The following is a 72089-nucleotide window of genomic DNA, read 5'->3' on the forward strand; positions in this document are numbered from 1 at the left end:
TGATGGTTGAGAATGCAGATTCAAAGAAACCAAAGTCTGCAACAGTTCAAGTTCGCTTTCGCACTTCTGCCGTCTGCAGTCTCTTCCCGTCATGTTGCCTTCCCCTCCCTTCATGCTTACCTCCTCTCAAAGCCCCTACCACCCTTTTCCACCCCCATGGCCATCTCTGGGTGGTGTCCAGGTTGACCTGTTTGAATGAGGCGTCGCTTCCCCCCCCCTCAATTCCTCACTCCCCCTCATATATCTCTCTCTGTCTCTCTCTCTCGGTCTCTCTCTCGAACTCCCTCTTTCCTCTTAAATACTGAAATACAAAATTAGCTGAAAAGAACATCTATTAAATGTTGAATCAATCTTTATTTTCAGTTTGTCTTTATGCACAAAGCTATAATCTACTTTTAAAATACATCATGTTTATAAATTCCCCAAAATAGGGAAGTGTAATCATCCATCTGTATCCTTTGTCACAATGTCACACCATTACATTCATTTCCTGTGGAACATGATGTGTCATATAAAGATCTTTGATCCTTCCCTTTCCCAGTCTGGATGGGCAGTTTGTATGCTTTACAGGATCAGTAAAAGATCAAAGTTAAATAATTTCAGAAGGTTAAAGAAAATCGATTATTATTGATCAGATATTGTTGTGCTATTAATAAACTCATCATGGCAAACTACAACATTCCTCAAGGTCTTCTCTTCACATTCTTGATTTTGCTTCCATGTAAGTACATTTCCTTCTTACAGTTAAACCACAAAAATTTCCTTCATCGAGTCTGAATAGAAAAGGAGAATTTCATTTTGTAATCGTAAAACATAATGTGCATGATTGGACAAAGTACTTCTAAGTTCAGGAGTATTAGTTCAGCTCAGTAATGTGTAGTTTTACTTTTAATAAAGATCATCTCATCATTCACTTGTAGCCTGGTGTTGGCTTAGCGGTTAGGGTGGTGGCTTGTAATCCGAGTCCTGAGTTCAAGCCCCGTTTTCCTTTGAATTAACACCAGGGGGGTTTAATCAGCCTGTCATCCTTCAGAGTTCGGTGAAATGAGCACCAGCACACTGGTAATAGGGGCACTGCATCAGCAGCATAGTTGTGCCCCAAACCGATGATACAACCAGCAGCCAAAAAGGCAGCACATGATGGGAACCGTTTACTTGTCATTGTTCTTCAACACACTCAATTGTTTTGATCAGCCACTTCTTTGTTGTTCCAGAAGAACTTTAAATACCCTCACAAGGAGTAGTTGGATCTGAATTACAAAGATTGAGAAACTTTTTGCAGTTTCCTCATGTATATTCCATGGAAACTTTTATCATCCTCACTTAGAGGTTCATCCTTGCTTGTTCTGACTCTTGTTATTATAGACATTCTTGTTATTACCCCACTCACACAAAGTGAAAACCAGGGTTAAGCAATTGGTTCATGTCTGTCCGTATGTCTGTCTATCTCATCAGTTTAGGATTGAGGAACAGCTTATTTAAATTGAATGTGATATTTTGAACACGAATCGGAAAATAAATAAGAAGACAGGTCTCGCATTTTTACTGTGCTTTGGCTCTGAATTTGTCCTGATCACACATGTGCAGAGAAGTGAGATTATTTTTTTGCTCTATCTGCCTGTCTGTCTGTCAAACAAACTTGAACAAAATTGAACAAACAGGAAACTGACTTTTTATGGATGTTATAAATGACTCGAATCACTAATTGAATGCGTTAGATGGGGTGGCATCATAGGACCTGGGGAAATGCCGGTAAAACACGGAATGTATTTATTTATTCATACGCCTTAAACCTCTTTAAGCCTTAATTAAAATTTAATTACACACTTGAAGACTGTATAACACAAATCGCCTTCATTTTACAAACAAGAATGAGAAGGGCACTCGGTAGAGTGCAAACCTCCACCACGTAATGCCTGATCCATGAGAACATACTCGACCCAATAAATTTTTGAAATATGCTATACAGCACTGTATCGTTTTTGGCCCTATCTCTCAATGGTGAAACATCACTTAAAAAATTAAATAATTCTCGTATCCAGATCTTCACCAAAATCGAATCATTTCGTCCTTTTGACACACCCAACCTGCCGACCAAGTTTCATCCGAATCCGTCCAAACTTTTTGAGATATCGTGCTATATATCGTTTTTGGCCCTGTCTCTCAATGGTGAGGAATCACTTTTAAATTCTAGTAGTCGGATCCAGATCCGGAGCTTCACCACAATCTAATCAATTCGTCCTTGTTACCACCAAGTTTCATTTGGATCCGTCCACAACTTTTTGAGATATCCTGCACCCAGACAGACAAACAAAAAGACAAGCCGGTAGGCGGAGATGGGTCACCGAGCATGGAAACTATAAGATATATAATAGAGCAAAACGGATGTCATATAGTGGATAGGGAATCACCTTAAGATTATGCATATCAAATCTCATCCAGTTCCATTTACTGATAACTACTAAATCTATTTGAATGAAATCCATTTGAATGAAAAGTACCGAAAATGCGGTTTGAAATCGGAAATCCCCAAAGTTCGAGGGGGTGCTGTGGGTGAACAAAGATCTAAATCGAAAATCCGGCTCGATCGTTTGTGCACAATGTTTTCCAGACGATTAGTGTGAATTTTCATGACCATCCGACCATAACCCTGGGAGGAGTAGCATTTGGCGCGAAGGCACCTCCAGCTCTCACATTTTATCGATTTTTGCACTAATTGACCTTTGACCCCTGACCTAAGCAAAATCGGTCAATATGTCCTGAAGCAAAGTTGTAGTACTCATTGAGTACCATGAACCTGCAAAGTTTCATTCGTATCGATGCACTCACCTGGTCGCTCAGGGGCCTTCAATTTTCGCCAATTTTCGTGCATACCCTAATTGTAGGGGGCGCTGCGGGTAAAGTATTCCATATATCACAAAAACCGGAATATATTTGATAGAGCATCACCTGTAGATCATTCATGCTAAATTTCATAACCCTATGTGGGATAATGGCTTTCGGGATTGATTTTGCGTGAACGGTACCGATTTTGAAGGTTTTTCGGTTGTTGCTAGGGAACCAAAGTGTCCCTAGCAACCATCACAATTTCCAAATCACGAGGTCAAAAGATGTACCTCCCACCCGAGTTTGGTCAAAATGGGCCCACGTTTACTACCAATTATGCTGATGACAAACGAACAAACATCCAAACAAAATTACTGACAATAAGGGTCACCTATTTTGGTGACCCAACAAACAAACATCCAAACAAACAGACAGAATTACTGACAATAAGGGTCACCTATTTCGGCGACCCAACAAACAAACAAACAAACAGAGGGGTGAAAACAAAACCTCCTTCACCTTCGGTGGTGGAGGGTACGATGCAATATATCGATATATAGTATTGGAGGGCATGACATGTGTTTTGGGATGAAGAAGTAACTGCTAATATGACTATGTACTATGCTGATTGACACTGCCATCGATGGTTATCAATAAAGCCTCCATCTCCTAAACATGGGCCATCAACACAATAACCCCCTCAAACCATCCAACATCATATCCATCAACTCATCTTTATTGTTGTTGTTGTCATCATCATCATATTACTGGATCTCGTTTATCATCATTATTATTGCAGGGAAATTTCATGATTTTAATAACCCAATAAAATTAACTTTATTTTATATTCTACAAGCAGGGTTTACGCAGGTTGTGGGGTGGGGGGGGGGAGTGCACTGAGAAGTGGGAGAATCATGAGAGCCAGAAGGGCTAAGAATGGAGTAGGTGGATTGGGGGCAGGAGAAGCAATGGCTTACCACAGCATGGAGGAGGGGGGGGGGACTGTGTTGGGGACAGGAGAGGCAGAACACCAATAGGTGTAGGGGTCTTAAGGGTCTTCAATTCAAGTGTCTTGGGGTCTTTAGTGTCTGAGTCATAAGGGTCTTTGAAGTCTTAAGAATCTTTGGGGTCTTAAGGGGTCTTCATGAGTCTTAGGGATCTGAAACCGTCTTTGGGGTCAAAATGGTCTTTGGGTATTCGGGGATTTAAAGAGTCTTAATTGTGTTCAGAGAATTCAATGGTCTTAATCTCTCTAATTCTAATCTCTCAAGCACGTAAAAAAAACAAGAGGTCTTGTGGTTCTTCGGGGTCTTTAAAGGCTGAGGTTGTGCATGAGAACACACTTACAGTAGGACAACCCCAGGTCGGACTTAGTCTGTGTGCCAAATTTGGTGGTTGTCAGTCCAGCGGTCCTTGTAAAAAATGCAAAGACAGACAGACAGACAGACAGACTACGGATGAATATTATTTATTATATATACATCCTCAAGGGATGGGCATGACATGGCGATTGCAAATAGGAACATATTGTGCACCACTTACCGTAGCACGAAAACGATGAACATATTATTTATTTAGTTAGATTCCAATTGTGCGTGTATTCAGGCCAGCTGTGCAGTGAGCCAATTGGTGGAAGACAGTCACACAGCTCGACTAATTAGGTGTGCTTGCCTTTGGCCATGTTATATGTCAAGTGATATCTGTTAACGAATGAGATTGCATATGATTGAAAAAGCCAGAAAAGTGATCTTTAAAGGCTCAGGTGGTGGACGAAAATACCCTAAGGACAATCCTCGGATCAGACTTGGGCTGTATGCCAAATTTGGTGGTTGTCGGTCCAGTGGACCTTGCAAAAAACGAGAACAAACAATCAGACAAACAGACAGATAGACATCCGATGAATCTAATTTATTCGATATACAGGAAAATAAGCTTGGAGTTGGCTTGACCGTGAATGTTGCTGGCTGAAGATCTGAGGACTGAGTCTGAGCCCCTGTTGGACTGTTAAATAACACCAGGTGATTTGATTCAGCCTGTCAACCATCTGAGTACCAGCTTACTAGAAACAGGGAGCACTGCATCAGCGACACAGCCACACTCCCAGCAAATGATGCAACCAGCAGCCACAGGTTCCATGCAAAATAATAATGCAGGAAAATAACACTTTATTTACGTTTTTAATCACTATTTTATTCATATTAATAAATATCGCCAAAACAATGCACAAACATGTTGATTAGGGGAGCAGTTTGGAAAAGTTTAAAGTTGAAGTCCTGAACCCTATTTTCCCCATTACCCCCTAAGTTTGCGCATTGCCAATTTGTGGTTATTGGGATTATCAAGGTTGTAACCCCCTTGAATGACAAGGCCCTCCTTCAAACACTTCAGCATTGAGTGGGGTATCATGTTCAATGAACTCTCTGTTTTATCTTGTGCATTTCAATTGATTGAATATTTCGACTTTCCAACTTCCTTCGTTACTCAGATTATCTGACTTGAAATTGTCGGAAGGTTTTTAGCCAGCTTCAAAATGTCCTCCAGTGTTGACTTCATTACTTCTCTGATGGACTCAAAATAAGGGGGGAAAGAAGGAAAGAAATGAAGAAAGCTGATATCATCACTCAGATACTCTTGCGAGTCTCATCTGGCTTCTTCAGAATCCTCCCAAAAAGGCTACTTGAGTTGACATTGTACAAACAATCTCACAACATTGGACCATCAGGATCTGACCAATAATTTAGTCAAACTCCTTCTCATAAGCAAGTTTGAGAAACATCATTATAAAGGTTGAAGAGGAAACAAAATTCAGAACTAAAACTTGAGAATTTGTATTTCTCATCCAGATCTTAAATTTCGATAAATACTGTTGGAGTATAGAAAGATATTCCCTCTCTGGGGTGGACTGGTCTATAAAGTTGAGAATTTAATTCTCTTTCCAGAATTGGGAGCAGTGTGATCTTCTGGAGATGTAGGCAGCTGTAGATCGGCTAAGCTCATGCCTCATCTGTTGAGGTTTGTGGAATAGCTAGTACACTGAACGGATCACAACGTAGCGGCCAAAAAGACGCAAAACATGTATACATGGGGTGGACAAGATGGGCACAGAAGGAAACTCTCAGGAGGGAAAACTGGAAAATGGAATGGATGAACCTATTAAATAGATAGGAAGTGGAGTGGATGAACCTATTAAATGGATAGATAGTGGAGTGGATGAACCTTTAAATGGATAGGAAGTGGAGTGGATGAACCTATTAAATGGATAGGAAGTGGAGTGGATGAACCTATTAAATACACAGTAAGTGGAGTGGATGAACCTATTAAATACACAGTAAGTGGAGTGGATGAACCTATTAAATACACAGTAAGTGGAGTGAATGAACCTATTAAATACACAGTAAGCGGAGTGGATGAACCTATTAAATGGATAGTAAGTGGAGTGGATGAACCAATGAAATACACAGTAAGTGGAGTGGATGAACCTATTAAATACACAGTAAGTGGAGTGGATGAACCTCGTAAATAGATAGCAAGTGGAGTGGATGAACCAATGAAATACACAGAAAGTGGAGTGGATGAACCTATTAAATGGATAGGCAGTGGAGTGGATGAACCAATTTGAATGGATAGTAAGTGGAGTGGATGAACCTTATGTGGAATAGGCAAAGCCTAGAAGCGAACGTAGAATTCTTTTTACATTCGCTTCTTAAATATATCAAATTAAAGTCTTTTTGCTCTGAAAAAATAAATATTACCTAAACATTACCTTCACAACAACAACTACACCGCCATGAACAGGATCACATCTGAAAAAAAAAATCCTCAACATTACTTTCACACTGACAACTACACTGCCAAGAACAGCATCTCATCTAAAAAAATATTACCTCAACATTACCTTCACAACAACAACTACACCGCCTAAAACAGGATCTCATCTGAAAAAAAAAAAAATTTCCTCAACAACGACAACTACACCGCCTAGAACAGAATCTCATCTAAAACAAGGACAAATGTGTCCAAGAGCAGCGTCCTAAAGGTTTTGTCGGCTAAAAAAAACAAACAAACAAAAAAAACAAAACAAAAAAAAACAAAACAAAAAAACAACTTCCGATATTTTGTCACGTGCCTTGATTAAGCCAATAGCGAGACCCGTCATAGTGTATTTACGAAATATAGTGTATTTACAAAATAAATAGTGTATTTAGGAAATTCAATACATTAAATGGAATAATCTATAAATAGTAATGTGAACTTTTCAAAACTTTAAAGCAAATGTCCGAATATATTTAAAAGTTCATGATAGACGCTCTCAAAAGGCACCCTCAATACGAGGATGTATACAGGTGCTTAGAATTTAAGGACATCCGGATAAGGTATATAAAAGAGCCGAGTCCTAATATAAAGGTTTTGTCTTAAGAAGAAGAACATCAACAACAACAACAACAACAACAACAACAACAACAACAACAACAACAACAACAACAACAACAACAACGCCGAGCTCTCTTAGAGCAGTGTTCGCTACGTGAGACGCTGCTAAAAATAAATACCAGAAGCGAACATAGTATTCTTGTTACATTCGCTTCTGACTTAACCTATAACTTGTTCACAACTGTATACGCAATTTCCGGTTACTTCGGCCTGGATTCGGGATCAGCGATCAAATAATGTAAATCACGATAAAAAATTATTTTTTGATTATGTGGGAGATATCTTTATTAAAATCAGTGGAGGAAATATTCACCATGTCTGATATTATTTGGGTCTTTCATGTCTTCGGCGATGCCTTTATCTCCCGGCATGCATCATTCTCCATGACAAAAACCGGAAACAAAAAAAAACCAGAAGCAAAAAAAAAAAAAAACGGAAGCAAAAGGGTCATAGCCAATGACACAGATTCACAATTGCCAGGGTATTGTGTTGTTTTTGTTGTTTCCTATTCTCTCATGTGCATGCGTTAAGTAATAATCACAAGATAGAAATAAAACCCAATCGTGTTTATACACCGCACAGCGTTTAAAAACAACCGGAAGCAAAAGGTCATAGCCAACGACACGGATTCCAAATCGCCAGGGGCAGTGCCATATATAAAGAGAGTCTGGCCAACTATTGTCTCGATCATGCTGCGCTCTGATTGGTCAATACCCGGTCACGTGCGTTGCTGGCGCCATGTTGCAGCCCACTTCAACGCGAGTGAATCTTGGAGCGAAATTAGAATTGTTTTCGCCGTCTTTTCACGTTTTCTCGTCAGATTTTGACTTTTCGATGACACAATGGTGTGCTGTGCGTCCCGGGCAATACGTGCAAATGCACCGCTTCCCCAGGGACCCGGAAAGACGTCGCCGTTGGGCCGTAAATGTGAAAAGGAAGAACTGGACTCCACACGACAATGCCTACCTTTGTGCGGTAAGTAGCAGCAGTTTGCAGTTCCCATCCGACGTCGGATCGGAGTATCTAGGTTAAAGTCAGATTGAATGAATGCCTGTCGGATCGGATCAGATGGGAGCACTGAAACAGCTCAGAATCCAAAAGAATGAGACGTAATCTGATGCCGAAATTTCACTAATGTGTAAGTAGCCAACACCAGATTTGCAATATATCCGATCCGATACACACCACTAGCCATAAGTAACTTTCTTACATTGGTTTTATCCATATTAGCTTAGGAAATAGTGTTTGCAGTTTTTCCGTAAAATTCAATCCCTTCAACTGACAACGGTCATCAAGTGGAACAAAATGCACTGATAACATAGCTGGATGACTGCAGCTGCGAACTGTTTTTCATTTCTAATCTTTATCTGATGTATATTTCCCCGGGATTCCCGGCGTAAGTTTCTCTGGAAATCGTTCCCACATTTTGACCAGGAATCTCAGGAATTTCCCGTCCCGGGGTTCTCGACTGCAAATCGTATTTGGAAACTTTCATCGACTTCGAACTGACTGTCAACACGCACTTCAATTTTCCGTTTTTTTGTTTTTTTCAGAAGCATTTCGACGACAGCCAGTATGAAAACAGGAGGGTTGATAGTTCAAGACCACTCGAGCACAATGCCGTCCCGACTGTCTTCCCGCATATTGTGCCCGTCACGAAAAGGAAGCCGAGGAAACGACCCCACGACGAGACGACACCACAGAAGGAGCCCGTCCCAGATCACACATACGCAAAACAAGACATGCCTGTGAATGATGATGACAACCAAGATGTCCAACTCGTTGACCTTGCCTCCGATGCACCTGTAACGCCGGCTGAAACAGACAAGGGTCCTGACTACGATGCCAAGATCGCAGCAGTGGAGGTGAAAGTGGTCTCTCTCAAGTGGCGGTTACATGAGGCACAGTGGGACAAATGCAAACAAGCCAGGGAGCTCGTCACTGAAGGCGAATGTCCAGAAAGTTTTCAACCTCGATCAGATCAACAAGCTGTCTCGTCTCAGCACAAGGGGTACTCAGTGGTCAGCAGAAACCTACAAGAAGGCTCTGCAACTCCGGTTTGCATGTGGCAGTACCGACTACGAAGTCCTGTTGTCGCAACACCAGCCGCTGCCATCGCTTCGTTTGTTACGACGGAAGATGGAGGTTATTGCGATGGAACCTGGTATTCTTTATAAAGTGTTCGAGTTCCTCCAGCTGAAGGTTGCTTCCATGAAGGAACCGGAGCGCGAGTGCTGCCTAACGTTGGATGAAATGACAATTGAAGTGGGATTGCAGTTCAACAGATCATCCAGTAGTTTGCGAGGAAATGTAACTTTGCCAGGACATGGTGGCGCTGCAACGCGTGCTCTCGTATTCATGCTGGCTGGCATCACTTCCAGATGGAAGCAAACAATTGCCTATCAGTTTATGGGCAATTTGGTGAATGCAGCCTACTTCCAGCCACTTGTGACCGAAATCGTACAGCGGGCTCATGTCATTGGGCTCCACATCAACGCAGACACATGTGACATGGGTAGTGCCAATCGAGCAATGTTCAAGAACTTCGGACTGGTTAGTTCGAAGCACGCAGTAACAGTCAATCGAATTTCCCATCCATGAGCTGACGGCAGGTTCCTACACTTCATGTACGACGTACCGCACCTGATCTGCCTTCAAATGTCGTCAGCCTGGGGGCAATCAAGGAACTGGTGAGATTTCAGGTCAATGACGATTTGAAACTGACGCCCAATCTCGGCATGGAAATGGTGTCGAACACCGCCCATTTCGACAAAATGAAAGTGGGAAAGGCATTGAATTTTTTCAGTGAGTCGGTCAGTGCTGGGCTGCACTACCTGGTGGAAAACGAAGGTTTTGACAATGCGACTGCCTGGTTTTTGGACTTTATGAACACCTGGTTCGATCTGATGTCCAGCTGTCACCCTGCCACCGTACTCAGTAAAGCGAATACGTGTGCTTACGAGCAGGCGATCCGGCACCTTGAAGAGACGCTGGTGGTATTCGGAGGGATAGAATGTGGCAAATCGTGCAAGCCGTGGCAATCCGGTGTCATATTATCGGCCTCGTCTGTGCTCGACATTCAGAGAGAACTGCTGGCCAAGGGACACCACTTTGTGCTTACATCCAGACTCACGCAGGATTGCCTCAAGAACCTGTTTGGGTGCGTCAGATTCAAGAATCCTGTCCCAAACGCGCTGGAATTCAGACAGGCTCTGAAGCTCACAATGGTGGCGTAATTTCTAAAGTGTCCCACGTCCGGTAATTATCTCGAGGATGACTGGTCATTTTTAGCGGATTACCTCGACACTCCGAAAGAGAAACCGGCGACACCAGACGAATGTGACGAGGACACATTCAGCTATTTGATTGGAGAGCTGCCTCCTGATCCTCTCAGCAAAGCCCAAGAGAGCAGCTTGTATTACCTGGCTGGCTACTGTATCTCTTCCGTCTTCAAATCCTGGACACATTGCACCACTTGCCTGGAAGTCAGAGAGGACTGCCGAAAGTCTCTTTCGCAGGGCAGTCATGAGGCGATAACAAGGCTGAAGGAGTACAAAGAAGGCACTTTGACTCATTGCAGTGACGAGGCTTTCAAGCTGTTCAGAGAAGGAGAGAAGCAGTTCAGGATGGTGCAGGACCAGTTGAATGGGCATAACCTGGTTGAAAAACTTGTCCGTCGTCTGTCAGCTTTCTCAGTTGATATTCCCGACTGCCACGATCTGAAAACGAAGCCACTGACGAAGTTTTTCACTGTGCGTCTGTACATCTATTCCAAAGCGCAAAATTTGATCCGTGTCAGCCAGGCAAAAGTTGGTACTGCCAGTCAACTCGGCAGCAAGAGCGCGGCAATGAGAGCGTGTGTTAAAAAAATTAAGTATAACTGAGCTTGGTGTCAGTTGTTCGTATTAACCCCTTCAGGACGGGAGGCGGCCATAACCGCCTGGCGGTTATAGCCACCTCCCGTCCTGAAGGGGTCAAGTCATATGGAGAAGAACCGAAGATGGTTTTGACTTTTAACCCCTTATGGACGGGTGACGGCTATAACCGCTATTGCTATAGCGGTTCTCGCCGTCTACCGTCCTGGCCATCTATAGCCATCTACCGTACTTTTTCGTTTTATGAATCTTGTACTCTGTAATTCTGGGTCACGTTTCGTTTAATTCATCCTGAGGAGCTCTTCGAACCATGGTTGGCTTTGCTGAACTGGTCTATTTTGCGCGAGATTTCTAGCCTCTGTGGTTCGTGCGATACACTGGTTTCCATAGATTCAGGCAAGAAATCTTGTACAGTCAAGAAATAGATTAGTCCGTCCTCAGTATGCGACTTGTGGTATTATGCCACCTCAGTTATTTTTGGGTGGGTTTATCAGCATCCAGAATACACCAACTTGTAGAGCGACTTATTGTCGAGGGAAGCTCAAAATTTGAAGTCGAAACTCCCATTACTTTTTGTGTAAGAAGGAAAATGCCAGTTTATATCGTGCCACGCGTATGCTCCCGCAGAGCCAGAATCATGCTGGCTGGGATGCAATATGGCGTCTGCCAAGCCAGTTGGCCAGACTCTCTTTATATACGGCACTGGCCAGGGGTATTGTGTTGTTGTTGTTGTTGTTGTTTCCTATTTTCTCATGTGCACGCGTTAAGTATGAAGCTCACTGCGTTCGCTATTAAATAGATAGTAAGTGGAGTGGATGAACCGATTTGAATGGATAGTAAATGGTGTGCATGAACTTATTAAATGGAGAGGAAATGGAGTGGATGAACCTATTTGAATGGATAGCAAGTGGAGTGGATGAACCTATTAAATAGAGAGTAAGTGGAGTGGATGAACCGATTTGAATGGATAGTAAATGGTGTGCATGAACCGATTTGAATGGATAGTAAATGGTGTATGACCGTTTTTACAGCCATTTTTCCCTGCTGTGCAGGGGTTTGGCTTTTTCTTGAGGCAATGTTTTATGGCCGGATGCCCTTCCTGACGCCAACCCTGGTCGCCTCTTACGACACACAGGGATATGGTACACCTATTCTAACCGGGGCATACACCGGGACCAGTACACTGGCACTCATTTCGCCGACCTCGGAAGGATGACAGGCTGAGTCAACCCCCTGGTGATAATTCAGCAGCCAACGGGACTTGAACTCAGGACCCTTGGATCCCAAGCCGCCACCCTAACCAATAAGCCAACACCAGGCTTGGATAGTAAATGGTGTGCATGAACCTATTAAATGGAGAGTAAATGGAGTGGATGAACCGAATTGAATGGATAGCAAGTGGAGTGGATGAACCTATTAAATAGATAATAAGTGGAGTGGATGAACCTATTAAACTGATAGTAAGTGGAGTGGATGAACCTATTAAATAGATGGTAAGTGGAGTGGATGAACCTATTAAATAGATGGTAAGTGGAGTGGATGAACCTATTGAATAGATAGTAAGTGAAGTGGATGAACGTGTTGAATGGATAGTCAGTGGAGTGGATGAACCTTTTAAATAGATAGAAAATGGAGTGGATGAACCCATTAAATAGATAGTAAGTGGTGTGAATGAACTTATTAAATAGATAGTAAGTGGAGTGAATGAACCTAATAGATAGTCAGTTAAGTGGATGAACCTATTTGAATGGATCGTAAGTGGAGTGGATGAACCTATGAAATAGAGAGTAAATGGAGTGGATGAACCAATTAAATACACAGTAAGTGGAGTGAATGAACCTATGAAATACATAGTAAGTGGAGTGGATGAATGTATTAAATAGATAGTAAGTGGAGTGGATGAACCTATTAAATAGATAGTAAGTGGAGTGAATGAACCAATTAAATAGATAGTAAGTGAAGTGGATGAACCTGTTGAATGGAGAGTCAGTGGAGTGGATGAACCTTTTAAATAGATAGTAAATGGAGTGAATGAACCCATTAAATAGATAGTAAGTGGAGTGAATGAACCTATTAAATAGATAGTAAGTGAAGTGGATGAACCTATTAAATAGATAGTAAGTGGAGTGAATGAACCAATTAAATAGATAGTAAGTGAAGTGGATGAACCTGTTGAATGGAGAGTCAGTGGAGTGGATGAACCTTTTAAATAGATAGTAAATAGAGTGAATGAACCCATTAAATAGATAGTAAGTGGAGTGAATGAACCTATTAAATAGATAGTAAGTGAAGTAGATGAACCTATTAAATAGATAGTAAGTGGAGTGGATGAACCAATTAAATCGTTAGTAAGTGAAGTGGATGAACCTGTTGAATGGATAGTCAATGGAGTGGATGAACCTTTTAAATAGATAGTAAATGGAGTGAATGAACCCATTAAATAGATAGTAAGTGGAGTGGATGAACCTATTAAATAGATAGTAAGTGGAGTGAATGAACCTAATAGATAGTCAGTTAAGTGGATGAACCTTTTAAATAGTCAGATGAGTGGATGAACCTATTAAATAGATAGTCAGTGGAGTGGATGAACCTATTAAATAGATAGTCAGTGGAGTGGATGAACCTATTAATTAGATAGTCAGTGGAGTGGATGAACCTAGTAAATAGATAGCAAGTGGAGTGGATGAACCAATGAAATACACAGTAAGTGGAGTGGATGAACCTATTGAATGGATAGCAAGTCGTGTGGATGAACCTATTTGAATGAATCGTAAGTGGAGTGGATGAACCTATGAAATAGAGAGTAAGTGGAGTGAATGAACCTATGAAATACATAGTAAGTGGAGTGGATGAACGTATTAAATAGATAGTAAGTGTAGTGAATGAACCTATGAGATACACAGTAAGTGGAGTAGATGAACCTATCAAATAGATAGTAAGTGGAGTGAATGAACCGATGAAATGCACAGTAAGTGGAGAAGATGAACGTATTAAATAGATAGTAAGTGGAGTGGATGAACCTATTAAATAGATAGTAAGTGGAGTGAATGAACCTATGAAATACATCGTAAGTGGAGTGGATGAACCTATTAAATACACACTAAGTGGAGTAGATAAACCTATTATAGAGATAGTAAGTGGAGTGGATGAACCTAGTAAATAGATAGCAAGTGGAGTGGATGAACCAATGAAATACACAGTAAGTGGAGTGGATGAACCTATTAAATGGATAGCAAGTGGAGTGGATGAACCTATTTGAATGGATAGTAAGTGGAGTGGAGGAACCTAATAAATATAGAGTAAATGGAGTGGATGAACCTATTTAATCGAGAGTAAATGGAGTGGATGAACCCATTAAATACACAGTAAGTGGAGTGAATGAACCTATGAAATACATAGTAAGTGGAGTGGATGAACGTATTAAATAGACAGGAAGTGGAGTGAATGAACCTATGAAATACATCGTAAGTGGAGTGGATGAACCTATTTGAATGGATAGTAAGTGGAGTGGATGAAACTATTAAATAGATAATAAGTGGCGTGGATGAACCTATTTGAATGGATAGTAAGTCGAGTGAATGAACCTATTAAATAGATAGTAAGTAGTGTGAATGAACCTATTAAATACACAGTAAGTGGAGTGGATGAACCTAACAAATAGATAGTAAGTGGAGTGAATGAACCTATGAAATGCATAGTAAGTGTAGTGGATGAACCTATTAAATACACAGTAAGTGGAGTAGATGAACCTATTAAAGAGATAGTGAGTGGAGTGGATGAACCTATTTGAATGGATAGTAAGTGGAGTGGTTGAACCTATTAAATAGATAGTAAGTGGAGTGGATGAACCTATGGAATACATCGTAAGTGGAGTGGATGAACCTATTCAAGAGATAGTAAGTGGAGTGGATAAACCTATTAAAGAGATAGTAAGTGGAGTGGATAAACCTATTAAAGAGATAGTAAGTGGAGTGGATGAACCTATTAAATAGATAGTAAGTGGAGTGGATGAACCTATTCAATACACAGTAAGTAGAGTGGATGAACCTATTAAATACACAGCAAGTGGAATGAATGAACCTCATAGATAGTCAGTGAAGTGGATGAACCTTTTACATAGATAGTCAGTTGAGTCGATGAACCTATTAAATAGATAGTCAGTGGAGTGGATGAACCTATTAATTAGATAGTCAGTGGAGTGGATGAACCTAGTATATAGATAGCAAGTGGAGTGGATGAACCAATGAAATACACAGTAAGTGGAGTGGATGAACCTATTGAATGGATAGCAAGTGGAGTGGAAGAACCTATTTGAATGGATAGTAAGTGGAGTGGATGAACCTATTAAATAGAGTAAATGGAGTGGATGAACCTATTAAATACACAGTAAGTGGAGTGAATGAACCTTTGAAATACATAGTAAGTGGAGTGGATGAATGTATTAAATAGATAGTAAGTGGAGTGAATGAACCTATGAAATACACAGTAAGTGGAGTAGATGAACCTATTAAATAGATAGTAAGTGGAGTGAATGAACCGATGAAATACACAGTAAGTGGAGTAGATGAACGTATTAAATAGATATTAAGTGGAGTGGATGAACCTATTAAATACACAGTAAGTGGAGTGGATGAACCTATCAAATAGATAGTAAGTGGAGTGGATGAACCTGTTGAATGGATAGTATGTGGAGTGGATGAACCTTTTAAATAGATAGTAAGTGGAGTGGATGAACCTATTCAATACACAGTAAGTAGAGTGGATGAATCTATTAAATACACAGCAAGTGGAATGAATGAACCTCATAGATAGTCAGTGAAGTGGATGAACCTTTTACATAGATAGTCAGTTGAGTCGATGAACCTATTAAATAGATAGTCAGTGGAGTGGATGAACCTATTAATTAGATAGTCAGTGGAGTGGATGAACCTAGTATATAGATAGCAAGTGGAGTGGATGAACCAATGAAATACACAGTAAGTGGAGTGGATGAACCTATTGAATGGATAGCAAGTGGAGTGGAAGAACCTATTTGAATGGATAGCAAGTGGAGTGGATGAACCTATTGAATGGATAGCAAGTGGAGTGGATGAACCTATTGAATGGATAGCAAGTGGAGTGGATGAACCTATTGAATGGATAGCAAGTGGAGTGAATGAACCTATTAAAGAGATAATAAGTGGAGTAGATGAACCTATTTGAATGGATAGTAAGTGGAGTGGATGAACTTATTTGAATGGATAGTAAGTGGAGTGGATGAACCTATTAAATAGATCGCAAGTGGAGTGGATGAACCTATGAAACAGATAGCAAGTGGAGTGAATGAACCTATTGAATGGATAGCAATTGGAGTGGATGATCCTATTAAAGAAATAACAAGTAGAGTGGATGACCCTATTAAATAGATAGTCAGTGAAGTGGATGATCCCATTTAATAAATAATAAGTAGAGTGGATTATTCCATTAAATAAATAATAAGTAGAGTGGATGCCCCTATTAAATGGATAGTAAGTGGAGTGGATGAGCCTATTAATTAGATAGTAAGTGGAGTGGATGACCCTATTAAATAGATAGTAAGTAGAGTGGATGAAGCCATTAAACAAATAATAAGTGGAGTGGATGAACCTATTAAATAAGTTGTAAGTAAAGTGGATGAATCAATTAAATAAATTGTCAGCAGAGTGGATGAACCCATTAAATAAATTGTAGGTGGAGTGGATGAATCTATTAAGAATATTGTAAGTCGAGCGGAAGAACTTGTTATGTATAAAGCTTATTCTAACCACTCATTAACTGACTGACTCACTTATTGACAGACTGACTGATCTTAAAGTTCGGAGCCTTCCTGGTGATGTTTGAAAGCTGAAATTTTGCCCTCCCATGGACATCGAAGCCGTAACATCAGGAAAAGTAACAGAACTATTGGAAGGCATTTGTAAATGAAAATATAAACAAATGGAAATCAAAAAAAATGAAAAAAAAAAACAAATGCCGGTGAGTGACCCGAGACAATTGGGAAGCACGGTAATTTTGCGCACTGACCGACATCAAAGCCAATAAGTGAGGAAAATCACAGAACCATTAGAAAGCATCTGCGAAGGAAAATATAAATAAATGAAAAAAAAAAGAAAAAAATAAATGAAAGAAAAAAGAAAAAAAGAAAGTGAAGACGGTCCAGACGGCATCAGCCCACGTGTCCTCAAAGCCTGCTCTTCTGCTCTTGCTCACCCTCTCTCTGTTCTATTCACCCTCTCATTTTCCCAAGGTCATCTGCCATCTGCTTGGAAATCTGCTAACATCACTGCCCTGCATAAAAAGGTGCAAAAACAGATCCCTGTAACTACAGACCAATCAGCCTTCTCCGAATCATCAGCAAGGTTATGGAATCCATCATCGCTTCAGACATGAAATCCTTCCTCTTCTCCAATGGCTTGATTTCCAATCATCAATTTGGTTTCAGACAAGGTCACTCTACCCTGGATATGCTGCTTCTGCTCTCCCATCAATGGATGGAGGTCCTCAATGCCAGACAGGAAATCCGAGCCGTATCCCTGGACATATCACGTGCTTTTGACACAGTCTGGCACCCTGCACTACTCACCAAACTCTCTTCCCATGGTATTCAAGGCCATCTCCACTCATGGCTCGCAGACTTCCTCTCCTGTCGCAGTCAACGTGTGGCCCTAAATGGAGTTCTTTCATCCCCTCTTCCTGTGCAGGCTGGAGTTCCTCAAGGTAGCGTTCTGGGCCCTGTTCTTTTTCTGGTTTTCATCAATGATCTCTCGGACTCTCTGTAAAATCCTCTATTTCTCTTTGCCGACGACTCCACCCTCTGCCGTACCATCTGTCATCCCTCAGACCGGCAAGCAGCAGCTTCTTCGCTCACTGCAGATCTGGATAAAATCACAAACTGGTCCAACACGTGGAACATGTCTTTCAATCCAGACAAATCTCACACTCTCACTATGTCTCTTCGAAAGGACCGTTTAGAAACCCCCCCCCCATCCACTTTCTCAACAATCCTCTGGAAGAAGTCTTTTCTTTCAAGCTTCTGGGTCTCACTATCTGCCATGACCTTTCCTGGGAAATTCACATTTCCAACCTCGCATCAAAAGCCAGTCGCCGACTGGGAATCCTCCGTCGTGCAAAGTCCTTCCTAGGCCCTCTTGAGCTCCTGACCACTTACAAAGCTTTTGTCCGTAGCCTGATGGAGTACTGCTCTCCCCTCTGGGCTGGTGCTCCTGCCTCCCACCTTTCTCGGCTTCACGCTGTCAAAACCAGGGCATTTAAGATCATCGGCATCTCCCGCAATGAAGCTGAGTCTTTGGGCCTCTCACTCAATCACCGCAGGTTGGTCGGTGGTCTTTCTGTCTTCTACAGACTCCTCTCCAGCCTTGCCCCCCCTGCTCTCTCTGCGATTTGTCCCCACCACATTTCCACAGGGCGCTCAAGGTCCGCCAACAACCCCCTTCTGCTAAAACTACCAAAATCACGAATCACTGCTCATCTCCACTCTTTCATTCCTCTTTTTTCCCGCCTTTGGAATAAACTTCCTCACTCTATTCTTTCCCATTCTTCCCTCCAGGCTTTCAAAACAGCTGTTCACCACCACCTCTTATCTTCCCCCATCCAAATCCTCGATCTTTTCTACTCCCGATAATCCACCCAAGCCCACTTCCTTCAATTCCCCTGCTTTCCTTCCTGAAAGTCCCTGTAATGTCCATCTTCTCATCGCCATGTTCCCCGTCCCATCCCCATCCCTTTCCCTTCCACAGTTCACCTAATGTGTCTGTTCCCCACTGTTTTGTCCCTTCCACTCCCGCCCCTCTTGTCTCATGCCTCCTTGCTGTGAGTTGTGTGTTAGCTCTCATACGAGCCTCGACAAGGTATACAAAAAAAACAAAATGAAAAAAAAAACAAATGCAGGTGAGCGACCTGAGATAGGCTTGGTCAGGTATGGGAGCATGCACCAGAGCAGCACGTTGCTGCTTCCACTTTCCGCTGGTAATCCAGGGGCCTCCGTCTGGCCATGCCCCAGGCAGATGCCTGGCCCATCCCCATCTACTTGAGATGCCTTTCAACATATTATGCTGCAACCACGAGGCACGCGGTCATCCCATTGGCCTTCTCCGCTCATGAGCTCCCTTGCTGAGAGAATCTGGTGAGCAGAATCAGCGTCAGGAAAATGAGCCACATGTTCATACAGCTGCAGCTGATGCCCACCATGCAGGTAAAAAAATCCCATTTGAGTCTCTTTCAGCAACCGCTCGTTGGACACAATGTCCGACCAGCTATCGTCAAGGATTCTCCGAAGAGACCTGGTACCGAATCAGTTAAGTCTCCATCTCAGATCCCTGGTCAGAGTCCAAGTTTCACATCCATAGAGCAAAAATGGAAGCACCAAGGACCTGAAGACTCGAATTTCATCCTCGAGGGAGACATGAATATCACTGCCAAGGTAAGTGAATCCCTCTGTGACTTCAACATCCTCACAACAAACAGGTACAGACAAGATGGCAGCATCCAAAATGCCATTAAAAACCTGGATCTTAGTTTTGACCCAGGAAGCCCATAATCCCAATGGCTCTGATTCCTCATTCAGCACCTCAATGGCTCCAAAAACAAGATCTAGAGTCTCTGCAAGGATGACTGCATCATCTGCGAAATCAGTCAGAGATCTTCCCAAGCGATGCACTGCACCTTGATCTCTCTAACATCTTCCCCAGAATACAATCCATGCAAGCGATGATGAGTGTGGGAGCCTGTACACACCCCTAACGAACTCCAGTAATAAGTGGTAACAAGTTGGAGATGGAACCACCACATCTTACAGCACATAAAGAAAATGCAAATGAATAAAACCAATGGAGATCCACCATGAAACTACCAACCTCTCAAATAGGTGAATATATCTATTAAGCACACCCAAATCACCCTCCCCCCCCAATCTGTCCTCTATTTTATGACTTCCACCACCGAAGGTGAAGGAGGTTATGTTATTACTGCTTTCTGACTGTTAGTTTGTCTGTTTTTGTACAGGATATCTCAAAAAGTTGTGGACGGATCTGGATGAAATTTGGAAGACAGATTTGGTGTGCGACAAGGAAGAATTGATTAGATTTTGTGAAGATCTGAAACGGATCTGGATACGAGAATTATTTAATCTTTAATGTGATTCTTCACCATTGAGAGATAAGGCCAAAAACGATATAGTTCTGTATAGCAAGGATATTTCAGAAAATTGGGCCCGATATGTTCTCGTGGATCAGGCATCATGTGGTGGAGGTTTGCGCTCGACCGAGTGATCTTCTCGTTTAATCTGTTTCTTTAAAATCCGTGGTTTCAGTCAATGCGTTGATTCAATTATTTATCAAACTTACATTTCAATGAACTCAGCTGGAAATGTTTATAAATAATTATGTTAATAACTCACAATGTGTTCTTGTGTTTTCAGATGTACAACACACACGGGCTGTGGAAGAGAAATCGGTGTTTGTTCGTGTGGGTGACGCGGTCACGCTGCCATGTTTGTTCACCAGATCATGGTGGGGAGAAGGGGCTCGGATGGTATGGGACTGGAGAAACTCACACAGGGAATACTTCCTGTACCAAGACTTTCCGAATGAAGGAAACACTCGGAGGATGTTTAATAATAACAAGAACATTATCGGCCATGGAGTCACAGAAGGAGATTTTTCTCTTCTTATCTCACCTGTACGGTTTGATGATTATGGAACATTCACCTGTAACCACATAAATCTTTCCACTCACAAACTAACCAAACTCACCACGGTGAACCTCGTTACTGCTGAAGGTGAATATTTATTATGTTCATTAATAATTTAATAAAGACATGTAATTAATATAAATTAACAAAGTAAGGGTTAAAATGTGATGTTTGTTCCACACAGTGAAGAGCCCGAAGTACCCGGTACTCGAGGGTCTTGGAGCCACCCTGATGTGCAGGATCTCTGATGGGAGTGAGGGTGAGGTGGAGTGGATGAGGGGGAAACTGTCAGTAGGAAAGGGAAAGGAAATGAAACTTTCACAAATGGAGATCACTGATGGGGGACAATGGACCTGCATCGTGTCCACCATGAACAAACCTCGTCTCACCATCAATCACTTCATCAACGTCTATCAAGGTAAGTTAATTACTTAATTACCGTCATGTGATGTAATTTATCTTTAATTCTCCTTTTATTCACATTTGTGATTTAACATTAAATATTTAATTTCTCGTGTTATTAAGCATCCGATCCCCTCTCTTACAGGACCACGTGATGGTGTAAAGAGAAGTATTTTTATAACTCCAGTTAAAAGTAACATCACCTTACCATGTGTGAATGATCACAGTACTCGATGGTATAAAACAAAGGAATCACAATCTCTGATCAAGGATGGAGAGGAACAAACAAATGGGAAATTCACCATCACCGAGGATTTCTCACTTACAATCTCCGATGTTCGTCCCAAGGACTCCGGACATTACGAGTGTCGATCTGGTCGGGTTACCTATAACATATCGGTTATCACCGTCACAGGTAAGCTGCTCCACCTGTACCAATTATAACAGAACAATTGGGAGTTTGAAATCAACTTTAAAACTGTAATAATAACAAATTAACGATGAAATATTTATTTTCACCCCCAGCCCGAGTAACCCCCAAGAACGGAGTTTCTAATGGAACTGCAGTGACTTTGAACTGTGACCTTTCACATCCTGTACCCGGTGTAACGTTCGGATGGCGTCATGAAACATCTGATCGTGACGTCACAAACCAGTCCAGTTTCACTCTCTCATTTACTCCTGAACATGTAGGAACATGGATGTGTGTTCTATATGGAGACTCAGGAAGGGTCATCACAACAACTTCACAAACAATTACAGAAAGTACGTTTTGCACCTTTTGGACACGTGACTCAGCTCAAAGAGTTGATCTATAGAAGTGGAAGATACAAAACACGAATTATCATAACATTGAATCTTTCACGTTGAGTCTATGAATAATGAAAGTGATTAAATATTGTTCAATAACGTGTAACATAAACTGGATCCACAGTGTGGAGGGTACAGGGAAACAAATATCTTGTTTAATATCTTGAAAAATTCCTGAGTTTTCTTGAGTTTAAAATTCCTGAGTTTAAAACCCTCCGTTGTTGGGGGTCTAAGGGGTCTTTGAAGTCTCAAGGGTCTTCAGGTCTCAGGTGTATGGAGGGTTTTAGGGGTCTAGAGGGTCTTCAGGGTCATAGTGGTATTTGAGGTCGAAATGTCATAGAGGGTCTTAGGAGTCTTCAAGGGTCTTAGGATTATAAAAGGTCTGAGGGCTTTTCAGATTATGAAGGGTATTAAAGGGTCTTAGGTGTATTAAGGGACTTATGGGTCTTAAAGGGTCTGATGGACCTGAAGGTCAAAGCAGTCTTAAAGGGTTTTTGGGTTACAAAGGTCTAACACTCTAAGGGGTCCTGAGGATCTTCAGGGTCTTAACACTTTGAAGGCCAAAAGAGTCATTTTGAGAGTTTTTGTTTTTGTGTTCCTGGTAGGAACTATTTCCGACGTTCGTAGTGTTCTTTTGTTTTGGTTTTTGTATACAGTGTTGAGGCTCGTATGAGAGCAAACACACAGAACGCTATAACATGGGGAGCAGGAGACAAGAGGGGTGGGAGAGGGAAGCACAAAACAGTGGGGAACAGACATTGGAAGATCTGTGGAAGGGAGAGGGATGGGGCAGGGTACATGGGGTAAATAAGATGGACACGAAAGGGACTTTCAGGTCCTTACACGACAGGGACTTGTCTTAAGGGTCGTTGGGATCGAAAGTGCATGTGGGGTCTTAATGGTCTGAGAGGTCTCATGGGTCATTGGGGTCAAATGGGTCCTGGGGTCTGAAATGTCCTTAGGGGTCTTAAAGAAATAAAGGGTATGGGGGATCTCGATGGTCTTAGTGGTCTTTGGGTTATAAAGGGTCTAAGGGGTCTGAAAGGGTCTTCGGATTATAAAGTATCTAAATGGTCGAAGGGGTCAGAAGGATCTTTTTGGTCTAGAGGGTCTTAAAGGTTTAGGCATCTTCAGGGTCTTAAGATTATAAAAGGTCTTGAAGGGCCTTTGGGGATCTTAAAGCATCGTAATGCTATGTTGGGGTCTTATTAGGGTCTAAGGGGTCCTAAAGGGTCTTCAGATTATGAAGGGTTTAAGGGGTCTTAGGGTTATATAGGTACAATGGGTCTTAGGGGTATTTAAGCTTCTGAGGGTTAAAAAGGTCGAAAGCATCTTTAGGGTCACGTGGGTCTTGAGGAATCTTTGGGCTCTAAATGGTCTTAAAGGGCAGTGGGGCTCAAGGATCTTAAAGGTTATTGGGGGTCAAAGGGTCTTCCTGGTCTTAAGTGTCTTGGAGGGATTTAGGGGTAGAAAGGGTCTTTAGATGTTCAGGATTTTGGGGATCTTTGGTGGCTTACCGGTTTTAAGGGACTAACGGGTCTTAAAGCGTCTTCAGAATCATATATGTAGGTCTTTCTATTATAAAGGTTCTGAAGTGTATTAGGGTCTCATGAGTTTGAGGATTATAAGGGGTCTCAGGGGTCTTTGGGGTCTTCAAGCATCTTAGGGGACTAAAGGGTGTTCAGGGTATTACAAGGTATTAAGTGTTTTCAGATTATAAAAAAAAATCTGAGGGTCTAAATTGTCTTGATGGTCTGAGAGGTCAAAATGGTCTTTGGGTTTTAAAGGGTCTAAGCTGTAAAGGGTCTTAAAGGGTCTTGAAGGCCTTCAAGGTCTTAGATATTCTTAAGGGTCTAAAGGGTCTTAGCAGTCTTCAGGGTCAGATTAGGGTATCTGGGTTATAATGGGTCTTAAAGCATCTTACGGGTCTTAAAGGGTCATATGGGTAAAAAGGGTCAAAGGGGTTTTAAGGGTCTTTGGGGCCTTGAAAGACCTTAGTGGGCTAATCGGTCAAAGGCATCTTAACATTTCTCAGCTTCGAAGAATAAAGGGTTTTCGGGGTATTTTGAGTCTAATGGTTCTTAAAGGGTCTAAAGGGTCTCAAAGGGTCTTCAGGTTATAAAAGGTCTTATGGGCTTTAGGGAACTGATGGGTTTAAAGGGTCTTTGTGTTCTCAAGGGTTTTAGTGGTCTTCAGGGTCTAAGGGGTCTATCCGCTTTATGGAGTCCAAAGTGTCTACTGGTCTAAATGGTGGAAGGGTCATTGGGTCTAAGTGGTTTAAATGGTGTAAAAGTATTCAGGAGTCTAAGGTGTCTAAAAAGGTTGAAAAGTTGCAAGGGCTCAAAATGTCTCCATGTCGCAAAGGTACAGTATATTCCAATCGTCCAAAATTAATAGACTTTGTCAAGGTCCAATGTACCAAATAAAAGACAGTCAATGTGTGTTTGTGTATTTGTTTGTATCATGTCAGTCCCCCTTCAAAAGTACGAAAACAAGCTCAAATGAGCTGAGATCCTCGTCCTCTTAATGATGATGTCATAAAAACGAATATGACGTCATTGTGATGTATCAGGTTTGCGATAAATTATCTGTGCTAATGCCCGGCTTGATTCCCGCAAACAAAATTCAAACAGCTTGTCTAGTTTCAGAGATAATGGTATAGGCGATTTCCATTCGTGGCGATATTGTGATGTCAACTTTTTTTTCTAGGAAGAATTTCCAAAATCGGAGATGGTTACTGCCTGAGCGTGGGCTTTCTGCATATACATGGCAAGTTTCACGAAGATCCGATGAAAACTCTGGGTTGTGAAACAAAAAATGTCAAAAAATAGGAATGACGTCATAAAAATTGATATGACGTCATAGTGGTGTATCATATGTATGGCAATTCATCTCTGCTAATGCCCTGTTCGATTCCCGCAAACAGAATTCAAAAAGCTTGCCAAGTTTCGGAGATAATTTTTTAGGTGATTCCCATTAGTGGAGATATTTTGACGTCATAACTTTTTTTCAAGGAGGAATTTTCAAAATCAGAGATGGTTACTGTCTGCGCAGGGTATTTTTACATATACAGTATCCGCCAAGTTTCAGGAAGTTTCGATGAAAACTGTAGGCTGTGAAACAAAAAAGTCCACAAGAACAACAACGTGAGTAAGACTTCGAGATCCTCCACGAGGATCTAAAAAGAAGGGTTTTAAAGGCCAATCTTTTAACATGACTGTGTGTACATTACAGGCTATTTTATCAGGACAAAAAAAGTCGAAAAACATTTTCCATTAAAGAGTAATCACATCTCTTCTTTTGTACATGTAGACGGTGACTCGCAACCGGGCCTCAATGGCGGTGTTCAGAAGTGTTTAAAAAAACAATAAATACAAGTCATAGGGAAGTGAAATTCGCTGCACGTGATGTGTAACGTGTGCAGAGTAAAATGAGTGTTCATTTACATACATGCGATGTCTAATAAATAAAGAAGATATGAGCACACCTGACGCTTGGGCGAAGCTTCAGGCTTTGGCACGCTCACGAGGCTGGCCCCTCGAAATAATAGGTCCCAGAAGATAAAGAAAACAGGGTAACATTTGGACATGTAGCGTTTCAAAATAATGCTTCTTCTTGCTTCAAACCATCATATCTTCCAGTCTCTGAATATTTCGAATAAAATAATTGCAACCCGTCATTTTTGAAGGGCTTTTATACTCGTAATAAATAATAGATGTACTCAAGGTCCAAATCACATTCAAACAGGACATGACTAATAGAAATACTCACTTGGGTCAACCAAGACCACCTTGATGAGGATTCGGCAATTTCAGTCACACCCTTTGCTGACAGGTATGTAAAATCAAGCACACAGCCATGCAATCTCCATAGACAAACATTGGCAGTGGAATGGGTCAACTGAAGAGCTCAGTGACTTTCAATGTGGCACCATCATAGGATGTCACCTTTTCAACGAGTCAGTTCATCAAATTTCTGCCCTGCAAGAGTTGTCCCGGTCAACTGTAATGCTGTTATTGTGAAGTGGAAATGTCTGTGAGCAACATCAGCTCAGCCACGAAGTGGTAGGCCACACAAGCTCACAGAACTGAATCGCTGTTTGGGGCTGTTTTTCATGGTTCGGACGAAGCCCCTTAGTTCCAGTGAAGGGAAATATTAATGCCACAGCATACAATGACATTCTAGACGATTCTGTGCTTCCAACTTTGTAGCAACAGTTTGGGGAAGGCATGACAATGTTTCAGCATGACAATGCCCTGGTGCACAAAGTGAGGTCCATGCAGAAATGGTTTGGCGAGATCGGTGTGGAAGAACTTGACTGGTCTGCACAGAGCTCTGACCTCAACCACATCAAACAACTTTGAGGTGAATTGGAACGCCGACTGCGAGCCAGACCCAATTGCCCAACCTCACTAATGCTCCTGTGGCTGAATGGAAGCAAATCTCCACAGCAATGTTCCAACATTGAGTGGAAAGTCATATATACATAGACATATAGATATACATACACACATGAAGGTGGATATTTCGATACCTGGGAGGGCTCCGTTCTCTGTCTTCCACTGCAGAGCTGACTGGCTAAATCTATATTATAAAACAGGAGTGTCTCTTCCTCTCCGAACTACTCCCTCAGTTTTGGGGCCAGCCCCATAAATCCTTCTGTGGAATGTTTTGGGGTCCCAGTGGATGTCCTAAAGTGGGTGGGAGGTTTCATAAATAACTCATTACAGTTATTATTTTGACTTTCGATATGCATGAAGCTGCTCCTTATCCAGAAGTAAACACAATCACGGGTTCGTCAGAACTATTCGCTGGTTTGATAATATCTCAATACAATTGTGATTTTGAGTCTCCACCTGAACGACGACGCTTTTATCAATTCTACGGTGCGTGGGAGGTTTCATAAATTTCTCAAGACATTCAAGATTTTAATTTTTGGTCTGTACAAAGTTGTTGGATCTGCCCTTTCTCACCGCAGATTCGTCTGTATTGCCATTGGTTGTAAACGTGAGCACCGCGTCTATTTTTGTTGATCTCACGAGTGTTTGTATTTTGTTATATTAATGGCATAGTATTAATTTGTGATTGGAATGATGCTGTTTGAAATGATAATATCGAGAGATTGAGTTTAAAGGAAAATGAGAAAATTATGTAAAGGTTTCCACCCGTGACGTTCACGGATTCGGCATTTGTAGATTCCCAATTGCTTATTCGCAGTTTCCGCATTGTCTATCTGCTTTTGAACACTCAAAGGGTGCAACACATAGCATGGGTAACTTGCTAGTGTGTTCATAACTGTGGATCTTTATGTCTGTTCTTATAGAAAATGAAAACTGCTTGGCTGACCTCCACCAAATTTTTCATTCGGGCTTTGGGTATCCAGGGTCCCAAGAGAGATTTATTTAATAGACAATAAATAAATGTCTCTTCTTCCTACCCCTCCACGAGTATGGGGAGACAACTTCCGTTTTTCACCTGTACACGTGGAATAGTGAAAGTGGTTTCCCCACTGACCCCTGCTGGAAATGGGTGGTAGTGAGGATTGGTAAACTATGCCAATTCTGTAAACAACTCTCCATCCCATAGGAAGTGGATATTGAGCAGTGCAATAAAATGTATAAAAAAAGATATAATAAATCTTTTTTCTCCTTGTCTTGAATATGATGTGCGTACAAGTGCCATATATATTGAACAAAAATGAAAGCTTCAGCAACAATCAATTCATTTCCAAAATAAAATTTTATAAAAATAAGATGTATTATGTAGTTATAGATATTTCCCTGGTTTTTTGTTCCACAGGTCAAGACACTCAGCATTGTATGATATTCATTTGGATGTTCATTGCATACGTGCTCCTGTTGGCCATTGTTTCATCACTTCTGATTTGGTACCTGCTCATAAAGAAAGGTAGGAACCAACCCATGCACATAACATGAACTTTGACTGGATATTTACTTAAAAAAAATGATATTTGCTGGGAAATAATCCTAGAAAAGTGAAAGCAACGTGAAACTCACTTACAGGAATTCCCTTATCTATCGTGTTCCTTAAAGGAAATGTGACCATTCCAAAAATAACAACAGGCATCATTGAGATTGTGATTTTGGAAATTTTAAACCTTGGACAATTGCAAACAAAATTTAAATATATTTGAATGAAAGGATGCTGTGATGGCCATTCTGAATTATGGAAGATTCTTTTTTTTTTTGGTACACATAGTCAAGGCTCATGGAAGAGCTGGTACACTGAACAAACCAGGACATAACAGACAAAACAGGATGCAAAACACACATGCATGGAGTGGACAAGATGGATACAGAGGGAAACTCCAAGGAGGGAAAACTTGAAAAATGGAAGGAGGAGGGATTGTGGTGGCATGTGTTAACAAGGGTAGAAGAGAACAAGAGCATGGGTGGCAGGTCATAGTTTTGGATTGGGAACTATCCAAGATGGTGGTGGCCAACTGTCTTGACGACCTGGAGGTAAGAATGTGATTCAAGAGGATGTGAAAGTTGATTCCACAGGCAGGGGAAAAAAAGGAACAAATGAGTGGTGTACAGTGATCTTGGATTTAGGTGGTTTCATCAGAAGGGGTTGATGATGGACCATGTGAGCCTTGCAGAAACAGGGGGGGGGGGGTGGACAAAGCATGGAGAGAGCAGAGAGTGCAAGACCAGAAAGGAGGCTGCAGAAGACAAAGAGACCACCGACCTGTCTGCGGTGAGGGAGTGAGCGAACCATAGACTCAGCTTCAACAGGGGTGATTCAAAAATCTTAAAGGCCTTGATTTTCACAGCGTCAAGTTGAGCAAGACGTGAGGCAGAGGAGTCAGCCCAGAGGAGAGAGCAGTACATCATCAAGCTGCGGAGGAAGCTCTTGTAGGAGGATAGGAGGTCAGGTGTGTCAAGATGGTCAAGAGTTCAGGATGACCCGTCGGGATTCTTCCTCAAAAGGATTGTTAGGAAAGTGAATCGGAAGGTTTGCCAGACGATCCTTTCAAAGATAGTGAGGGTATGAGATTTGTCATCAATGAAAGACACATTCCAAATGTTTGACCAGCTGCTATTTTTTTTTCAATGTCTGAAGAGAGGGAAGTGGCTGCAGCCTGCCTGTCTGAAGGATGAAGAATGTCATGGCAGAGGGTGGAGTAATCACCAAATACATAAAGAGGATTTTTCAGAGTCTGAAAGACCGTTGATGAAGATCAGGAATAGGACTGGGCCCAGAACACTACATTGGGGCACAGAGAGGAGATGAAAGGATTCTGTTGAATGCCACACGTTGGCTCCGAGTGTAGAGGAAGACAGTAAGCCATGTGTGGAGATGGCCATGGATGTCATAGTCAGTTTGGAGAGCAAGGCAGGACACCAGACTATATGAAAAGCATGAGATATGTCCCGAGAGACAGCCCTGATTTCATGTCTGACAGTGACGGCCTCCATCCATTGTTGGGTGAGTAGAAGCAGGATGTCCAAGATGTAGCGATCTGGTCTGAAACCAAATTGATGACCTGAGATGAGGTTGTTAGAGAAAAGGAAGTAAGCTGATAGGCCTGTGGTGAAGGGAACCAGTTTTTGCACCTTTTTTGTGTAATGCAGTGATGTTGGCAGATTTATAAGCAGATGGAAGATGACCGAGCACAAATGACAGGGTGAAAAGGGCAGAGATAGGATGTGCAAGAGCAGCAGAGCACATTTTTGGGACACGTGAGCTGTTGCTTTTTGATCCAGTAGCAGAGTCAGAGTCAAGGGTTGAAAGAACCTTCTCCACTTTCTCAGGTGCGAAAGACAGAGTCCAGGAGTACTTGCTATGACAGGGAAGGACGGGTACTGAGAGTGAGGAGTTGGCAACACAAGATTTGGAAGCAAACACAGAATTGAGGTATTCCATCTTTTAACGAGTGGAGTCACTTGTGGTGCAATTTGAAGAGAGGGAATGGACGGAAGGGGAGCATATACCAGAGACAGACTTTACAAGGTGCTACCAGGTTTTGGAGGAGGGCGACAAATTTGAAAGTTCATTCTTGAGGATGGACAGATGTTGTTTTCTGGTTCTCCTGAGAGTGGACTCACACTTGTTGCAGACTTTTTTGAATGCACTGAAATTGCCTTCGGTCAGATTTGCTTTCCAGGAAGAGAAGGCACATTATTTCAGAATAAGTTGCTGAAACTCGAATCCTATCCAGGTTCCTCCTGATGAATCCATCTTTGTTCTTTACCTCTTTGGGTTCCTTCTTGGTCTTCCGTTTCATTATGTTTGTACCATGCCCTGATGCTTTATGGTTAGAGTGGTGGGCTTTGGATCCTGGGGTCCTGAGTTCAAATCCCGCTCAGCTGTTGAATTAATACTCGGTGGGGTTAACTCGGCCTGTCATCCTTCCGAGGTCAGCAAAATGAGTGCCAGCTTGCTGGTATACTGTGTCAGAGTGGCGACCCGTCGAGGATTGCGCCCAATAGCCAAGGAGACTGTTTAAGCAGCACCAACACTCTGCACAGGGTATGTGGTCCCAATATCCTCCTGATGCTGTGTGGACTGTACTTCCCCACTGATGGACCTCTGGTAGCTTGTACACGTTGCTGCGTTTGAGCCTAGGGAGTAACTGCTGATATCTATCTATCCGGGTTCTTCCCGACATCTTTGTTCTTATCACATTTCTTTCTTATTCATTTATTTTCACAATTCTCTTTATTCATTGTAATTCTTGCTTTTTCTTCTTTCATCTATTTTACTCTCTATTCCTCTCTTCAGTTATCTATCTCTCTAAGGAGAAATGAATTCTTGCAGAAATTTTTCTCACAACCATTTGATGAGTGCAACAAAATTTAAATATGCATTTCAATAAAATAGACATGATCAAAGCTTTACGACTTGCATTCCTCAGGATAAAACCTCAAGCAGATGAAGAAGAAGCACCATCTCTCATTTAGAAAATTACAATGTGATGTCCTCAACGTTGATTGGTTGAGTGAAAGAAAGGACGGGATTACCTGATTAGTGGTACCATAGAGCATAATGAATAACGAGTAGGCAGAAATGAACAATCATATATAATGATTAGGTGGAGATGAATCACCAAAGTACCAGCAGAAACGTCGTGCTCATAGGCCTTATTCAGATGACGTCACCGGTCACGTGGCTGTGGCAGCTCCGCCATATTGAGTGGCAAGAAAGTATACCGCGTCCATAACAACTGATAGTCTCCACTTCAACTACACCGTTATTTCCAAGCAAGCGATTTTTTTTTTCTGCAAATGGGTAAGATTTGTTGTGCCCTAGGATGTACTCAGCGATATATACTAAAGGCTCTGGAGTGCAGTTTTACCGCTTTCCCACCGAAGTAGACCGACGACATCTTTGGATATCGGTTCTGAGAAGAGAAAAATGGCGACCGACGAAATCTTTGGATATCGGTTCTGAGAAGAGAAAAATGGCGACCGACGAAATCTTTGGATATCGGTTCTGAGAAGAGAAAAATGGCGACCGACGAAATCTTTGGATATCGGTTCTGAGAAGAGAAAAATGGCGACCGACGAAATCTTTGGATATCGGTTCTGAGAAGAGAAAAATGGCGACCTGGCGAACATGACTGGTTGTGAAGCCTTCGTTTTGTCTCCGGTATGTAACCAATTTCTGATACGTTATTTCAGGAGTTGGTATTAAATAGCTGGTGGTTACAAAATTGTCTGATTTGTATCATTAAAATGCATTATATCCCTCGTTTTATTGACAGAATGAGATAGGCTAGATCGCCTTTCTAACAGCTGTCTAACGCGCACAGTTCTGAGTTGTTTCCTCGAAACTTGTCTTGTTGCTATTACATCGCAGATTAAATTAAATCGTTTTTTAAATAGCATTTTAGAAATTTGAAAAAGAAAATCCATGTAACATTTTCATGACAAAGTCACATCGATATGTATAATACACAAGCCGGTAGGCGGATATGGGTTGTCGATCAAGTCGAATTTAGTCGTTTTTCAGCCGTTACTAGCCAACAAAAGCGTCCATAGCAACGGTTCTTTCTCACACAAAACTAGGACATACCGCAAACCTACCATACCAGTTTCATGTGTATCTGACTCATAGTCTCTGAGATATAACGAACTTCTTTTTTTTTATTGTTTACGACCAGGGTTCATTCAAAGTCTATCTTCTTTTTCAGTTTTCATAGGATCCGGCTGGAAATTTTTGACAATATGTCTGAATGTACTGCCCACAGTCGCTCGATTTTTGATTTTCGAAAAAAAAAAATTTTTTTGAGATTTTTTTTTAAATTTCAAAGGTTCGTTTGCGAGGCAACGGATGGGTCCATAGCAACAGTTCTCATTTGCACACAACTAGGTCATGGTATGAACCTACCAACCAAGTTTCATCGAAATCGCCATTGTATTAACGGAGCACTGGACCGAAAAGACATACATACAGACAAGCCGGTAGGCGACATGGCTGCTCGCTCTAGATGGAAAGCTGGCCGACGCGACTAGCCGATTGATATTCATGTACATGCTATCAATCAATTTAGCACAATAAATATGATTATCACAGCCCTCTTCGTTTGCGCCCAGAAACCCGCCTTGTGAAATTTCAGGCATGTTTCCAAAGAGAGTCTAACAAATGGCAGCCCTGGTAATTCCATTTATCTATTTGCGAAAGATTTTATTTTTTTTATATGATGCTTTAAGACATTCTCCTTGGGCACAAAAAAAACAGGTCCCTTGGAGGTCCAGTTTCGGAGGTATTGATTTTTTTTGTACAGTTCACAATAAGTGTACGATAAAGTATTTTAGTTGTTGCTAAGCTACGGAGGTGTGCATAGCAACCATTCATTTTTGTGTACATGTTAGCCACATTGTACACATTTCACCCAAGTTTCATCAAAATCAGACACTTTCTCTTAGAGATATTCGCAATTAACCGTTTCTGAAATGTTCGACATGAACTCACCTAAAACCTATCTCCTCCACCAAATATTTTTTGTTAGGGCTGCAACTTGGCATGAAGGGAGCTAGGTAGATTGCGCACAGAACTCTAAGCTTCGATTTTTCGATTTATTTATTTTTGATTTTTTTAGATTTTTTGACCACTTTAAAGGGCCGTTGCTAGGGCCCGGGGTCCCATATTCGAAAGCACACGATTCCCAGAAATATTGGTCCTACCTACCAAATTTCTTTGGAATCGATTGAGTGGTTTAACCCCGAGGCTTGACCAAAGTTTCGCGGACAGACAGACAGATGGAAATGTCCAGAATAAGGGTGCTCTAAGAGCAGCCAACAGACAAACATATCGATGGAAATACTGATAATAAGGGTAGACTAGATCGACTACCCAATAAAAAATAGCGCCGCAAAGCGGGCGTAACCCCTCAGCCCCTTGACACAAAACAATTTCAAGATGGCGGCCATATTGAAAATCGCAGCACGGCACACGCACGCACACACACCACCAGATCAAGTGCAAGTAGAAAAAGAAAAGAAAAGCAGAGCACCCCATCTGTGATGTCATTTGACATTTACTTTTGCTTTGCAAAATAAAATAAAAAATAAAATCAATCTGTCAAGCCGTTCTCAAGTTATTGTCTGGAAAGCAAATTCAAGATGGCTGCCCTAGCCGCTTGTTAACCGAAACTTGAAAAACGTAGAATGAGCGAGGTAAACCACAGTTGAGCGAGAAAAAGTTCAATCCACACCTCAAGTGTCTTCCCTGATCGCCGCAGCTGTTTGTGTGTTTCCCTGCTTTCTTCAGTGATGAGTTTACGACCTCAGAATATATTTCGAGAGATATTGATTTGGTAAGAGTATGGTATGAAGAAACAAGAGGTCCACACGAGGAATTCAAAACTCACAGAGGGGCGAACTTTCTCGCTGCAAAAAGTCAACAAAGGCTTTCAGGGGTCGGAAATGCCGATGGCGCATTGATGGTCGGAGTGTTTCGACTGTTCAGATTAGACTCAAAGCAAGATCGATCACTTTTTGTGGCTAATTTTCGGACGTTTTTGCACTTTTTTTTTTTGTACAAAATTTGCGGCTTATAAACCAGTGTGGCTCGTCTTCTTCTTCTTCTTCTTTCGGCTGCTCCCGTTAGGGGTCGCCACAGCGGATCATCCGTATGATCCGCATAGTGATTTAGCACATGTTTTACGCCGGATGCCCTTCCTGACGCAACCCTGGTCGTCTCCTACGACACAGGGATATGGTACACCTATTTTAACCGGGGTATACACCAGCCCAGTTTACTGGTACTCATTTCGCCAACCTCGGAAGGATGACAGGCTGAGTCAACCCCCTGGTGTATTAATCCAGTGTCCCAACGGGGCTTGAACTCAGGACCTTTTGGATCCCAAGCCGCTGCCATAACCACTGCGCCAACACACGAGGCTTCATAAACCAGTGCGGCTAGTGTGTGTTTAAATTCCAGATTAAAATTTTTTTTTTAGGGGATGCGGCTTACATAACGATGCGCTCAATGGTCCGAATTTTACGGTAAGCGTCCATACTCTTGAAGGCTTTTCAGGCCGAGTCAATAAGGACTCGGCGTTTCAACGAGGTAAACATAGATGTCAGGGAAAACGATTTGAGGGCAAAATTTCCTTTCTGTTGTCCATTTTGTTATGACTCTTCACCCGGCCGAGTGATTCGACAGAGTCGAATGAGGGTTCTCGAATGATACGATTTATTTCAGAAGATGGCACTACGCGTGCGGAATGCGGCCCAAAGGCCCTTCAGTCAGGTGGCCCCGGACCACATTGAGATTCTTACTTCAAAACAGTTGTGTAAATATAATCACACAAAAGCAGAACTGGGTGTGGACTAAAAGTGTGTGCTAAAGGATAAAGAAATAAAGAAATAAATGTGGCAGTGGGCTTCTTCCCCCCCCCCCTCCCTAGGGGCCTAGGGGAAGTTGAATCGGTCAATTCTCAGATATGCAACCCAATAGTTTATCTTGCAAACTAATAACTTTCTAAACCTCCTACACCGACACATGTTGATAGCAAAGGCGAAACCCTTGTGATATGTCTAAGAACAGGAATGTGTGGGATGTCAGCATACAATGAAGAAACAGTTCCCTCCAAGGACATGCAGCTGCAGAAAAAAAACAGGAAGAGTGATAAAGGCTTTCCAAACACATAGTGAAGACAACATGAAACATTTAAAGAAACATTTTTAAGGCAAGGTTCGAATCCTGACAGCTGATTAATATACAACTATTGACTATTAATTAGATATTCAACTATGGCTCAAATGTGACCACCTAGCATTTCATCATTCCTCTCACATTTATCCTTTGAAATAATATAAGGATCTTCACGAACACCACACAGCTTCAGTTTTTCGCAGTACCTCTTCTTAGAAATATCATCTAATCCATGGAAATAGCCCAGAAGTCCGCGTGACACGTGGTGCGTGGTAGCCATGATTTTTTGCCACTCAATATGGCGGAGCCTTACCTTCCGCTGTGACATCACTCACTTAGTGCATAGGGTCAATTCGCTGAGGGCTATTTGGGGAAAGGTCAATTTGGGGAAAGGGGGGGGGGTGGTTTTCATGATAACTCAACGTTGACTGTAGTACAGTTGTCACACAGTCAAGCATAGACAAAATAGATATGAAGTTCGCATAAATTATTTCTGTCGACAAAGAATAGGATTGGTTTACCTGATGAATGTGGCCTCCATTGCACGAAGGTGAGGTAAGCTGCGTCCTCTACTCCGGATTTTAAACCAGCCGATACGATAATGCTCTGCACACTGAGGATCATTCAGTAAATGGTAACCAATTGCGGAGGCACAGGGAATAGTTGTCATGCTATGTACATTCTTACAAGCCTGAGTTGGTTGTCTCTGTCCGGTTGACTTACCCGGTATACAATCCTGATGAGGGAAAATAAGCCCGAAATCCAGAAACGGTGGTTCCGTTTGATGTTTAACTGATGACCATGTAATCTTTGTCTCTTTGACAGAGTTACCGGGCCGAAGCCTCTGCGTTGGAGGTGACGCTTTAGTGTGGACTGTGTCCAATGGGGATCAGCGGAGTGCTCGTCACACTCCTCATGTTTCGAGATATATATATATATATATATATATATATATATATATATATATATATATATATATATATATATATATATATATATATATATATATATATATATATATATATATATATATATATATATATATATATATATATATATATATATATATACAGTGGGGAGAACAAGTATTTGATACACTGCCGATTTTGCAGGTTTTCCCACTGACAAAGCATGTAGAGGTCTGTAATTTTTATCATAGGTACACTTCAACTGTGAAAGACGGAATGTAAAACAAAAATCCTGAAAATCACATTGTATGATTTTTAATTAATTAATTTGAATTTTATTGCATGAAATAAGTATTTGATCACCGACCAACCAGTAAGAATTCCGGCTCTCACAGACGTGTTAGTTTTGTCTTTAAGAAGCCCTCCCATTCTCCACTCATTACCTGTATTAACTGCACCTGTTTGAACTCGTTATCTGCATAAAAGACAGCTGTCCACACTCAATCAATCAGACTCCAACCTCTCCACAATGGGCAAGACCAGAGGGCTGTCTAAGGACATCAGGGACAAAATTGTAGACTTGCACAAGGCTGGGATGGGCTACAGGACAATAGGCAAGCAGCTTGGTGAGAAGGCAACAACTGTTGGCGCAATTATTAGAAAATGGAAGAAGTTCAAGATAACAGTCAATCTCCCTCGGTCTGGGGCTCCATGCACGATCTCACCTCGTGGAGCCTCAATGATCATGAGAAAGGTGAGGGATCAGCCCAGAACTACATGGCAGGAACTGGTCAATGACCTGAAGAGAGCTGGGACCACAGTATCAAAGAAAACCATAAGTAACACACTACGCCGTCATGGATTAAAATCCTGCAGCGCACGCAAGGTCCCTCTGCTCAAGCCAGCGCATGCCCAGGCCCGTCCGAAGTTTGCCAATGACCAACTGGATGATCCAGAGGAGGAATGGGAGAAGGTCATGTGGTCTGATAAGACCAAAATAGAGCTTTTTGGTTTAAACTCCACTCGCCGTGTTTGGAGGAAGAAGAAGGATGAGTACAACCCCAAGAACACCATCCCAACCGTGAAGCATGGAGATGGAAACATCATTCTTTGGGGATGCTTTTCTGCAAAGGGGACAGGACGACTGCACCGTATTGAGTGGAGGATGGATGGGGTCATGTATCGCGAGATCTTGGCCAACAACCTCCTTCCCTCAACAAGAGCATTGAAGATGGGGCGTGGCTGGGTCTTCCAGCATGACAATGACCCGAAACACACAACCAGGGCAACTAAGGAGTGGTTCCGTAAGAAGCATCTCAAGGTCCTGGAGTGGCCTAGCCAGTCTCCAGACCTGAACCCAATAGAAAATCTTTGGAAGGAGCTGAAAGTCTGTGTTGCCCAGCAACAGCCCCGAAACCTGAAGGATCTGGAGAAGATCTGTATGGAGGAGTGGGCCAAAATCCCTGCTGCAGTCTGTGCAAACCTGGTTAAGAACTACAGGAAACGTCTGATCTCTGTAATTACAAACAAAGGTTTCTGTACCAAATATTAAGTTCTGTCTTTCTGATGTATCAAATAATTATTTCATGCAATAAAATGCAAATTAATTATTTAAGAATTATACAATGTGATTTTCAGGATTTTTGTTTTAGATTCGTTCTTTCACAGTTGAAGTGTACCTATGATAAAAATTACAGACCTCTACGTGCTTTGTAAGTGGGTAAACCTGCAAAATCGGCAGTGTATCAAATACTTGTTCTCCCCACTGTATATATATATATATATATATATATATATATATATATATATATATATATATATATATATATATATATATATATATATATATGTATATATATGTATATATATATATGTATATATACGTGTATATATATATATGTATATATATATTATACATACATATATCAAATATAAAAATATATATATATATTATACTTTTATATAACTATAAAACCTAGCAGCCTGAAACTTTGCATACACACTAAGAAAAGTCCAAGGAAGTGCAAGAGTGAAAATTGGATGTTTGGGTTAATTAAAAAAACTCCTTTTGAAGATATGATTAATGGCCTTATTTAATTATATCCATGAAAACCACCCCACCCTCCCCCCAACTCGCCCTCAGCTAATTTGCATTAGTTTCCACTGGTACTTTGGTAATCCATATCTGCCTCATCATTATTCATGATGGTTCAATTCTGCCTACTCATTATTCATGATGCTCTGTGGTTCCACCAATTAGGTAATCCCTTCCTTTCCTTCTCTCAACCAATCAACGTTTTGGACATGACATTGGAACTTTATGAGTGTTTGGTGGTTCTTCTTCATCTGCTTGCATGCAGTTTTATCTTGAGGAGTGCAACTCGGAAAGCTTTGATATGGCTATTTTATTGAAATGCATCTATAAATTTTTCTGTAAGGCTCACTTGGCTGCGCCTGGAAGGGATTGAAAGTTATGGAGTCGTGGCTGAAACCCGAATCCGATCCAGATTCCTCCTGATGACTCCATCTTTGCTCTTTACATCTTCAGGTTTCATTTTGGTCTTCTGTTTCATTACTACAGGATTCAGTGTACCTTGGGCAGGAAGAAGGGTAGCATAGTTGAATAAGAGATGGAATGAATCTGTGCATTGGAGAGAGCAGGTTTCTGTGGAAGTATTCCCAGGCTTTGGCATCAGAGGCAGTGGATGTGGGAGATCAGTCCTGAAGAGAGATTGCTGCTTGCAGTTTCTGCCATTCTGCTTGATTGAATGCCAGACTCACCGGCATTGAGACAGCTCTCTGAGAATAGCCAGAGAGATGTTGACTTTCACAAGCACATGATCAGATGAACCAATTGGAGTAGAGGAAGAGCAGGAGACATTTGCGGAATAGTTAGTCATCACCAAATCCAGAAGGGAGAGTTTGCCACTGGGAGAAATCCGGGTTGGAAAGTTTGCTATCATAACAAAGACACACCAGGTTGTGTTATGTGTTTATTAGATAATATGAACGAGTTCTAAAACAATCCCACTTTTATTGTTTTATTTCACAGGAACGAAACAGAAGATATCGAGGAATAAAGAGATGAGATGAAATGAAATACAACACATCACACGTGAAAGTTTAAAATAACCGAATTCGTAACTGTTGATGATTTTATACAGCCCAAGAACACATGGTCTATTCACCTGCTGTTATATCAAACAATTTAACTTCATAAATGAAATATTTCCATGCACCATCATGTTCATATTCTTAAGCTGTGGCAGAAGGACCATCCCGAGTTTACTCACTCACGGTTCGGATACACTTTCAAAGGTTTTTTTGCTTCTACATTGTTCTTACATGCATGTGTGTGTCCCATGATTTTATGATGTTGAGTAAATCTGAAATTATCATTCTCATCATCATTGCTGCCCAATATCCCAAGCAGGATGGGAGGAACTAACTAACCAAATAACTAATTAACATTATCATGATGTATTATTATAAGTATTTTCATTATGTATCCTTATCATTACTAGCAGGCACCTCCACCCTCGTGGTGGGAGTTCCCGTGTGAATGGCCGCTTTGCATTCGGAGAATCAAATAAACGTTGAATTGACAAGGGTAGCACCACTTTCAGTATTGTAATCATGCTATCAATATAGTGTCATGAGGTGAGGAAAGAATGGGATAAAGACGCCGCACTCTAATCATCAATATTGTATTCAATGCTGTGAGAGGTGAGGTAACACGAGGTAAGGAAGCATGTGATTTGCCACACCACCAAGATGAACCAATGTTTGCTGACGGAGAGAACATGATAGCAATTTACACGAATAACGATGCTGGGGAAAACGGTCACACCCATTTGGTAAGTGCTACGACCAATCGATGAGTGAAGGGAAAAGCAGGCTCACCCAAATGGTCACTGCCATGACCAATCAACAATTGAACATTGGCGACATAGTTACATCCACTCAACCTCTATTTTCGTGGACAAGCAGATCCCACTCATCACTTCACTGATGGACCAATAAGTCGTCCTGATTGCCAAAACTTTTGGCGGAGAAGGAAAATGAAAGGAAGACAAATTTAACCTTGCTCAGAGTGCTTTAACCCATACCCCCCCCCAGCCCCACTCCCCATCCTCATATCCCGCTCCCCTTTGCCCCACCTCTCTTCCTAATGTCTCTTCCTGTTGGAAATGTCTCGTACTCGATGACAGACTTTGGCAGGCCCCTCCGTTTTTTTTTGGGGGGGGGGGTGGGGGAAGAGGAGGGGGAAAAATTTATTTAACTGTGGGAGGAACACTTTAACCTCATCTTGCTTCCTGTTATATTATCTCACACACACACACACACACACACACACACACACACACACACACACACACACACACACACACACACACACACACACACACACACACACACACACACACACACACACACACACACACACTAAAGAAGTATTGTTTATTTATTATGATTACTATAAATTTCATACCTCAGCAGATGCCCCCTACTATACTCCACAGAGGTGCATAAGTAAAGGATTGTGAAAACCTATTGCTTTCAAGGTTATTATTTGCTTAGTTTTGTCTTTTGTAATTCTTGTGAATAAAATGAACCCAAGATTTCTTCTCCCTTTAAATCATATAATTTGTAAGTCCAAGGAACTGCATCTACACATCAACGATATAAAAAAGTTCATTTGTCCAACATTTAGTATAAACCTTTTTTAAAGTTTCAATTCCTCCCCATTTCTAATTATTCTTGGAATATTTAAAGTTTAAAAAAGTGAAATTTCAACTTTTTTTTAAGTGCAATTTCACTGATATATTCTTACGACATCACCAATATTAAACTTTGGATTCCTTAGATTAAACTCTTTTTCATATTCTAATTTTGTAAATGTTTATGATGACTTGGATTTTTTTGAGGTATGAATCATATCGTTGTACTTATCCACAATGTCCAGAATTAAAGATAACCATTGTTGAGAATCGAGTTGAGTGAATTTTTTATATAGTCTCTCTTTTAAAGTGCAATTAAAATGCTCAATAACAACCGCTTTTCCTTCATTAAAGGTGCTGTATAATGTAATACCGTTTCAGTTGAGGATGCTCCCTGTTATATTATTATATATTATTATGTTATCTTTATATTATTATAATAAGTTTAAGAAAATTCATAAATGTTTTGTTGTATAATTCTGTGCCCTCATAACTCATAAGTCCACAATTTTTAAAGGTTTTCTCTTGCTTTTATTAAATATGTGTTGGCAGGCTAACATAAGAGTATTACCTCTTTTGTTTTCAAAGGAACAACCCACGCATATCTACTCCTCAACTCAATAACTATTAAAGCATACTTGTACCCCTTATCATTATTGAGTTAAATCAAGTCAGCGGACCAGATATAATCAATTTCTTTGGAATAAACCTTCCTTCTTTTAAACTTTGTGATTATTGGTTTATGTAATTCATCAGCGAATTGCTCTTCAATCTTAATGACATCATTAGAGCCTATATGTTTTTGGAATTCCCAAGCCCAGGTCTCAATTTAGCAATGATCATCTTCTTCACGATTAACCTATCAAGTTTTGCTCTCAAGGTTGGATTTTGTATCAGACAAATTATACAACATTTCTCGATCCACTTCATGTTTTTCTTCCAACGTCGTGCTATTTCCGTAATCAATATCGTGCTTCAGATACACTTCATCAACCTTATTTAGAACGACAAATTATACCCTAAATCATTCATATTATATTCCCAAGGTTCTATTCTCATACAAATGACAGCCCTTCTTTATAAAATTTTATTTCAATTGGAACTGTGAATTCTGTATGACCTGAAGAAATCAACATTTCTGTATATTTGGAACACACAGCCATTTTATTTAAGGATGTATATTGTGATAAATCACTTAAGCCTGGTGTTGGCACAGTGGTTAGGGCAGCGGCTTGGGATCCAAAAGGTCCTGAGTTCAAGCCCCGTTGGGCCACTGAATTAATACACCAGGGGGTTGACTCAGCCTGTCATTCTTCCGAGGTCGGCAAAATGAGTACCAGTATACTGGGCCGGTGTATACCCCGGTTAAAATAGGTGTACCATATCCCTGTGTCGTAAGAGGTGACCAGGGTTGCGTCAGGAAGGGCATCTGGCGTAAAACATGTGCCAAATCACTATGCGGATCATACGGATGATCCGCTGTGGCGACCCCTAACGGGAGCAGCCGAAAGAAGAAGGATTGTGATAAATCACTTAATTTCACCAAGTCATTCTCATCAGTTGGACTTGGATAATTTATTAATTTATAAGCATTTTTCATATTAATATTTTTTGTTGTACTATATTTCTGTCGTTCAGCCTGTCTGTGCCTTTGTGTAATCATTTGATAAATCAATATCCAGTTCTAAGAATACACCAAAGGTAGAACCATCTTTTCCAACATGTCATTTCTATTAGATTGAAAATAATATCATTTTTAAAATCATTATTCTTGATTTGAAATAACGTATTGACATAATTGACCACAACACTTGGAATTTAATTATTGGACTTGAAATGTTTGATAAACACCATACTGTAAGAATTTCATGACTTCAACAGGTGGTGGAAGACCATAACTATCAAAATAATATTTGTCCTGATTATTATAAATGCAAACCCAATGAGAACAGTTTCCATTATTATCTTCTAAATTCATAATAATATTCTTGAAGTTTTGAAACAACTTTGTTAATTCATCTCTCATACAAATAACCACATCATCAATTTTTTATTTTTTTTTACAATATTTGGCAAGTTCTATATTTGATGTTGTATTCTTTCCAAATTCTTGAAAACCACTCATCATTGCTCATTTATTGATGAGAAAGTTATAATCCATTACCTGTTTTAGTTAATTTTACACCAGCTTGTGTGATAGAAGAAAGCATATCTCCAACTAACAATCTCACTTTATCAGGGGGGCTTTCAAATTTTTCAGCAAAATCTGCAATTACACCACTTCCACCAATTTGTTTCTCTAACTCTTTGTTATGTCTATCCAGCTCTTTTTGAGCCTGTATTTGAGCGTTCCTTTCATTTGCACTTTTCACCGCTGCTGAAATACCGTCCGTCATTGCTCCAGCTGGGTCATTCTACCTCAGTTCACCCAAGGGTTGTAACCCGACCCCCTCAGATTTGGCTAATTTTTTGCATGTATGTTACATATGATAGTCTATGTTCACATACAAAATTTTAGCTAAATCGGACTCGCGGTTGACGAGATATGACCTTGAGAACTTTTGATCTTTTTGACTAATGTCGCGTTTCCACCAAAATTCAAATCCTCATATCTCAGCAACCCCTTGCCCTATCTTGATTATTTTGGTGTCGTTGGAAAGGTAATTGTCCATAGAATGCAAATCCAGCATCGCCATCGCCATCGCCATTCGTCGATCTAGTTAAGTTAGGGGTGGATTATATGTTGACCTTACATTTGACCTTGTTCTTGACCTTGAAGACCTCGTGACCTTGACCTGGCCTTGCATGAAAATTAAATTTCATACTGTCTACTATAACATATCAAAAAACTGGAGGGGTAGTATTTTTTGTTCTCGAGATATTTTCGGCCAAAGTTGCAAAGGTCGTAAAAATGCAACCAAACCAAGCTTGGATGGGAGGGATGACGAGGGCGCATGTGCCGAAGGTCGTTGGACGGGGGAGGGGCCTATAAAGATCGGTTTCTGAGGTTTTCGGGCTCTCTCTGCTCTGGGCATCAACCTCGACCTGGCTCCCCACTTTGGAAATCTTCTCACTATCATCGACCTCGTCCCGGCAACTGAGCTTTTCTTATCATCGCTGGAGGCTCCGCCTGGCTGGTTCGACGACGCCACCCGGAGTCCCAAGAGAAGGGGACATCCAGCCGCGTGTTCGCGGCCAGTTAGCCTGCCGCCCCTGTCTTACAGCCGGACTGTCCTCCTTGGCTGGAGAGCCATAATAAAGACCCTCGGGGTCCAATCATTCTGTCTGGGTGTGCGTGTGTCTGTTTGTGGCGCCAGTCTGGCAAGCAGTGAATTGCATAAGAGCCGTGCTGTACATACGTGTCCTCTAATTATAATCGGTTTAAATCTTCCCTTACGTGCTCCCTAGCAATTCCCCCATTGCTTGTAATAAATATCCTATTGTTGAATGTACTCAGCTCGTCGTGTCCATTTCTGCCATTGACTGGTTGTGTCGTGCGTGTGAGGGATTAGCTGGCCATTGCCGGGGTGACAAGATAATCGAGCCGACAGAACTTGGCGATAAAACCGCTTGGCAACGCATGCGGAACGAGCGCGCTTAAGCGGCTCGCTTCCATATGCGTTCCGTCGAGGTATAAATTCTCGGTATTGTTTGTTTTGGAGTTTGTTTACAGCCTCGGGAAGGGGTGTGGGGGGGGGGGGGAGAAGATAGAAGAGAGTCATGTTTTGCCCTGCTGACTAAGATCGTCACCGGATAGATAGTTTTAAAGGGTTGTTTGTGACTAAATCAAAGAAATGTGTGTATTCTGCTCTTTACTAGCTTTCTCAGCATATATATTTATGAAATTATTTGTCAAAGTACTAAACCAAGTTCATCTTCCATTTTTACATTATTATAAATTGCATTTTTACATTATTATAAATTCAATCAATAATTCAGTTTCCACACAATGCTTATAAATGCTCCCAGACACCAGTGTACATGTCTTTATTTAATTTTTTTGTGAGTACATTGTCGAGGCACATATGAGAGCTAACACACAATGCACAACAAGGGGGGAAGGAGACAAGAGGGGTTGGAGAGGGAAGGACAAAACAGTGGGGTACAGAGACATTAGGAGATCTGTGAAAGGGAGAGGGATGGGGGCAGGGTACACGGGGTATACAAGATGGACACCCCAGGGACTTTCAGGACCTTACACGACAGGAAACTTTTGGGAAGGAAGGCAGGGAATTTGAAGGAGGGAGGTTTGGGGTGGATTAACGGGGGTAGACAAGATCGTGGTTTTGGATGGAGGATGATAAGAAGTGGTGGTGAACAGCTGTTTTGAAGACATGGAGGAAAGAATGGGATTGAAGAGAGTGTGGGAGTTTATTCCAAAGGTGGGGAAAAAAAGAGGAATGAAAGAGGAAAGTGGACAGTGGTTTGTGATTTTCGAAGTTTTACCAGAATGGGGTTGCTGGCAGACCTTGAGCACCCTGCAGAAATATGGGGGATACATATAGCAGACAGAGCAGTGGGGGGGGGGGAGACTGGCCAGGAGACGTGAGATGACCGAAAGACCACAGACCTGCCTGCGGTCCATCCTAACAGTGAGAGACCCAAAGACTCAGCCTCAGAGCAGGAGATAACAATGATCCTCAATGCCTTGGTTTCCACAGCGTGAAGCCAAGAAAGGTGAGGGGCAGGAGCACCTCACCAGGGCAGGGCAGGAGAAAGGTGGAGGATGCCCAGTCGGTGACTGGCTTTGAAGGACAGATTGTTAATGTGGCTTTACCAGGAAACATAATGGCAGATAGTGAGACACAGAAGCTTGAATGAAAGGACTTCTTCCAGAGGAATGTTGAGAAAGTATAATTGGGGGGGGGGGGGGAGGTTAGGGGTTTCAAAACGGTCCTTTCGGAGAGACATTGTGAGAGTGTGAGATTTGTCAGGATTGAAAGACATGTTCCATGTGTTGGAACAGTTTGTGATTTTATCCAGATTTGCAGAAAGAAAAGAAGCTGCTGCTTGACGATCTGAGGGATGACAGATGGTGCGGCAGATGGTGGAGTTATCAGCAAAATTAAAGAGGATTCTCCAGAGAGTAGGAGAGATCATTGATGAAAGCCAGAAAAAGAACAGGATCCAGAACACTGCCTTGAGGAACTCTAGCCTGGACAGGAAGAGGTGATGAGAGAACTCCATTTAGGGCCACATGTTCGCTGCGACAGGAGAGGAAGTCTGCGAGCCATGAGTGGAGATGGCCTTGCATACCAGAGGAAGAGTTTGCTGAGCAAGGAAGGGTGCCAGACCATATCGAAAGAACACGATGTCTCGGGAGATGGCTCTGATTTCATGTCTGGCATTGAGGACCTCCATCCATTGTTGGTAGAGCAGAAGCAGCATATCCAGGGTGGAGTGACCTCGTCTGAAACCAAATTTATGATCGGATATCAAGCCATTGGAGAAGAGGAAGGATTTAATGTCTGAAGCGATGATGTATTCCATAACCTTGCTGATGATTCCATAACCTTGCTGATGAAGGCTATTTGGTCTGTAGTTGCAGAGATCTGTTTTTTCACCTTTTTATGCAGTGCAGTAATGTTTGCTGATTTCCAAGCAGATGGCAGATGACCTTGAGCAAATGAGAGGGTCAATATAACAGAGAGAGGGTGAACAAGAGCAGAGAAGAAGGTTTTTAGGACACATGGGCTGATGTCATCTGGACCAGTTGCAGAATCTGAGTCGACGTTTGACAGAAACATCTCCACTTTGTCAGAAGAAAAGGACACAGAGACAACGGACAGCTAGGTGCAACTGGGTAAGGTGGGTACAAAAAGTGATGGATTTCGGACACAATATTTAGATGCAAACATGTAGTTTAGGCATTCAGCCTTTTCACGTGCAGTGTCAGCAGTGCAGCCATTTGAGGTAGGGGATGGAGGGGGAACATACACCAGAAACAGATTTGATTCGACATCACTAGGATTTGGGGGAGGGAGAGAGGTTTGATAGTTCAGACTTGAGATTAGAAAGATGTTGTTTTCTGGCTCTCCTTGGGGTAGATACACATTTGTTCTGACCTTTATGGAAGGAACAGAGATTACACTCATTTGGATTTGCTTTCCATGAGGCAAAGGCAAGTTGTTTCATGACAACTGCCTCACCACAAGCTTCAGTAAACCAAGGGCTGGAGGAAGGGTAGGACAACTGAAGACTGGAGGGGAGAAATCTGTGCATGATAGAGAGAAAGTTTCTTTGAAATCATTCCCAGAACGAGTTGATTTTGGAGGAAGTAGCGATGGGAGACCAGCAAAGAAGCTTGATGGTTGCTTGAAGACCCTGCCAGTCAGCCTGAGTGATATGCCAGACTCGATGGTGCTTAGGTGGTTCTCTAATAACAACCAGAGAGATGTCTACTTTGACAAGCATGTGGTCAGAAGAACCGATTGGAGCGGAGGAAGAACAGCAGATATTTTCAGGGGAATTTGTCAACATCAGAGACAGAAGATATAGAGTACCGTTGGTTGAGATCTGGCTTGGGAAGTTGACTGATTGAGTCAGTCCCAATGAGTCACAGAAGTCTTTTGCTGAAGTGCCATGACAGGTGAGAGAGGTACTGTGGTGGAGATTTCCAACTAAAAGAGAACCCCCTTTATAATCTAACAGATCGTTTGTTGTACAAAAACACAGATATGTGGAAAGAAGAGCTTTTCTCAAGAGTCCAAGCAGATCTCAACCTCTGAGCCAGAATACATGGCTTTTTATACAATTGGAAACTGAGAGGGGGTCAGAACATAACAGGGCACTTGGCCAATCAAAATACAAGAAAGCTTTGTTTGCAAACGAGGTCTTTTCAGCAAAGAGAAAACAATGTTGAGCCTCATTAAGCAGATTGTATTGTGAAAGAATGCATGTTTTTGGTCGGGCGTGTTTGTGCAGAAAACCTTCATTTACTTTCGACAATGATAAGCATTTATTGTAGCATAAAAATGGAGCATCTGCTTTGCATAGCTTTTGCAGAACAATTAGAGGTCAAATGACCGTTGCAGTTCGATGAGACTCCTGTTGATAAAAGGACAATGGGAAGACAGAGTTCGTGTTTGTACAATTATGCAATTGAATGGGAGGCCAGAGTTAATGAGAAAAATGCCTCTGGGGACCAGACTCTCTGGCATCACCAAAGTAATTCTCCCCAATTTGCCAACGAAGTGGAAAATATATGATTGTGCTGTTACATAGTTAACTAACATATCTATATCTATTTATTTATAAAACAACCTTCAGTGAGTAATGATTTATCAAGTATATATTTTGGAGTAACAAAACATAACAGATGGGTATATATTTCCTTTAACTAAGCATGGACTAATAACAAGATCTTTCACCAGGTACAGATGTGCTTGGGCCAGCATGGGGATGACACATTCATTATTATTATTATTATCGTCATATGGTGTGAAAGTCATCTCGTTTGAAATGTTCGCTTTGAGTGGGACAGTGATGGTGTTGAGTATTTACTAGTGGATTCAGGAGAGCACTTTCTCAACAATGAGACAAACAATATATTAATCAATGATCCTAAGTTTTAATACGGAAAGATATATCAGTTACGAGGGAATTAAACGACCATAGTATTGTGAACCGAGATTATATTCCATCCACCCATAGCCTGTCAGCATTGTCTCTGCCGGTTTGCCGAAAAGATAACCTCTGACCTTGTCATCGTGAGAGATCTGATAAGCATAATTATCTTGTAGACGTTTATCTCAATTCAGCGCATGCGAACCATTCTTTGCAGAGTGATTTCAGCCTATACTATACAACAAAGTTCATACAGCAATATTGTTTAAAAAGCAGAAGTTATAGAGAAATGAGGACATAATTTGTGGACAAAGAACATTTATCTCAATATGAAAAATATTTGTTTCAGTGTGATTAATACAGAAACACCAATGCTTTGCAATAGTCATGTGATCCATAGAGCTTTCAATTACCAAAATGTCCATGCTCATATTTTACAAGATGGAATTATTTATTTTACTTCCATAGTACCAACACCCAGCCAACTGGCATGATGACAATTGAAGTCACCACATATGAGGAAGAGAGAGAGAGTCCAGATGAGAGGATAGAAGTTGGTCCATGTTTTCGGATAATGAGGTGTAAATGGAGTCATCACTGTTTGGTGGAAGGTACAGTACACATATAAACATGAGGTGGGAGTGGAGGGGAAGCCATAGCCAGAGGTATTCCTGGGGGTGTGGGGGAGTGAGGGCAGTGCATGGAGAGTGAGGAATAGAGTCTTTGATGAAGAGAGCAACTCCTCCACCAGGACGAGGATCAGGTCTGTCATACCGGAGGAGGGAGTAACCAGGGAAAGATACTAGGGAGTCAGGGACGTCTTGAAGGAGGAAAGTTTCTGTTAGGCAGATTATATCTGGTTTGTCAGTGTCAACCTGTATGGAAAGATCTATCATATTTCAGCGAAGGCCCCGGATGTTTGAAGTCCACACTGTTAAGGAAGAGGGAGGGGAGGAAGCTTTGGGTGCAGGGGAGGGGAGGGGAGGGGGAGGGTAGGATGAGGGAGGAGTGGGGAGGTAAATAGAGTCATTGAAAGAGTGTGGGGAATTGCAAAAGAGCTAAGGGAGAGGGCTAGATGAGGAGGAGAAAAGGCTCTGTGGTGCTGGGTTGAGGTACAGTGGGGAGTCATAAGAGAGGGGGCAGAAGGTAGTTGAGGATTTGAGGACGTGGTGTGTTGAGATTGAGTAGAGAGGGCAGAGGAAGGGGGCAGCTTTGTGGATGTGAGGGAGGAGGGAAACTTTGAGAAGGGGGAGTGAGGGGAGTGAATGGAGGGAGAAGGGTGAGTGGAAAGAGTTGAGGGAGAAAGGTGAGGGGGGAGTTTTTGATAATGGTGAGAGGGAAGCTTGGAGGTGGAAGAGTGTGACGGTTGCTTTGAGAGGGAGGGGTGAGAGGGGGGAATTGGCACTGAAGTTGGAAAAAATGGATGATTGATGGAAAACGAACATGCATTGCAAACTGTTTTTTTAATTCTTCGTTCAGAGATGCGGTTCTGGGTCCACACATTGTCGCACATGCGTTAATATCTAGATCACTTAACCTGAGCCAAATTTCAAAATTTAAACTGCGAGATTGACCTTTGCAGCAATTCCGATTGCTAAAAAAAAATTCCTCTGTCCAATTCGCACATTGTTTGAAACTCTGGACATCTCCAGGTGGTGTTTCGTATAACTAATTGCTTGCCAGGCCAGTCATTCCTTATCAATGATCTCATTGGAGTGCTTTCGTGAGTGCTTAAGTGTTGGGTGGAATCTATTCCAAAGTACTCAACTCCAACTATGGATTTGAAAGAAATTGAATCGTGAACCAGAATCGACGTCAACTCCAAGTAATTTATACTTCTGAGAAATAAGCGTTTTTTGGGGGGAAGTTTTTTTTTCGTCCCTGTTGGGCATGTTCCGGTTACACATGGCCTGGTAATGTATTAATTGAAAAGGAATACACTCCTGGGGCATCCTGTTTGCAATATAGCAGCAAAAGTAAGTCACTTGCAAACTAAACAGGCCCCAATGGCATATTCCTTTAAATTGAATCGCAAGGCATTTAGAGTTGGTCAGTAAAGCGTGATGATTGCTTTGCTGATGGACTGATAGGCAATAAATATATCGACTGATAAGCGCTAAATATTTGAGTATTAAAGTTTTGACAACATGTCGTTTAAAAGGTCCAGAAGTGCAGTTTGGAACTACTTTGGGAAGATCAAAGAAGACATTCCAAAAGTTGCATGCTCACTTTGTTCAATAAACATTGCTGTCACTGTAATACGTCCACAGTGTGCAAAAACATTTGAAAACCAAACACCAGAGAGAGTACCTACAGTGGTGGTTGAGAATACAGATTCAAAGAAACCAAAAGTCTGCAACAGCTCAAGTTCGCTTTCGCAATTGAGGATTGAAAGCACGTTTGCCCTTCTACCGTCTGCCTTCCCTTCCCGTCATGCTGCCTTTGCTTCCACTCCCATCATGCTGCCTTCCCTTCCCCTCCCTTCATGCTGCATTCCTTTCCCCTCCCCTCATGCTTACCTCCTCAAAAAGCTCACACTACCCCTCTCCACCCCCATGGCCGTCTCTGGGTGGTGTCTAGTATGACCCGTTTGAATGATGCATCACTTCCTCACCCCTCCTCTCTCTCCCTTCCCACTACCTCCCCTCCTCTCTCTCACTCTCCTTTCCCACTCCCTCCTCAGTCTCCTTCCCCCTCCATCCTCCCCTCTTTTCTCTCCCTCCACTTCCTCCTTTCTCTCTCTCATCCCTCCCTCCTTTCTCTCCCCCCCTCCTTTCTCTCTCTCTCTCTCCCGTTCCTTGTTTCTCTCTCTGCCCTTCCTCCTTTCTCTCTCTCTCTCTCTCTCCCCTTCCTCCTTTCTCTCTCTCGCCTTCCTCCTTTCTCTCTCTCCCCTCCCTCCTTTCTCTCTCTCTCTCCCCTCCCTCCTTTCTCCCTCCCCCTCCCTCCTTTCTCTCTCTCTCCCTCCCTCCTTTCTCTCCATCCCCTCTCCCAGGATGGGAAGGTTATGGGGTTAGGATGGGAAAGATTGGCAGTGGAATGTCGGTGTTGTGTCGGAAGTGTGTGGTGTGAGTGTATATGGAGCTGTGAAACAACCCTTGAACTGCACTGTGCCCTTCACCCAAGGGCCGCTTGCCTCTGGCCCCGGCACGACTCGCTCCTGCACCTCGTATCCCAGTGCAGCTGGGTCCAGCGCTACCCACACTCTGCCTGTTCCAAAAATTGTCCACCAGTCAGAGATGTACTCAATGCATTTCTCGTAGAGAAGGAGAAGACCACACCAGGGATACACAGACTAACCTCAATGCATTTCTCCCCCAAGCCCCTGGACAAAGGGCAAAGGTCTATCTACCACATAAACCCATAAAATAACATTCTGGGAAATCCTACATGTACATGAATGCTCTAACACGGGTACATTTCCAAAACCATAACATTACTCCCTCCTCGTACTAGACTCGTCGCAAGTCTGCCAACTCTTGTGCACATGTTAGGTGTAGTTCCCTCTAATATAGTGTTCATTGCAAGGACCGCAGGCAACTGGGGGCCCCTGGTGGCCTAAAATGTGGCCCCCGACAATATACAAATGTGAAAACACCCCCATCATAATCCCCCGTAAATGTTGTCAAATTGACCCAATGATTTCAAAAGAGTGTTCCAATGTGTAGCATAAAAGTAATGTAACTACATCAGTAGGTGGCAGGACACAAACAATTATGCTTGCAGCCCAGTTAACCACAATGAAGAAGAGGACATGGGGCAGGGCCTAATAGTAGCATCCCAGAGAAAATGATGCTACTTTAAGGGGAGGAAAAATTGATCGGTTCTTAATTCGAAAATCAAACAGTGAAAAAGATAAAAGAGCCAATACTGTTGAAAATGGAGAGGCCAGAGGGAGCAGCATCACAGACACAGACATGGAGGCACAGCCCAACCCCCCCCCCCCCAAAAAGAAAGGTACGTGCATGGTTTGAAGGCAGAAAACAGATAATTTCAAGTAAAATGGACGGATGAGTTTTTCTTTGTCCTGAATGAATCTGGTACCAAGCCAATTTGTTTAATTTGTAAGTAGTCAAGTTCTGCTGTTAAGCACAGCAATCTTGAATGTCATTACACAAAAACACATGCCAACTTCAATGGTAAATAGCCACCTGGTTGTAACCTGCAGAAAATAAAATCGAGCAACTCACCACTTTGCTTAAAGGCCAGCTAAATTGCTTTAGAGATCTCGGTCTGTTGGTGAGATTTTGACAGAAACTTCATTTGAAATTGCATGGATTTTAGCTCAACACAAGTAAGCTTTTACTGATACAGAGATTGTTGAAGAATTTTCTGGGACATACCAATGTGTCTCATTAAACTATATGGTTCTAACAACCTAATTCACCGACTGTTCCACGTGTTGGTGCTCACACTGGTTTGGGCCTTACCCTCTGTTTTTCATCCATGCTTCCACATAATTTCCCAGCTGGGCAGCATGGCTCCATTAGCAGGTTTGCACACCTGTGTACTCACACAACGGCACCCCTGGGATGCTGAGGCCGCCTCCAAGCTTACCTGCTCCAATCCAAATAATGGGGGGGGGAGCTCTACCGGCTTCCACCTCACCCCCTCTCCCTTCAGGCATCCTTACTGGCAATTGGCGCTCCGGGAACTTTCTCTGCGGGTACCTGGGCCCATACACAAATTTTGCATGCCCACCATGGGCTCACAGCCTATGCTGGTAAACGGGTTCTGAAGGCATCCGGGGTGCCTTCTTCAACAATACTCACCTCTTGTGAGCCACACTCCGAGTCCGTCAATACTCATTGCACACCCACAAAACAAAGTTTTCTCCACCTGGCACCAACCGCAGAATGACCTCCATTGTAAATTTAACTCATTCCCCCCAACTAATCTCTTAACTCGCCCCGGGTTTCCTTTGGCGGGGCGCACTCCCTCCCAATCATTCATTTGCACCATTCACTCCATTCATACTCATTCACATTTCCATTCATTCACTTGCATAATATACCTACTAGTTTCCCTCTAACTCGTGCTCACTCAGTCATCCCTCATACTAGGCACATTCCTTTTAATGCTACACCACTGAGCTACTAGCTACGTCCCCACTGCATGTCCATTGTCTCAATCCCTCTGTCTCTAATACTCTCATATAACTGAATCACCACTTCTAAGGCTCATGCTCCTGTGCCCCCATGGAGGCAAACCTTTTCTAGTGCCCCAATCTATCGGCATCCACAGTATCAAACAGGCAATTTAAATCCAAAGTGATCCCACGACAAAGGCAAAATGCACGTCTTGGTGTTTTCCAGGTGTTGCATGAAAACAGCAGGCAAATGCGGGAAGAGCTCTAAGTCAGGAAAGCACACACATGTCGATGAAATTCCAATTTGGGAAATGCCCATCACAATCTGTGCAAGTGGTCTCCTCATCTCTTGATCATCGTTTATTTCCCAACACATCAACGGCTACTAAACCTCCGTAGACACTCAAAGTCCTGCAGACTACACCAAGTTATGTCCATGAACACCCAGGCAATGAAAACCATGGGAAAACAGGAGACTGACATTATGTTGCCCAGCATTTATTAATAACTGATACAGGGAAGACAGTATGGCAGTACTGTTTGCATATCAAAGGGGTCCCTTACACAATAACATGATGAGGTTCAGTATTGTTAAATGTTCTTTGTTTATGCATTGCAATACTCAATGTAATTATTATCACGACTGATAACCCCGGTTAGTAGCTTACCTTTCCTACATCCACATTTGTTTTGTTCTCAATGCAGACATGATGGGAGATCTTTAAGCATGGAAGGAAGTTATTTGGTGTTGTTCAAAGCAGTACCTTGATAATGCTGCATGGAATGGTTGTGGTAACTCTGCACTTCAACACTCTTACCCTCTTTCTGATATCTGTGGCATCCACGAATGCGAGTAAACGGAGGAACTTGCACAATCCGAGGTCAAAGGTACGGATGCTTTATTGATGAATATTCAGATTACAGTCGATTCAGCCTCTGACACAGCACACTGGTGATGTATTCTCATTAATATTATATATATATATTTTTTTTTTTGGGGGGGGGGCCTTTAAAATTAATTATCAAGTGGCACACTTGTGAAGCTCTTCCTGATTGTCGACATGACTTATGAACCCAATAAAAATACCACCAGTTATGGCTCTGGACAACTGCTAAAGTTGTCTGGCAAGTTAGTGTGTTAATAACCGGTGTATCAATAAACATTAAGGTTCAAGAGTACCACTTGAACTTCTTCAAATAATGGAAATAGCACCATTTTGGACCCAAGGAGAATTTTTTTCCCTATTTTGTTGATAAAACAATCAGTAACTGCTGTTCTTTTTCGAGTTTATTGTTTAAGCCTTTATGTTTATTGATTATTTAGCAAGTTCACACATAAATACTCAAATCAGATCCTGACATAAATTATTTCTGCCAATAGGGTTTGAGCTATTTATTCACTATTTATTCACTATTTATTCAACTTCCAAATAGACTTGATGGTGCAATGGTTAGAGTGTCTGCTCCAAGTCAGGGAGGTCAGTTGTTCAAACCCTGGTTGAGTTATACCAAAGAGTACAGTACGTGCTGCTTCCTTGTTTGACATTCAGCATTTAAAAGGAAAACAGCGTGGGCAATCCCCAAAGGTTGGCATCCACGGAGAGCAGGAAATTCCTCCGTAGGAAATGGCCTTCTGAGTGTGGTGAGAAAAACGATGCTATTGTTGTGGCTTCGCTGGTACCCAGAGTGCTCTGATAAGTTGTGACGGCACTTCTCCCAAGTACTGTGGCTTTGTCTCCTATAACAGTCGTGTGTGTGTGTGTGTGTGTGTGTGTGTGTGTGTGTGTGTGTGTGTGTGTGTGTGTGTGTGTGTGTGTCAACTCCACTACGAGCCATGCATCCTGTTAAAAGAAATAAAAAAGCCATGTGGGGGACTGACGATTATTTCCCCCAAAGGAGGGGTGAAAACGAGGGATTCGAGAAAAGGGACCATGGTCCCTCGTCCCTCTTCCTGAAGTGGTACGGTCATGGGGAGCACAAATTAAGTTAATGGCATGGTGCTTATGTTTCCTGAAGAGTTTGGTCTGCATCTGACCATCAGTTGCTAAAAAGATTTTAAAATACATTACCTGAATTTGAGGCAAAACCCCCCTTGTCATCCTCTTATAGGGGGCAGATTCAGATGGGGGAACACAACCCCACAAGACCTTATCGCTCAGGTGGTTGTGGAGATGTTTGAGTGAAAATGAGGGTTTTCAGGGACAGGCCTGGGGCCCTCTTAATTCCGGGGGAGGGCCTGGGGCCCTCTTAATATGGCCATGAGGAGCACAACTTAAGGTTCGGGCATCGTTCCGATACCTCAATGGCGAGTTTGGTCTGAATCTGTCTGGCGGTTTCTGTGAAGGTTTTTGAATAAATACCAATATTTGGGGGGTAAAAGCCCCCCTTTCACCACTTTTATAGGGGGCACATCCAGATCGGGAGCACAACCCCATAAGACATTGCTGTCCTGATGCATCATACCAAATTTGGTCCATATTGATCAAGTAGTTTGTGAGCAAAAGATGTTTGAGTCAAATGTTAAAGGACGTGTACGTATGTACAATCGGACACCGGGACCCACACTATGAGATTACTTCGGAGAAATAACCTAAAAAAATTACCAAAAAAAAAGAGTACTATTACTTTTAACAACTCGAATTATTCGATAGTTCCTCCCGCTTAACGTCCATCCGATGGACGGCACACACTGATGCCTCACCCTGCAGAGCCAAACACCAGGGTTAGGCCAAAAAAAAAAATGTTGCATTGGTGTAACGGGTCACTGAAAAATAGGGTAGGTCGGTCGGGATCTTTTTTTTTTTTTTTTTTTTCCTAATAAATCCCAAAATTTTTGGATAATAAATCCAAAAATTTAATAAATCCTAATAAATCCCTCCCAAAATCTCCCCCGGCTCGAGTACCACCCTTTTTGTCGGCGGGTTCTGTCCGAAACACTTCCGGGTTTTTGCGATCGCGATCGCAATCAACAAGATACTTGAAATCGATAGCAAAAAAACAAAAAAAAACGTAGGGTCGGCGGAATTTTTAGGGTCGGGCGGGTTACGCCAATGCAATATTTTTTTTTTTTGGCCTTATGGTTTATAGCTGGGCCAAGATTCAAACCCAGGCTAGACAGCTCAGAGACGAGTACGCATACTTCTAAGATATCCCATCAGGCTTGACACTTCCCGTTCGAGCACTTCCCATTTGAGTAGGAAAAATGTTTTGCACTAAAAAAAAAATCTGTCGATTGTGCCTTTACATGCATAGAAAACCTTGTCAACATGGGGTCACATATGGTCCCACGTCTGCCAAAAGTGCAATGAAACCTATTTCCACTATGTGAAAGTTAAAGGCACAACTTGGAAGTAAACTCTTACATTCAAAGGTGACAAGTTAAAAAAAAAAAATTGAATGTAGCACCCCTTGTAATGTCTCATTACCCTAACCCTGAAGCGATAAATGACAAAATTACCCTTATATTGAATCCATATATCCATTGGGACCATATTCTGTACAGAGCTTGGTGATACTTAAGCAGTCTGCTGGGCTATTGGGCACAATCCTGGACAGGTCAACATTCCAACACAGGATACCAGCAAGCTGGTACTCATTTTTCTGACCTCAGAAGGATGACGGGCAGAGTCAACCCCACCTGGTATTAATTCAACAGAAAAGCAGGATTTGAACTCAGGATCCTAGAATCCCAAGCCAACAACCTTAACCATTAAGCCAACACCAGGAATATTATATTGAATGTATTCGCACAACTGGGGTGTGTTCCATAAGCAAGCGGCTTGCTTAATTCAAAGCGCTAAAGAAAGCACTCCAATGGAACAGAGTGCTCAGCACTGCTTAACAATGTGATACATCCATGGTAATAATGCTATTGTGGTCGCCGAACTGCTGTGTGCATGTGTGTATGTGTGTGTGTATGTATATATATGTATATATCTATATACATACATACAAATACATATATACATACATATATACATGAGCGGGGTGTGCTTGCTTCTCCATTGTCGCGGGTCGCTCACCTGCATTTGATTTTTCATTAATTTATTTTCTTTATTTTTTTTCATTTATTTATATTTTCATTTACGGATGCTTTCCGATGATTCTGTGATTTTTTTCTGGTGTATCGGCTTCAATTTCCATCAGCACACAAAATTACCGTGCTTCCCCATTGTCTCGGGTCACTCAACTGCAGTTTTTCATTTTTTTTGTATTTTCATTTATGGATGTTGTCGAACGATTCTGTGATTTTTGCCGGTGTAATGGCTTTGATGTCCATCGGCACACAAAATTTCAGCCTTCTATGTCATCCGGAAGGTACCGATCTTTCATATCAGTCAGTGAGTCAGTGGTTAGAAAGAGCTTTATATGTTAGATATTCGGAATTTTGTTTCATGCACAACATTAAAAATAGTGGGCCGGCACATAACCTTAAATTGAAACCAATCAAAGGACTATAGGAAACCTTGAAATGCTGCTTGAGAGACAAAGACAAGAGCGTGCTCCACAACTGAACCTGCACTTGCTTAGAAATTGCGATAGTGCAATATTGCATGTGATATGCACCAATAATTATAATTGGTCCAAAGTGTATGACAAAGCCACTAAATGAGAAATCGAATAAATGATTGTAAAGTGAAAAACATGAATATTTCCTCACCCTCTCATTACATTGGTTAACTTAGTTTGCTGTACATGCCTACTTATTCCCACTTGAAGCTATGAACCATTTCACTGCTCACCCACTCTTGTTTTTGCCTTGTATACCAAAATTTTCTTGCTATTGTAGGCTGCACCGACCAGAATCTTTAGATGGAGTCACACGAATGGGGCTAGTATTTACTTGGGTTGTGCGTGTTGATGTACCAGTGTAATGGAGCATCGGAGATGTCACACGAATGGGGGGAGTATTTACTTGGGTTGTGCGTGTTGATGTACCAGCGTAAGGGAACATCTGAGATGTACTTGCTGGAAGATTAACAATGGGTGTGGGTGTCGGCTTCTGGTTGTGGTAAGTTGGAGTTGGGTTATAATGAAGCGGATTGAAGGTACGCACATTGGCTTGATTTAGCAAGTGCACGTATTCCATGATGTACTCTGGATACATCTGATCACGCTCAAACACTACAAAGATGGATGGGTTTCCCTCATCGTCAACGCAGCTGTCGTACAGGTGCACAGATGATCCAGGCTTTGTTGGAGGACGTGAGTATTCCGAAGAACCTTTTGTGAACTCTCCCACAAGCACCCTCACCAGGAACATGAACCGACTCGCATGGACATCGTCCTTTGCGTAAGCATCTGAATATTTGGCATCACGTGCAAAGTAGCTTCCTGGGGTAGTCAGGACAAATTTTGTGGGTGGTGACAGTTATACCAACAAAATGAACCATCAAATGATCCATTTCCACAACTGGTCAACTGAAACTTTCTTCGTGTTAACCTTTTGGACTATAAATGGTGAAGAGAAGCAAATCTTACCTTTTCCGTACACGGTGCCATTTGTGCCACAGATACGCCAGTCGAAGTTCTGCAGGCAAATGGCCGAGATGTGAGTTGGGCTTGTCCCGTGGAACAGTTGTTTTTCTTCCACCATCTTCCCTTTGTTATGCATCTTCATTCTTTCCTGTTTTCTACGACATCATGAAAAGATTAAAGGCGAGATAAGAGAAAGAAGGGAGAGGAATATATTCATCATTTTATATCACCAAATTTTAATCCTGAAAACGTTTGCCTTCACACATGGTATTTTATTATTCGGGTACCAAGCCTTTCAGGCTGGGTAACCTATTGTTCTTGTCAGCCTTCCGAGGTCGGCGAAATGAGCACCAGTGTACTGGTAATAGGGGCACTGCATCAGCAGCATAGCCACGCCCCGAACCAATGATGCAACCAGCAGTCAAAAGGCTGTGCACGATTGGCACCTATTGTTATTCTTTTGTATATTATTAGGGTACCAGATGCCTTACAGGCTGTGGCACCCTATTGTTTTCTGTTCCGTTTATTATTACCTCCACCACGAAGGTGGAAGGAGGCTATGTTTTCACCCTTCTCTGTTTGTTACTTGGCAAAAATAAATTTCGCGAGATCTGTCTGTTTGTCTGTCTGTTACTTGGTGAATTAATATTTTTTTGCTAAGTCTGGAGTGTTTGTCTGTCTGTTACTCGGCGAAATTTTTTTTTCGCCAAGTGTGTTGGTCTGCGGTGTCTGTTGGTCTGTCTGTTTGTTTGTCACACGATTTTTGGCCAAATCGTTCAAGCAATCGTTCTAAAATTGTTTGTGTGTGGAGAGGACCGGCCAAGAACAGCAATGCTTAATTTTGGTGAAGATCCGAATCTGGATCCGGATATGAGAAATTTTGAAGTGATTCTTCACCATTGAGAGATGGGGCCAAAAACTATGTATAGCATGATATTTCAAAAAAGTTGTGGACGACTTGTGACAAAACGAGTTGGAAGAGTTGGTTCGTTGACAAGAACAAGCCAAATCGATTTTGGTTAAGTTCCAGATTCAGATCCGACCTATTGGTGGCATACAAAGTGTAAACTATTCAGCCTGGTGGAGGTATGTGCTCTACCGAGTGCTGTTCCATTTCACCAAATTGTCACTCTATGAATGATTTTTCATTTGTTTGTTTGTCTGTTTGTGTGCAGGACATCTCAAAAGGTTGTGGAATAATTTGGATGAAGTTTAGTGGACAGGTTGGGTGTGTGACAAGGATGAACTGATTCAATTTTGGTGAAGATCTGGATCCGGATCCGGATATGATGATTATTTAATTTTCATCGTGATTCTTCACCATTGAGAGATAGGGCCAAAAACGATATATGGTATGATATTTCAAAAAGTTCTTGGCCTCGATATATTGCACTGGATCAGGCATTGCGGGGCAGAGGCACGCGATTTACCCAGTGCCCTTCTAGTTATTGTAATAATTCTGCCGCACTATTGCACATTTATTCCCTTTTAAATTTGTTTTTTCCGCAACCGCTTGAGCGATCGAAGTAAAACTTTCAACAGAAGAGTGCCTTCCCCTTGGATAATTTTTTAAATAATAACTATGAGGTCATAGGTCATGTCGTATGGCAGCCATGTTGGAAAACAGGAAAAAGTTTGGACATCTTTTTCTCTGAAATCTCACTATGGGGAACAACACTATGCAATCAGGAATCTCACTATGGGGAACAACATCTGATAACGATGATATCATCGGAACCTTCATGATGACGTCATAATTAGATGCATCGAACGCTTTATCCAATCAGTATGAAAATTTATGAGGGTCACCTACAAAGAAACTTGTCAAGAAAATTAAACTTATGACGTCATCAGTGACATGGAATGGCAGCCATATTATTTTGAAAAAAAACAACCTTCAAAAATCTTTTTCTCCAAAATGGCTCAACAGATTGAGGAGAAACTCTCCAGGTATGATCGACTATCCATGAGGAACAAAACGTTCTTCAACTATGACGTCATCAAAGACATGGTTTGGCAGCCATATTGGATTTTAGCGAAAACCTTAAGAAGTCCTCTTCACTCAAACCGCTGGAACTGAATGACGTGAAACTTTGTGTCATCGACTAATCTTGAGGAGATATCATGATTAATCGCTAAAATGTCGTCAGTCATGTGGTCTGACAGCCAAATTGGCATGAAGAAAAAAATCGTAAAAAAACAATATGTCCCTGAAACAGCTTAACCCATTGATGCAAAACTTAAAAAAAATATGATCCAATACCATTGCTGCATATAGTGTGGAAACTATGACATAATAAGTCACATAGTTTGGCAGCCATATTGGATTGAACATAAAACCTTTAAAAATCCTCCCCAGAATGGCTTACTACATCGACCCGAAACATCATGCACATGATCTACTAGCCTTGGAGAATGTAGGATGTAAACTGTAAATTTTAACCTCATAGGTCACATGGTCTGACAGCCACATTTTTTTTAAACAATAAGCATACCAGTGTTTTCACAGGGATAGCCATATAGTCCAGGAGCCAAACCCCCAAATTTTAGTGAACCTGGTTTTGTCGGATAAAGTTTTTTTCTCTCTTGTTTCTGGTAGTCTAGGGCTTGCTTATCATGAATCAGGGGGGTGCCAGATGATATCCCTTGGGGAACTCTTGATATTAACCCTTTTCTATCCAATACAGCCAAATTCTGAAAGACTCAAGTTTCCACTGTTTCTCAAGAAAGTTTGCTGAACAAAAGTTCAAATATACTTACATTCTGCAATAATTCATGTTGTAGAGAATGTTAAAATCATTTTAGGGGCACAATTTGGGAAATTAACCCTTTTCCGCTCAATTTTGTAGCATGTGGGATGGGCGTTGGCCATAAAAGAATGATGGCTTCCCACTTTCTTTTGCCACTCATGTCTTAGAAATTAGTCTAGTTACTGAAAAGTACATCAGATAGCATTGCAGAATTGTTTTACTTCCTGTATTAATCCATGTTTTACCATGCATTTGTTTTAAGTCTTGTTGCTCAGCCAAGACATCAGACCACGAATTTAGACTGTTTTGAAGGCACCTAATGTAAGTAAAAATACTAAAGCATCACTAGAATGATGTATGTTAAAACATCGATACAGTTTAAGGCCAGTTTTAATGGTTTTAATTAGATTAGGCAAGCACTCCATTTCTAAATTCAATGTTAGTACTGATGCAATAAGTTAGAAAAATGCTGTAGATGAGAGCTTGACAGTCTTGCATTTCGTTTTCAGCCTTGGCAGTCATGGAATCGGATACTGATGAATGCTACTTCAAATGGAAGTTCAACTGTCAAGACAAGAAAGAGAAGCTTACATGTGCTACGGCCGTCCGAATAGCCAACATCATCCGATGTAGCAAGATATTTGGTGATGAAAAGCACTTTGGGCTCGAAGATGCGTTAGAGAAAAACAAGGAATTCACCTTGAAATGCCACAAAAGTTGTGTCTCCTCCTACACCTCTAAAAGCCACACCCAGCGTCACAAACGTCACTGCAATGAAGAGACTGATCCTATCTCCCAGAAAGTCACGAGGCGTTAGTTATCAGGATACTCTGATGAAACCTTCAACTTTAAGAAACACTGTCTTTTCTGTGGGGAAACTTGTATTATTGAGAAAGACAAGAAACACCCTTCGAGATGGAGGGAATCATACCTCTTTCATGAGATAGACAAGAAGCAGTCCCTCATAGAAACTTGTATCAAGCGAAACGATGCTGTAGCGAAAATTGTCCAGCAGCGTGTTGAGGGGGCACTGAGTGATCTCCATGCAGCAGATGCTAGATACCATCTGGACTGTCGGCAAAGATTTGTGTCATTTAGGTCACTTCCTGGGGAAGGTGCTGCCAGTAGCCAGGAGTCAAAAGGGAGTGATGAAGATTGTCCTTTTCTGTCAGTTGTTGAAATGCTAAAAAGTGACAGATCACAAATGTGGAATTCGGTAGAACTGTTTGACTCTTATTCCCAGTTCGGTGGAGTCCATCCGTGTCGTCGGACACTGGTGTCTAAACTTCAAGAGTTATTTGGCAATCGTCTCATGGTTCTTTCTTCGCCAGGCATTGCTAATATTATTGCATTTCGTAGCTGTGCCTCACAGGTTCTTAGACTTGTGAACACTGAAGAAGACGACATGGAAACTTTGATCGGAAAAGCCAGTAAGAGCATCCTTCAAGAGATAAAAAAAAAAATTGATATTGACAAAGACAACTACAGCATTGACATTGATAAGGACCTTGTCAAAGAGACAGTTTGTGATTTTCTCCTCAAATTATTAGGAAAGGTTTCTCCAAAACTTGATTGTACACTTCCAGCGTTGCTCATTGGTTCAATTGTAACAAGTGTTGTTAAATCCCAAGTGACAAGTTTGCAAGTAGGCCGAGCTGGAAAGATGTTAGAGTCAAAGAAGTTTATCAATAATTTCTATTCATATGGGGTCTGTTGCTCATATACTGAGTACAGTCGTTTCAAGAAATCAGCTGCTGAAGCAGCGGTGGCAGCTATGAAGATGGCTGGCATATCAAATGCTGCGGATGGCCGAGTTCAGGGTATTGCGGACAACTCCGACGCCGACATATCCTCTCAAAACGGTAGGCAGTCCACCTACTCACTTGCAGTCCTCTTATCGCAGTACTCACACACACCACCAGAGGGAGAGGCCAGTCAAACAATCAAAAGGATCCCCAAAGATTCCAAGGAGGTTCCATATGACATCGACATCCACTGGTACCGAGGACCAAAACAGCCACCCATGCCAAAACATGATGCTATCAAGGCCGTCTCCACCCTGAAGTCACTTGCACAACAAGTGATTGCAGTTAGGAGAGCTTCAGAGATTGATCATAGCTTCCTAAAGGATATCCTTACAAAGGACAGCTGCCCAGAATTCCATGGGTACAACACTAAAGAAAGCAGAGAGCAGGGTCATCTTCCACAACCCAAGACAAAAGCCTTCTACCTACCACTGATTGAAATGAAGCCTTCTGATCCTGATACAATGTTGACAGCAATGGAAAGAGTCCAAGATCTGACATTCAAAACTGGCCAGAAATTTAGCGTCTTGACATGTGACCAACAGCTCTATCGAGTCGCTGTCCAGGTGTCCTGGAATCAACCAGAAAGATTCAAGCATATGTTCTTGGGTCTAGGAGGCATGCATGCGTTGATGAGTTTTGTTGGGGCTACTGGCTCCCAAATGGCCGATAGTGGGCTGTCAGATGTCCTTTCAGAAGTATTTGGCGGGGTTCCAAAGATGCTTAGTGGCAAAAAGTTCCCACAGAATGTACGTGCCCTGCGGATGCTGTCCGAGGAGGTGCTCCGCAGCTTGTTCGCAGATCATCAATTTGAGAATGTGGATGACCTGATGAAGGCCTTAGATCAGACTGCAAGAGAGAGCAGGACGGTAAAACTGTGGGTGGAGGTACTGGTGAAGCCTGTTTTGTTGATGATGTCCTATATTAGGGCTGAACGAGAGGGTGACTGGTTACTTCACTTGGCAACATTTAGAAAAATGTTGCCCTATGACTTTGCGGCCAGGCACGTGAATTATGCCAGATATGGTTTGTACTATCTGAGGTCCATGGAGAAGCTGCCTGATCAAGTCCAAAGTCTATTCCTCAAGGGACAGCATGTTACGAGACATATTCGTGGGATATGGAATGGCATCTGGAGCGACCAGTTCATCGAGTCCACCTTCATGAGATATGGTCATAGTGCTGGTGGAATCATTGGGATAACCCTGAAGTCGAATGCTCTGAAAGCCTGGGCACCAAGCCGCCATATCTGCTGCAAGATTGAGTCGGACATGATGGAATTAGAAGAAGAGGAAACTTATGCTACCAGACTGCAACGGCATCACAAGGAGTCCAAGGCTAGAATACTGGCTGATGCCACGGACAGGGCTGGTCTCCGTCAGAAACTTGAGACTTGCACTGATCCTATGGATCCAAAGGAACATCCTGAAGGGAGTCTTGTCAACATTGTCAGTGGGAAGCTAGCACCAGCATCTGTAAATGTTGAAAATGCCGTCATGATTGGAGAGGCAATGTTAAAAGACTTTGAGAACACATGGCCTGAGGGATTTTACAGTACCATCTCTAAGACGGTAGAAACGATGTCAGTAGCCAGCAAATCTGTGAACATTGGTAACACCAAGGTTTATGACCTGAATGCCATCTACTCAAGGGTCATTGCATTAATAGCCAGTGACAGAGATGTTGATGTGAAGGAGGTGTTTGCCTATGAGCTTGCACCTGTGCCAACTGCCATGTTCACGAAGGATGGAATGTGGATTGCTAAAGCCAAGTCCAAACTGAAGAAGTTGCTGGAAGTTGAAGTTTCTCGGAGGAACACTGGTGATGCAGATGTCACTATCATAGATGGGTCAACCCTTTTATGGACCAGACATTGGTCAGCAGATGGTACAGTAGCTGATTTCATTGTAAATGTCGAGTCGTTTAACTTCCTACCTGACCAACAGTGATGTCTACCTCATCTTCGATAGGTACCATGAATACAGTATTAAGTCTACCACGCGAGATGGCAGGGAGACACGGGTCAGTAGAAAACATCAACTCCATCGGACTACAAAACTGCCAGCTCAAAAGGTCATCTTGTCTTCTGTTGAAAACAAGAAACAACTCATCCAGCTGATATGCGACGAACTTATCCAAGACAGGCTTTTCCATCAGGAGAGTACACAAAGGCACAAGTTGGTTGTGACAGGAGAGGACCCTTGCCCTATTGAAGTCAGCATGGAAGAAAAGAGGAGTCGGTTTGATCTGGAGACCCATCATGAAGAGGTCGATATCATAATTATTCAACAAGTCCTGCAGTCGGACTGGCCCGACAGATCTCTGTGAGTTCGGATGATACAGACGTCTTTGTATTGCTACTACATCACTACCAAATGGTGGGGATGCGAGTGCCAATGACTATGGAATCTCCAAGCAAGGAAAGGGCAATTGTTGACATCAAATCGACATTGGCAAGACACCAGAAAGTTGTGAAGAACCTGTTAGCTGCCCATGCTATATCAGGATGTGACACAGTGGCATGTTACCTAGGTATTGGAAAGGGCAAAGTAGTCAAGATCCTGAAAGGTGATGGACATGACTTATCAGCCATAGGAAATGTTTATGCTCCAATTCAACAAGTCATTGATCAAGTCACTCGCTTCGTTTCAGCTTGCTATGGCATGAAGGACAGCGCAGACATGTCCAACACAAGGCTGCTTGTATGGGGTAAAAAGAATGGGAAGGGTCATTCGTCTTCCCCTAACTTGGCTGCTCTTCCACCAACAAGAGAAGCATTCATTGAAAATGTGAAGAGGGCCCATTTGCAGACAATTCTATGGCGAAATCCTAGTTCTAACCCTCCACCACTGAACCCAGAAGACTTTGGATGGAAGAGGGACATAACTAACAAATCACTTTGCCCAACTGCTCTACCGGACAACACTAAATTTGTCCCCGATTTCATATTGGAAATGATCAGATGCGGCTGTAAAAGCGAACCCCCTTGTAGCTCCAAGCGATGCAGTTGTCGGGATAAAGGCTTATCTTGCACCATGTTTTGTACATGTTTCAGTGTAGGATGCTCGAGGACCACAGTAACCTGAACTAGTCATTGAGGTGTCATTAAACTGGGAATGTCAGTTCTCTACATGCCAGCAATCTGCCAGTAAGTGTTTGTAACCATGTTTTGGTCATGTGCTCACTTCTGGGGCTTTTAAAGTGAGACATTTTGAAATACACAATTCATACAGATGCTAGATTTCTGGGCCTTGACAAAAGTAGGTTGAAACTTCATCTTATTGTCTTTCTGAGTTATTTTACATTATTCTTTCCTCTTTACTTCAGGTCTCCGAAGTTGTTGTTCTTCTTCTTCTTTCGGCTGCTCCCATTAGGGGTCGCCACAGCGGATCATACATTATGATCCGCGTACTGATTTGGCACAGGTTTTACGCCGGATGCCCTTCCTGACGCAACCCTGGTCGCCTCTTACGACACAGGGAAATAGGATTGGGTTTCGCCATGATTCCGGGCTGCCCTACACCCTCTCATAGCGCGGCCCAGCACAGAGCACCCGTCCTCAAGCGATCCTCCAACCCAAGCCTCCGAGTAGCCGGATTACAGGCGCACGCCACTACGCCCGGATTCAAGTCTTCGAAGTTATGCTAATAGAATTGTGAAAAATTGCTTCGTATCAATGACCAGGAAAGGGTTAATTTTTTTCTATTGTGATCCATATATCATCCAGCATTAAGCATTGTATGAATAAATATCAGATTTCACAAATTTGATGCATTTTATGTGAATTAATACCATGGAACGAGAGGAAATTTCCAAGTTTCCACGGTTTGGGCGTGTCGGACATGAAGGGGTTAATATCAAAATTTGCCCAAAGGATATCAACTGGCACCCTCCGGATTCTTGATAAGCAACCCCCAGGCTACCAGAAACAAGAGAGAAAAAACTTTCTCCGACAAAACCAGGTTCACCCTTGCCGCTCCTAGACTAATAGGGATACAAGGGTGATCACAAATAATTCATACGTCTCATGGTCTGGCAGCAATAGTGGATTGAACGAAACATCCTTTAAATTTTTTTCTCTTGACCCACTTCATCGATCGACGTGAAACTTCACAATTGTGATCTAGAGTCAGGGAGAATCATGTATTAAATTTCAACATAATCAGGTGCATGGTCTGACAGGCATAATTATTATATTTTGAATGTCGCTTTTTATTAAGGCTCGTTTGGCTGTGCCTGGATGGGTTTGAGGGTAGAAGAGTCGCAGCTGAAATCAGAATCCTATCCAGGTTCCTCCTGAAGATTTTGTCTTTGCTTTTTGGTTATTCAGGTTCCTTCTGCTGACTCCAATGCAGTATTTGGTCTTCCATTTGATTTTAAATTGAAATTTTTTTAGATCCCATTCCTGAATTCAATTGAGTAAAGAGGATGTCATGGATCAGGTGTCCGATCAAAGCGGGACGTCTTGATACCTGGTCATCACTGCCAGCAGTTATAAAGTGGCAGTTATAGTTATTATTACTTGTGAAATTGAATATTTGCCAGGATATTGGTTGCTCTGGTCTGTGATTCCATCTGTTTGATACAATGCATGTCAAGCTTTGGAGTGTGGCCATTTAATAGCCCGTGAAGAGACACCTCAAGTTCATATCACAGCCTGGATCCCCCACTCTCACATCTAGTACCAGTTTTTGATAGGATCGAGATGAGATTCTTTGCCACAGCTTGCATATTGCATCCCCGAGATCATTCAGATTTGATGGTCATTGTCTTGCCTGTAATTATTAATTTCAATAAAGTCCACAGACCTGACCATTTAGGCTTGAGCAATACGCACCTTAACTGGTTGTTTCAAAAAATCTGTTTCCGCATTTCAAAGCCACAGGATAAAATTCATCTTTTTTTAAATGTTCCACAAGAGAACATGGTGCATCGACCACAGCGATGAAAGGCATATGTGTTGCTGCTCTTCTATGGTATTCCAAGCGATGCAAAGTGTAACCAACTCTGTTGATGTTGGCCTGATGTCGTGACGACTCAAAATTTCACATGATGAAGCTATAACCTGACACGTCTGTCTGTCATGCAATCAATCGCAGGGTTCTCATCTATCTTGATGTGATTTTCGATGGTCTGCTTGATCATTGGTTAGAATTTGCCGAATATTATTCAACTTTTCCTTTGCATACAAAATCGAGGATCATGAAAAAGTGAGATGACAGACATATCAAACTGACAGTGGAGCCACATTTGAACTCTACGGACAAGAAAATAGGAGGGGAGAGAACACAGCAACCTGCAAGTGAGAGTGCTGGGATAGGTAGGGTTAATGGGGGTAGAAAAATCACAGGAAGGAATTACACGAGATGGGAGTGCACTGCATGCTTCAAACCCTGCAGGGAATAGAACGATTGAACAGCCTCAGGAAGGAGGTTCAACGTTTGTGAGAAAAGACAAACAAAACAGTGGAGGTATGCAGTACCACTGGATTTTGGGAGTTTCACCAGGAGGGGAATAATGGAAGAACATGTGTGTCCTCGAGGAGCTCTAGAGGTTGAGTGAATTGAAAGAACAGAGTGAGCTTGACTGAAGGAAACTTGGTAAAATACACAGGTCACTGGTCTGTCTGGAATGTGAGAGCAGCAGGCACTGTGCTTTGGGTTCACTGAGTCAAAGGCTTTGAGAAACAAACAAACAAACAAACAAACACAAAAGGCAAACAAACTAACAAGGCATACCTCTTGAAAATATTCCACAGCTCGAGGTTCTGAATTCTTTCCACCTTGGTGACTTGGCAGTCTGGCAGAGTGATTTGGAATTTGGCCACCACGTCCTTGAACTCGTCTGAGTCTTGCGGAACTGAAACGCGCTTCACAATCAAACCCAAAAATGTCAGTGACTGATAAGAAAATTTCACAATCACATGATGATCGGTAATGTGTCGGATCAAAGAAGCTTGGTTTGGTAATTTATCAACACTTGGAATAGCTTCAGACAAGGGATAATCAATGGTCAATAATCTACATAGAATGCAACAGGTGTGTGTATCCATCAGAACCATATTCTGTGCAGAGCGTTGGTGCTGCCAAAGCAGTCTCCTTGGCTATTGGGTACAATCCTGGACGGGTCGCCACTCCAACACAGGATACCAGCAAGCTGTTACTCATTTTGCCGATCTCAGAAGGATGACAGGCAGAGTCAACCTCACCTGGTATTAATTCAACAGCAAAGGTGGATTTGAACTCAGGATCCTCGGATCACAAGCCCACCACCCTAACCATTAAGCCAATAACAGGCAGTGTGTGTGTGTGTGTGTGTGTGTGTGTGTGTGTGTGTGTGTGTGTGTGTGTGTGTGTGTGTGTGTGTGTGTGTGTGTGTGTGTGTGTGTGTGTGTGTGTGTGTGTGTGTGTGTGTGTGTGTGTGTGTGTGTGTGTGTGTGTGTGTGTGTGGTTGCAGTAATGGAAAATGGACCCCTGGGGAGTTGCATCCATCATGTAGGGAACCCTGAGTAAGTTATTTCATTTGTATGTGTGCTCAAATAGGTCCCTTCCCTTTGTACAGGGGATGGCAAAATGTGTTGTGTGGGATTAGCTCGGTATTCCCCTTCATGTAATTCCCCAACTTCCATTTAACTTTCCAACTTTCCCACTTTCTGACATCATTCAATCCATTAATCCTTCCATCCATTTCCAATCCTTTACCCTTTCACCTCCAAGCCGAGATCCCCCGTACCTCCATGACATCCTGCACCCTTTGCCTCCCAAACCCCGTACACCCTACTGGAAATTTCCCTCTCCTAGTTTAACATCAATCCAACCGTTCATCCAATTCCCCATCCTTTTGCTTCACAACCTCCATTTTCCATGCTCTCCTCTAAACCCCTCCCTCTTCATTCAACATCCATCCAAATCCATCACCCTTTTGCTTCCGAGTTGCTTCCTTTGTCATGTAGAATGCAATTAATCCTTAACTTTAAATGAATTCCCTTCCTTCCATCCCTGCATTTCCCCCATTTAAATGCACATTCCAAGCCAATCCGAGTGCTAAAATGTGGAGAATCATGTCAGAAGATTCTTCCACAAGGGTGTCAACTGATGGGTTGCGAGGGACCCTTCTGGAGGGATCTCGATGACTTGGCTAGCGGAGGACCAATGAGAAGAGACCACAAGCGGATAGAAAGGGCCTCGGGGGCTTCTTCACCACACCTCGTGCAAGCATCAATAAAAGGGGAGATGAGCAAGTGAATCCCTCAGATCGGCAAACAGCAGCCTCTTCACTCTCTGCAGATCTGGATAAAATCGCAAACTGGTCCAACACGTGGAACATGTCTTTCAATCCTGACAAATCTCACACTCTCACTGTCTCTCCGAAAGGACCATCAGGACCCCCCCCCCCATCTACTTTCTCAACAATCCTCTGGAAGAAGTCCTTTCATTCAAGCTTCTCACAATCTGCCATAATCTTTCCTGGGAAAGCCACATTTCCAACCTGGCCTCCATTGCTCGTTGCCGATTGGGCATCCTCTATCATGCAAAGCCCTTCCTTGGGACAGCTGAGCTCCTGACCATGAACAGAGACATGACAGAAGTAAATAGACACCTTAAGTTTGTTCATTTTATTTGTTTTATGCAGTTTTACTTGGTGATTTGTACTAATATTCGACTATTTCTTTGCAGAAACGAGTTCCTGGGTCTTGTATGACAATTAACTGTTTTTTTTTTTTTGTATACCTTGGTCGAGGCTCATATGAGAGCTAACACACAACTCACAGCAAGGAGGCATGAGACAAGAGGGTTGGGAGTGGAAGGGACAAAACAGTGGGGAACAGACACATTAGGTGAACTGTGGAAGGGAGAGGGATGGGGATGGGACGGGGAACATGGCGAAGAGAAGATGGACATTACAGGGACTTTCAGGAAGGAAAGCAGGGGAATTGAAGGAAGTGGGCTTGGGTGGATTATCGGGGGTAGAAAAGATCGAGGATTTGGATGGGGGAAGATAAGAGGTGGTGGTGAACAGCTGTTTTGAAAGCCTGGAGGGAAGAATGGGAAAGAATAGAGTGAGGAAGTTTATTCCAAAGGCGGGAAAAAAGAGGAATGAAAGAGTGAAGATGAGCAGTGATTCGTGATTTTGGTAGTTTTACCAGAAAGGGGTTGTTGGCGGACCTTGAGCGCCGTGTGGAAATATGGTGGGGACAAATCGCAGAGAGAGCAGGGGGGGCAAGGCTGGAGAGGAGTCGGTAGAAGACAGAAAGACCACCGACCAACCTGCGGTGATTGAGTGAGAGGCCCAAAGACTCAGCTTCATTGCGCGAGATGCCGATGATCTTAAATGCCCTGGTTTCGACAGCGTGAAGCCGAGAAAGGTGGGAGGCAGGAGCACCAGCCCAGAGGGGAGAGCAGTACTCCATCAGGCTACGGACAAAAGCTTTGTAAGTGGTCAGGAGCTCAAGAGGGCCGAGGAAGGACTTTGCACGACGGAGGATTCCCAGTCGGCGACTGGCTTTTGAGGCGAGGTTGGAAATGTGACTTTCCCAGGAAAGGTCATGGCAGATATTGAGACCCAGAAGCTTGAAA

The 72089-nt window shown here is 42.2% G+C and overlaps 2 protein-coding genes across 3 annotated transcripts in view; one reads left to right on the forward strand and one right to left on the reverse strand.

Annotated features, from left to right (window-relative positions):
* Window positions 1-538: 538 nt before the first annotated feature.
* LOC147025086 (T-cell surface glycoprotein CD4-like) lies at window positions 539-41098 on the forward strand. Its single transcript, XM_085885698.1, has 7 exons — window positions 539-721; window positions 20587-20946; window positions 21044-21277; window positions 21407-21676; window positions 21787-22026; window positions 27871-27978; window positions 39160-41098. Exons 1-7 carry the CDS (start codon window positions 664-666, stop codon window positions 39198-39200), a joined length of 1311 nt encoding a protein of 436 aa, XP_085741824.1. The 5' UTR covers window positions 539-663; the 3' UTR covers window positions 39201-41098.
* Window positions 41099-53962: 12864 nt separating this feature from the next.
* Window positions 53963-72089, reverse strand: part of LOC147025087 (protein mono-ADP-ribosyltransferase PARP12-like) — a 52639-nt gene continuing 34512 nt past the window's right edge. Inside the window, exons 10-13 of one of the 2 annotated variants that reach the window (XM_085885701.1) lie at window positions 69252-69382; window positions 58962-59113; window positions 58370-58814; window positions 53963-58297 (exon numbers count right to left, since the gene is read on the reverse strand). In XM_085885701.1, the coding sequence (XP_085741827.1) occupies window positions 58261-58297; window positions 58370-58814; window positions 58962-59113; window positions 69252-69382 (765 nt within the window). In that variant the 3' untranslated portion in view covers window positions 53963-58260. Of the gene's footprint in view, window positions 58815-58961; window positions 59114-69251; window positions 69383-72089 lie in introns of both variants that reach the window. The other variant, XM_085885700.1, reaches the window with a different exon arrangement.

This window comes from Eptatretus burgeri, chromosome 6, assembly GCF_056783735.1.
Source record: "Eptatretus burgeri isolate ZD-2024b chromosome 6, Ebu_testis_v1, whole genome shotgun sequence".
Classification (NCBI taxonomy): Eukaryota; Metazoa; Chordata; class Myxini; order Myxiniformes; family Myxinidae; genus Eptatretus; species Eptatretus burgeri.

Coding starts and splice junctions, on each gene's coding strand:
- LOC147025086 (XM_085885698.1), top strand. CDS start 664: ATGGCAAACTACAACATTCCTCAAGGTCTTCTCTTCACATTCTTGATT. Junction 722..20,586: donor ATTCTTGATTTTGCTTCCAT/GTAAGTACATTT, acceptor TTGTGTTTTCAG/ATGTACAACACACACGGGCT. Junction 22,027..27,870: donor TTCACAAACAATTACAGAAA/GTACGTTTTGCA, acceptor TTTGTTCCACAG/GTCAAGACACTCAGCATTGT.